At 33.0% G+C, this 72,089-nt stretch overlaps 2 protein-coding genes, 2 long non-coding RNA genes and 1 other non-coding gene across 8 annotated transcripts; 3 read left to right on the top strand and 2 right to left on the bottom strand.

Annotated features, from left to right (window-relative positions):
• Positions 1 to 12,838: 12,838 nt before the first annotated feature.
• On the top strand, positions 12,839 to 14,454 carry LOC120089265. Its single transcript, XR_005485122.1, has 3 exons — positions 12,839 to 12,959; positions 13,976 to 14,031; positions 14,141 to 14,454. It is a non-coding gene; the product is annotated as an uncharacterized LOC120089265 (long non-coding RNA).
• Positions 14,455 to 17,843: 3,389 nt separating this feature from the next.
• On the top strand, positions 17,844 to 28,505 carry LOC120087763. 3 transcript variants are annotated; one of them, XM_039044652.1, is made up of 12 exons: positions 17,845 to 19,435; positions 19,586 to 20,618; positions 20,775 to 21,014; positions 22,133 to 22,262; positions 22,983 to 23,135; positions 23,334 to 23,578; positions 23,762 to 23,831; positions 24,482 to 24,688; positions 25,594 to 25,826; positions 27,041 to 27,119; positions 27,198 to 27,335; positions 27,701 to 28,505. In XM_039044652.1, the coding sequence occupies exons 1-12, from the start codon at positions 18,310 to 18,312 to the stop codon at positions 27,896 to 27,898; spliced, it is 3,852 nt and encodes a 1,283-aa protein (XP_038900580.1). In that variant the 5' UTR covers positions 17,845 to 18,309; the 3' UTR covers positions 27,899 to 28,505. The 3 variants fall into 3 exon arrangements, with proteins under 3 accessions (XP_038900579.1, XP_038900580.1, XP_038900578.1); XM_039044651.1 differs by having other exon boundaries at positions 17,844 to 20,618; positions 22,983 to 23,123; XM_039044650.1 differs by having other exon boundaries at positions 18,310 to 20,618.
• Positions 28,506 to 39,595: 11,090 nt separating this feature from the next.
• On the bottom strand, positions 39,596 to 39,668 carry TRNAR-UCU. The gene has a single exon. It is a non-coding gene; the product is annotated as a tRNA-Arg (tRNA).
• A 2,459-nt stretch (positions 39,669 to 42,127) lies between these two features.
• On the top strand, positions 42,128 to 60,192 carry LOC120089506 (magnesium-chelatase subunit ChlD, chloroplastic). 2 transcript variants are annotated; one of them, XM_039046999.1, is made up of 15 exons: positions 42,128 to 42,450; positions 42,662 to 42,840; positions 43,383 to 43,467; positions 43,545 to 43,861; positions 43,943 to 44,066; positions 44,476 to 44,568; positions 50,255 to 50,350; positions 50,733 to 50,873; positions 51,000 to 51,200; positions 51,292 to 51,447; positions 57,794 to 57,901; positions 58,909 to 59,043; positions 59,406 to 59,570; positions 59,694 to 59,814; positions 59,898 to 60,192. In XM_039046999.1, the coding sequence occupies exons 1-15, from the start codon at positions 42,184 to 42,186 to the stop codon at positions 59,981 to 59,983; spliced, it is 2,274 nt and encodes a 757-aa protein (XP_038902927.1). In that variant the 5' UTR covers positions 42,128 to 42,183; the 3' UTR covers positions 59,984 to 60,192. The 2 variants fall into 2 exon arrangements, with proteins under 2 accessions (XP_038902927.1, XP_038902929.1); XM_039047001.1 differs by having other exon boundaries at positions 42,130 to 42,450; positions 51,003 to 51,200.
• Positions 60,193 to 65,785: 5,593 nt separating this feature from the next.
• On the bottom strand, positions 65,786 to 67,446 carry LOC120088574. The gene is made up of 3 exons (XR_005484964.1): positions 66,921 to 67,446; positions 66,770 to 66,841; positions 65,786 to 65,848 (listed from the first exon to the last, which is right to left on the bottom strand). It is a non-coding gene; the product is annotated as an uncharacterized LOC120088574 (long non-coding RNA).
• Positions 67,447 to 72,089: the final 4,643 nt, after the last annotated feature.

Here is a 72,089-nt window from a genome sequence, read left to right as displayed (position 1 = left end):
AAGGGATCCTTGAGCAAAAGTGAATCTACCCAAATCCCATTTTTATATAATTAAAAATTTTCACAGAGAAACAAAATCATGCATTTAATTTCATAAAAATACAACATGCTTGAACATAAATTGCAAACGAATTAAATTGGGTTTCAGAAAACCCTTACCTTTGAAGACACAAAAAAACTTCACGAATCCTTCTTCTTTGTGAAGAACACAAATACCAAAAGGACACTACCACTTGGAGACCACGGTATTCTCGGGTAGAGTTCCCAAGAGTTGTGGTCTCTGACTATTTTGAATTTTCATGAAGGAAAAAAGGTTGAGAGAAGAGAGGAGGAGGAGAAGAATTTCAATTTTTTGTTTTTTTTCACACATAACTCTTCTATGTTGTAGGAAGAAGAAAAACAGAACACCCACATCCCACTTCGTCTGTCAACCACCCACATAGTACGTGGGTGGAGAGAAAATTGGGGAGGGAAGTTAATTCCCTCCCATAATTCAAACATAGAATAATTAATTTAAAACATTAAATTAATTAATTAATATAACACACACACATATATATAATAACTAATTTATTATACTTATATACATAACTATATGTTATATCACATATAACATATAACCTATAGTTTTTATATTGTATCAAATACGATATAGTTTATAATTTCAATTTTCTCTCACCAGTGGCTTTTAATAAAAATCACGTTTACATTAAATTCAATTATATGAATCAAATTCATATAATTAATATTTGAATCATATTCAAATATTTATTTCCCTTCTTAAGTAATATTATAATGTATCAAATACATTATAGTAATTATATCGCACATAATTAAAATTTAATTAATTATATCATATAAAATTAATTATCTCAATTAATTTGAACAATTCAAATTAATCCAAAAGTTGATTCTCATTTATTTCCGTTGAGCTATCGAAGGGACCTCATTGACCTGTAGCTTGAAGCTCCAACAATACGTGAATAATTATTTAAACTCTTTAATTTAAATTATTCACCATCCGTTAACTGTCGGACACTCCACTAAAGACCGACAGTTGCACTCTCCGCACTACAAATATATTTATGTGTCCATTGGATATAACCAATCAATAGTATGATGACCCTTCACGAATTGCTCGTAAGTACAGCTGGTCCAAAATTATCGTTTTGTCCTTGTAGTTACATCTAACTCCTTAAGTACCACTGATCCCTCTAATTAACAATAAATCGTAGTCCAACTATGATCAAACCTCTCTTGGACCAGGAGAAGGTGTGGTGCCACATTGTTCAAATCCCAGAATCAGTCTTAAAGGGTGCAACTTATCTACTTTTTCCGACATTAGGGAAGAGTGAATTCCTTATTGTGTAGCCGTGTTCCTAACTCCCAAATCAGACAAATACCCAAAATGGTAGGCTTGTTGAGTCGACGATCTGGTCATACTCACTCATACAAATCAAAGGAACGCCCTCATAGGCGGGAGTTTACAACTCACTCAGGATTCAGGTCATATTACCTATGGTCATCTTGGTGGAATGTAAGTCTCTATTATGAACAATGTTATGTAATGAGACTAAACATTTCGTGGTCCGGTCTTATACAAACTCCTTTGTATAGAATATCCCCGCTCACGTGTCTCCACATGAATAATTAGGATTAAATCATTTGTAGCACTTTACAACAATTGTAACACCTACAAAGCAGGTCATACATGTAGAGTCAACAAAATAAGGTATCCAATCTTATCCATCTACTACAGATCATTTAGATTATCACTTAAACATGATCCACCCGTATGTCTCTACATACATGTTTAAGCTACAAGATAACCCTGGATGTTAGTTTATTGGTTTGTGTTTAATGCAACTAATTTTGAAATAAAACATCACATATTTTATTACATGAATAAAATATTTGTACATTACAAATACAAACTATAGGACCCTAAGAGATTTAGCATCAACCCCTACAATTTCCAATTATCTTTTCAAATTGATTTAATTTTGCCCCCAAAATCTTACTAAATTAAAGGAAAATAATCCCAAATTACTAAAAACCATCCCAATATCTCAAACCGTTTAACAAATTAACTCCAACAATTCCATGAAAAAATAATCTAAATTAATGATTTTCTCGAATTTAGCTTCAAAACCCAAAATTAAAAAGAAGATAACATCCTGTAAATTTAAGATAATTAATTTAAATTCATCGAAAATTTTAGGATGTTACAAATTTGCTATTAAAAATAATTATAAAATTAATTAACTAAAAGTTAATGACATGAATTAAAGGGTTCTTTAATTAAAAAAAAATTAATATATATTTATGGACCAAATGAAAATTAAATTCAAAACTGGGGTAAATATGTAACATTTTAAAACTTGGAGATTAAATAAAAATTAATCAATACTTAGGTAAAAATGTAACATTTTGAAATTTAGAGATGTGTGGAATATAGATACAAATAAAAGGGATGAAAAAGAAATATGTATTCCGATTTTTACTCCAATTCACCACATTATTATTATAGATTAAAACATGGACATTGTTGTGATCTCTGCATTTTGAACTTGAGAAGATGTGCAAATGGACCTCATGGTTTTTAGCACACTCAAATGCCAATTGAACGTTGAGCTACGTTCGGTTTGACGTGCAATCCTCACTTAAAACTTTAATGTTTGGTAAACATTTGATAAGATTTGATATTAGAGTTATATATATATATATATATAATTCGTGACTTATGATATGGTTGGTTCTACATAATTGTTGGTTAGGTTTTATTTTCATTCAAATTAATGAGTTAAATAGAGACTCAACCTCTCCTCTCCTATAATTGTTGTACTAAAAAGTTATGTTTAATATGTGAATGAGTAAAAATGAACAAAGAATACAAACGATAATACCTAAGTCTAAAATACAATTTAATAAATTAGAAAGATTATGGTGATAATTGATACGTATCGGTACTAAAAAAATATTGATAGCAGAAACTTGTTCAATTTTAATCTCTATTTTCAATAAATCTTAAACTTGATCCTTCGAAGATTTTTTTAAAGAAAATGATTAAAGGATAATTATAATTTTTATGTTTTCAAAATTTATATGGTAAAGGATAATAAAAAAAGAAAATTGAGCACCCCAACTAGATTTTATTTATTTATTTATTTTTATGAACGCAATTCCTTTATTTTTTTTTATCTACTGTTCTATTATTCTGACAACACATTTAAATTTGTAGCAATTTTTTTCTTTTTAAGAAACAACAACAATTATAGGAATTATCATTTAAAAATACAGTAAATTAAAATATATTCAACATAATTTTATTTTTAAAATTAAATTACAAATTTAGTGTTTAAATTTTAAAACTTATATGCATACACGTATGTATGAAAGTTTAGAGGTCTATTTGACCATTTTAAAGTTCAGTGATCAATAAAATACATAATTTAGAGTTCATCAACTAAATTTGTAATTAAAAATTTTTAAAACAAACTTTCATAAATAAAAATTTTGGATGCACCACTACTCTAAAATACAAGACTAAAACGATATATTTTAACCAATTATTAAATGTTGTCAACACAATAAAATATTTAAGAGAAAAACTTATGAAAAAAAAAAAAAGAAATTTGTCATTTTATTAATAACCATCAACTGTATAATGTCGATAACACTATACAATAAATAGTTATTGAATAATTTTTTTCCTTCGATTTTTTTAAAAATATTTAAATGAGAAATCATAATGTAGTGTAGCATTATTTGCTCGACATTATTTTAAAATTTTCGAAACCAAGGACAAACTAGGACTATGAGTTTGAATTTAGGTGGACAACTTTAGGACGGTGTTCCCAAAACTTTGGAAAGTCCTACGTTGTTGATGATTTGATGTAGCGCTATGGTTTCGTCGGATTCCCCGTAAGAGTAATTTTCGACATTTTCTGATTTCATCACTACATTTCATAAATAAATAAAACGACAATAAACTTTTTTTTTTCTTTTTTAATAACAAAATATAAAAACAGAAAAACAACAACGATGGGCTTGAAGCCTTGAAAACGGCTTGAAACAGACCCCGTTATTTTCCCTGTTACGTCCATTGTTTGTGGGGTTTCTATTGAAGATCCATATTTCATAAATGTTTTATAATTTAAATTTTAGATAATTATATATTTTTTTTCATTTATTTATATTCGATTTTTATATATTTTTTTCCTATTTTCGAAGCTACTCTAACGATGTGGAGAGAAAATACATTTATTATAGAGAGAAAAACGTATTTAATATAAATTTTTCATTTATCGATTGGAGAGAGAAAATACATTTATTGAAACTTTTTCCATTTTCTAATTTGAAAAAAAAAATGCATTTAATAAAATTTTATTTTCTATTTACGTTGGTTTTCACGTATCAACTTACTAACTTTTTTGACGGATTAATCATTATTTTAAATATACCTTATAACATTTTGACAGATTCATGGTTATTCTAAATATATCTTAGAACATTTTGTTAGACATTCGAAAATATTCTAACCAATATATGAAATATATATTACAGTTTATAAATTAGAGATTGACTCAATGTCAAACATAAATCACAGTATAAACTAATATATAAAATGTACCACAGTATATAGATCTTCATAAATTTCATTTACACCACAACATTTATATCACAATGCATAAAGTCTAAATTAAAAGAACACTCTCGTTTATATCAAATAAACGAATACACATACCACGTTATATATCAAATTTTCCACAAAAGCTAAAAAAAAAATACATATATATCACATTATATATAAAGAAAACTAAAGGTTGAATAGGGTCCGTCATTCGTCTGCTTCGAGTTCGTCGTCATTGCTCATTTACTCTGAATCCGTCATTGTCGTTTGTCCGCTCCAAGTTTGTCATCGTTGTTCTTGTCGTCCAATGCTCGCCTCATCGCCAGATCGCTCCACGTCATCCGTTTTCCACCTGTAACTCACACCACTGGAAGGAGAAAAAAGAAGGAGGAGGAATAAATGACCTCGAGAGAATATGCATGTGCATGGAGAGAGAGAACTTTATATATATAATATATGTGAGGGTTAAATTGTAAATAGTCATTGATATTAGTGAAAATAAGGAGACCAATGTCTTTTTTTTTTTTTTTTTTGTAAAAAATGAAATGTTCACGACATCAATGTGATATGAGCCTATTTTTAAGGCCTTTTATGTTGAAATCTTTTTTCTCTATATTACATGAGAGCATGTATTTTTATCTAGTTGTAATATCAAGTGGCATCATGTGTTCAAACCTTTTTCATAATAATAATAATAAATATCTTTTTTTTTACAAAAATAATAAAATATATATATGTCAAGTGAGAAAATTGAACTTCTAATTACGAAATTGATAGTACAAGTTTTATGTCAGTCAAATTTATTTTCCGTAAATGAGAGGTTTAATTTCTTATACTCTTTGAAAAAAAAACCACGATATTGGATATCCAAATATTGAGATAGAGGAAAATATTTATATTTGTGTCTAATAAATCAATTTAAAAATTATCTGATAGATCAAAACTTTCTCAAAAGGCCTTAATTTTAAAAATGTTCTTTTTGTTAAATAAATCTCTTACCCATTCAATATATTTTTAAATTAATGAATTTGTTAGACATACAAGTGAATTTTGTGTCTGGTAAAACGAATACTTAATAAACTTTCAATTTATGTGTCAATTGGTTTATAAAATGTACACAGACATTAAATAAATCAATGACTTATTAATAATAATCAATGATACAATTCTTTTTTTTTTTTTTTAAATAATAATCAATGGCACGTGATTGAAAAAAAATAATAATTAAATTGGCACGTAATATGAAAACTAACACGAACTTCCTTTGGAAAAAAAGAGGGAAAAAACAAACATGTCACATCAATGCTGATAGTATATAGTATTAACTATATATTTTTTTTAAAGTCTCTAGAGACTGAATTGAATAAAAAGATTTTAAAAAATTGAATTTTCTTTCGTAAATTGAGTTAACTCTGTCTTTTACAAGAACTGAAATTCATAAGACAAAAAATTAATTTTATTTTTGTAAATAGTTTCTATGATACCCTGTTTTTACAAACATTTTTCAAAAGAGTTTTAAAATAACACTTAATTCTATGTGACTTAAAGCTCTTGTAGTCAATTTATTTCTTTTCTAAGCTGAAAAGGATTTCCCTCTAATGTGAATCTTTTTATTTGAAAACCACAATATATAAATGAGGTTTAACCTTTCGTTGACTCTATTCATGATTTCTATCTTTCAAAATTTATTAAATAATTTTTTTAATCCGCTACAATAATCTCTATCGCTCATGACTTAATTTACCACACTTGAAATTTCTATTTTCGACGATTTGGACCGAAAACCACTCTCTATGGATGAATTCTACTTTGCTTGGTGGTCTGCTGGTTTCTTAAATTTGTTTTGTATGTTGTCTTCACTATTGTATTTATTTTAAAAAATTAGGTCGACTGGATTAATGACCAACATAGAATGATGTTTTTTAAAAACGTCCAAAACTATTTCAATTTGAAAAAATGACCAACGGATTAAATTTACTACTTTTTAAAATCTACAAATGGATGGATTTACCCCTGCAATCGAATCCCTATAATGGGTATATTTTAAAAAATTACTGAGTATCCAAAACCTAGGAAAATACATTTGAGACTAGTTTAACAAAATAATGAAACAATGTGGAAACAAAAAAGTAATGAAGATTCACTAACAACCTCCAAAGAAAATATGGGACATGGAGATTAATTTTCCACAGCCTTTCAAATCACATATGTACTCTATCTATCCTTTAAAGAAAATAAATATATCGTGTAACCTCATATTGAGTCATGCAAATACTTTAAACTGCTAAAATATTTGTTCGAGTCATGTACATACAATATATTAAAAAATAATCTACACAAATACCTTGAACTTAACTGCTAAAATATTTGTTGAGTCATGAAAATACACTATACTAAAAAAAAGAAGGGGCTGGGGGCAAATAAAACGGAGTCCAAGTAGAAAACAAAATATCATACAATCTACAATAGTCTACAATCTACAATCTATATACCTTGTTTAGTGGAGAAAACTTTTGGGTCGGGCTGATTAGTTTTTTTGGGGTCATCAAATTTTTGTTTTTTTTTTTTTTTTTAACACTCGTACTTCCAATATTGTGTATTTTCTTTTAAGCAAAAGTCATCCGAAAATGCCCAAACACTTGTTAGTTGTTATAGTATCTCCCCACTCTTCACTCCCAACGTTCAAATTTATCCAATATTATTTCACAAAAGACACAAACAGATACAATACATCCATTCAACCATTTCATCTTATTATGCAAAGTGTAACTCATGCATTGTCTTATCCTAACCCGAATCAAAAACAGAAATTTAAAGCCCCACTGTTGCAATCGCAACAAAACCAACAACCAAAGCTCCAAGCAGTCGAGTCTAGGTCGACAATGGCGACGATGCTACTCTATGTAATAACCCTTCTTTTATTTTCATTTTTCTTCACCTGATTGAATCGCCGTTCTTGAAGTAAAAAATACTTGGATTGAAAGTCCACAAGCAAGGGAATCAACGATCCTTCACCTTATTTCCTCCTCAGAAACCTGCTAAGAATCAAGAACATTGGAGTCCTAAAACCACAGTTGGGAACTTAAAGTTGTTAATAGACTATTGATGAAAGATTTTGTTGGAAAAATATAACCATCAATTTTAAATTTGTCATGTATTTTGCTAAAATCGTGGAAAATATACTACAATTGTACCTACGTCAGATACGAAGTATAATTCAAAAATTAAGTAGAGAGATGAGACCTAAACATCAGGGTTTGGCCATAGATAAGAGAAAGATTAAAAAATAATAATAATAAAAGAAAAGTCATTTTTTCAACTAGGTGTGCAATTCCTTAAAAAAGCAAATAAAAATAAAGTATGTAATTTAGAAGTTTAGACACGAAATTGGAACTAATATTGTAGACCAACCGGTGTTTGATAATCAAAATAATCAAAACTTTGAAATAATAAAACGATAGATGCTACAAAATAGAGATATCAAACATCTTTAGATATCTATTTTTATTTTGTCGGAATATGTGTAAGAATGTAATTGTGCTTGTTTTGCAATTTTTTTTCTATAGAAAATGTCTTAAAATGGTGCATTGTTATTCCAACATATCCTCCTACTTTTACATGCTTTATGTATTAATCAATATAATTTGAATTCATATAATACTTTTGTGACATTGATAAATTAATATTTTAACATGTGCGATGAAGGAAAAAAAAACCATATTTTAGGTGAGCATTTGAGATGTTCTCCTATGAGCATTCAAGATGCTTGAGCATCTAAATATATGGTACATTATTATTCTAACATATTACTACGAAACAAAGTAAGTAATTAAAGAGTTTATCTAACTTTGTAGTGTAGTTGCCATATACTAATTTTTCTGAAATTGAAGGTACAAATTCTCATATCTTACTTATCTATATTAAAAAAAAAATGGTAAAAACTAAAAATTTGTTTAGTAAATTGAAAGTACTTTTTCAAATAGTAATAGGTACTTTTAAGTGTTTGATCCCACTAGTTACTTTAGTTCAAAAGCTTTCTTAAAAAATAATAATAATAATTTTTTTTTATAATAAGGGAAAGGTATTTCTACATAAAAGACCTTAAAAATAGGTTCATATTTGAACATTTCATTTTTTTTTTTAAAAAAAAAAAAAAAAAAAATTATTGGTCTCCCTATTTTTACCAATATCAATAGCTATTTATAATTTAGCCCTCACGTATATCTATATCTATATCTNCATGCTTCAAAGTTATTTCTTCCTCCTCCCTCTCTTTTATCCTTCTGACGGTGTGAGTTATAGGTGGAAGACAGATAGTGTGGGGCGATCTAGTTACGGGGCGAGCACAGGATGACAAGAATGACAATGGCGGACTCGAAGCGAAAGAACGACAATGACGATTTGGAGCAAATGAACAGCAATGGTGGACTCAGAGCAAATGAACGGCGACAACGGACTCGAAGTAAGTGAATGATGATGACAGACTCGAAGGAGACGAACGACATACCTTATTTAACTTTTAGTTTTATCTTTTTCTATTTTTTATATAGATTGTGATATATATGTACTTTTTTTAGCTTCGATAAAAAATTTGATATATATTGTGGCATATATATTCGTTTATTTTATATAAATGGGAGTGTTATTATTATTATTTAGACTTCATGTATTATGATATATATACTGTGGTGCAAATGAAATTTATGAAGATTTATATACTGTGGTATATTTCATATATCAGTTCATACCGTGATTTATGTCAAACATATGAGTCAATCTCTAATTTATAAACAGTAGTATTTTTCATATATTTGTTAGACTTTTTTCAAATACTTAACAAAATATTCTAGAGTATATTTAGAATAACCATGAATCCGTAAAAAATGTCCTAATGTATATTTAAAATAACCATTAATCCATAAAAAAATCAATAAGTAGATATGTAAAAACCAACGTAAATAAAAAATAAAATTTCATATTCCATTAAATGTATTTTTTGCAAATTGAAAAAGGGAAAGATTTACAAGAATTATATTTTTTTTCTCTCCAATTGATAAATATATTTTAAATGCATTTTTCCTCTCTATAATAAATGTATTTTATCTCATCATCGTTAAAATAGTTTCGAAAATAGGAAAAACTATATAAAAATCGGATATATATATAAATGAAAAGGAAATAATTATCCAAAAGTAACCTAAAAGTCATATTTGAAAAAGTTCAAATTTTAAGACAATTATAAAATATCGGATTTTCTTTAAGCATTATCCGTAGAAACATTGTACCAACTCATTCAGATTTTTTGGTTTATAGTTTGAAACGAAACTTTCTACTTTTTTTACTACTGAATTTAAAAATTAAAGATGAAATTACTTTAATTTCTTTAAACTCAAAATACATTGTCGTCACATCATTACTTTACAATTTAACAATACTATCGTATACTTCTTCTTTCAAACATATCTATTTGGTTACGTCCATTTAAAGTGAAAATTTTTCAGTATATATATATATATATATAGTTAAAATGAAACTCTTCAAATGTGAGATACATTATTGATGATATTTTGTAGAGGTGTTCATGTATTGAATTAGGTTGAAAGACTTTTGTTCGGGTTGTAAATTTCTTCAACCCATACAATCCTTATTAAAAAATGAATTCAACCCAACCCAACCATGAAATTTTTAGGTTGGGTTGGTTCGGATTAAATGGGTCATTTGTTTAAAATTTTGTTCTTAAAAAGAACACAACATAAATATGTAAAAATCTTATTTAATTATTTTCATATATTGAATTAAGATTAACAACTCAATTTTTAATTTATACAGTGAAAATTTTCTTTCTAAAGTACAAATAAACTACTTTTAAGAGTTATTGAAAAATTTATTAACAAAATATTGGAATTAAATAAAATTAAAATCAATATATATAAGAATAATTGTGTTATATGTAATAAAATATATATTTTTTAAAATTAATAATAAATTCGGGTTGGTTTGGGTTATATTAGGTGAACCCATGAATCAATCCAACCCGTAAAATTTTCATTTATTTGAACCCAATCTAACCCAAATGAGTTGATAACCCAACTCAAACTACACGGGTTGGATTGGGTTGATCTTTTTTTCGGATCATCGGATTTTTTGAACACTCCTAATATTTTGTATAATTTATTTTATATCGGCTAAATAGTAATAATTGTTGAATTAAAAAAAAATAATAATAAAATTGGACGAGGTTCCCAATGTGACAAGAGGAATCTTTACTTAACTGCTTTTGGGAATTTTCTTGGGCCCATGGGCTTTCCTTCAGCAATTGTATTCCAAGAATATGTTCTCAACGTAAAACCATTTAAGGATTTGTTTCTCTTTTTATATATATATGTATATATATTCGAATAATCTGCTTAAATAAATATTTTTTTGAAAAAATTACTTTTTTCTTTTTTACTTTCTCAATTATGGGTTACATTTCCATTTCTTTCATATACATTCAAAAGCACTTTTAGTTGATAAGTTTTGAGTTTGATTTCAATTTAATTTTTAGATTCTAAAATATTACAATTTTATCTTCGAAGTTTGAATTTTGTTTCAATTTAGTATCTAGATTTCAAGATTTCCACTTTTTAACATCCATTTTTCAGTAAACACTCACTTTTAATATTAAAATTACTATAATTACAATTACTCAAGTGTCATTGTTTTTCCATCATTGTTAAAATTAATTTTAAAATGTTACTTCATAATTATTTTAAATTGAAGAAAAGACAAAATAAAAGGTAAGTAGTGAAAATTTGAGGTTAAAAGTATAAATAATACAAATTTTGTATATAAAAACACATTTAAGAAATAATTGTCATACACGTGAGTGTTTTTATTTTAAATAGTTTTTATTAAAAGTGTTTAAATGAAAATGACATTTTGAATGACATTTTTTCTCAAGTTAATTCAAACTAAAGTTTGTATATATCATGGCAAAAAGATAAGTATGAACTAGAGTTTGGGAGGCAGAAAGAAGTTGTTGAACAAATTTATCAGATAGAAGATATGGATGAATCTTTATGTAATTTTTTCTACGTAAGTGGACTTGGTCATTTGTTGTGCTATATCGTATTACTAGATCGGAGAATGTAGCATTTATTACATATTTTTCATGTTAACCATGTAACACGACCACTAATAAGGTCATCTTATTAAAATTACATTTTGAGAATATTTCACTTACAATATAAATTCAAATTTATTTTGTTCCAATTAATCCAATACAATTTGTCCAACTTAACTAGAAACGTCTCATGCACTAATTTATAAAATAGTTGCTTAGATTAAAAGAAATTGAAATGTATGATCCAAAAGTAAATCCTCAACCTCATTTCCTAAAACTCCCCAGCAATACATGTTTATCTAAAAAAAACAATAAAACAAAATGCAATCTATAGTCTATTAAAAAAAATATGTAGAATCATTGAATAATAAAAAAAGGTTGTCAAACAAAAAAATCACCTTAAAATATTTAGTTAAGTTAGAAAAATTGCACTAAATACCCTTGACATATGAAGCACACTAAACACAAACATATAAACTATGCAGACATGTAAACTCAACTAAATATCCCAAACAACTTTAAAATATCAGTTTGGTCCTTGTAATTTGAAATTTGTACAAATTAAGTCACTACACTGTCAAATGTCCAATTAAAGTATGTGTATAAATTTAATTTATAATTCTAATTAATTTATTGTTGATTATTTAAAAAAAAAAGTTTATCATCTATTATTTTACTATAAATCTTAGAAACATATTCCATGTTATATTTTATTATATGAAAATTATCATTATCATTGTTGGACCAATTTCAATAAAAATAAATTTCATGGATTAAATTTAAGATGTATCGAAAATGTAGGAACATTAAAATTAAACAAACTCAAAATAATATTAAAAAAAAAAAAAAAAAAAAAAAAAAAAGGTGAGCGGTAATAATAATGCATTATTTCCAGATGCCTTACATGCCTAAAAAACTAACGAAGTCACGAGAGTAAAAACATAGAGATGCGGGGGATGTGATTCAGTGCTACATTTCACACCGTAGAAGACAAACTGAGACAGTGATGATTGCCATCACGTACCTTCATTAGCCCAACACATTCATATGCCAAAATCATGGCCCTTCATTTTCTTTCCCCATCAAGAAATTCTCTCTCTCTCAGTGTGAGCCATTTTCACACGATAAAAACCCTTTCTTCTCTGCCCCTATTCACACTCAAGAAGCCCTAACAGAAAGACTCTCCTTGCTTGCTTAGGTGGGGGAAGGTCAAAAATAAAAGGTGAGTTTGGATTATAAGCTCAATTTAATTAATGTTGTTTTCCCAATAATTATGTTTTAATTCTACTTATTATTATCAATCATATCTTTATTGTTCAGACCTATCATACAAATAACGATCATATGTCTAAATGTGGTGTATGCAGAATTCAACTCTAAGTAGAAATGATTTCGAGATTATTAAGTCTTCAGTGGCGCGTAAGGTTCATGAAGCATGTGTTTAAGAAATATAGGTTTAAAGTGCAAATTTAAATAAATGGTCTAGGTTTAAAAATTAGTGTAAGATCAAGTGAGGTTAGAATATAGTTTAAATTAATGACTGAACGAACATACTTAATTGATATTCGACTGTATTAAAAATCACGAGATCTGTCATTTTAGCCTTGTGAAAGTTTGTAGTAAAAGAAAAGTTTATGACATTAATTTTCTCTGTCCAAGAGTTATGATTAGGGTAGGCTGAAACCTAACACGTGCGAGACATGCCGTGTGATCCGAAATCAGAATGGGCCGTTTTTGTTTAATCCCATCGAAAGCATTATGGGCCTAGCCCAATAATACTAATTTTTCACTTTAAAAAAATTATACAAAATTCAAACCTACCCTAAAAATAGAGAAAAAGAGAGTTAATTTCATATTTATTATTCTGATATACAGCTCATTTTTATATCATTAAAAAAAAATATATACTCCTATCTATTATTTTACTTCACGACACATTATTAAACGATTTATTAATTTATTATTAATTTCTTTTATGTACACCACATAGTTCTTAAATTCTACTTTTGTGATAAATAATAAATTGAGGTAGTATGGAAATTTTTATATTGTCAAAATACTAGAAATTTATCGTTTTATTTTATTGTTTTTTAATATTCATTTTTCCCATATGTATGTGCTTTAAAACCAATACTAGCTAATTTCTTTTAATAATTGTGGTATCCAAATAAATCTAAGAATAATTAGATGTTTGAATTTTAACTTAACAAGTTCACAAATTTTTTTTTCCCCACTCAGCAAGCTACTATTGAGAAACGCAATGGATCCAAGCTATTCAAAAATGGACCCATCAGGTTTATTTTATTTTTCTACAAAATTTATAAGATTTTAAATTTAGTAGTGATTTAATGTAACGTGAGTAGTATAGTCTCTTTCAATTATGGTTGAATTTTGTGTACATAGAGTTCGAGCCTACGGCTTCGGAGTTGAAAGATCTGCAAAGAGAGCTCGACGACAAGACGAAAAAGATGGAAAAGATGAAGAAAGAGATTGAAGCTACAAAAGTTTGTTTGGAGAAGAAGGAGAAGAAAATTTCAGAGAAAGAAATGGAAGAATTTAAGGGGTTGTGTGAAAAATACAATAGCTTGAGAAAGGAATACAATGAAACATTGGAGAAACAGACAAGGGAATCCTAGGAAAATTGTGTAATTAATGACCAAAGACTTGAATGTCTCTAGCATGTTGTTTAAATTATTAATAAAATCCAAATTAATTTATTTATGTCTCTTTAATTCCTAACAATAATTCTTCTTTCTATGTTTATTTTTAGGCCTACATTTTTTAAAAAAAAACAAATAAAATAAAATCCAACTCTGATGTAGCCAATTTTGGATATGATCTCCAGCTAAAACAGAGTTTATGTCCTTGGATTAATTTGGAATTTTCTAAATCAATATTTGTAGTGCTGTAATTTCCAATGTGTATATAAATATAATATATACTTTTTAAAACTCTTGTATTTGGGCAAGCAAATCTAAGTTAAATCCTATTGTAATGTTGAATAAATGGTAAAATTAACACGTTTAATTAGACAAAATTTGCTTTTTTATCGGTTACCGTAGTTAGGTTTTCAAATGATCCAACAATTCGAGTTATTCCATCCAAATTATGAAAATTAGATTGACTAGTTTTGTTTTTTTGATTTCATTGGATTGAAACTTTTCTATTTTTATTAGGTTCGGTTGGGTCTCGAATTGATTTTTTTTATATATTTACTTTTAATAAAATTTATTGGTTAATCCGGTCCAACTTGAATTACATAGGTATTAATAAAAAGAATATTTATTTTTAAAATTGATGAATTTGTAAATTCTTACTTTTTTTTTTCTTTTATGAATGTTTGTTTTGTTTAAAGTTTATAATAAATATCATGAATATTTGATATTTAACTTTTGAGTTTTATGAGATTTTAGTTATTAGACATGTGTTGTAGATAAATTTAAGTATTTTAAATTAACGGAATAATAATAATAATAGTAACCCGATAACTCAATCAATCCAATCCAACACGAATTTTGAAGGTTGGATTAGTTTGGTTTGTCGAGTCTTTTGGGTTGTCGATCTGACCAACCCGAATTTTTGTATTGGTCTAAAAACACTTCACAACCAACTCAACTTGACCCATGTATATCCTATATAGAGCACGTTTAAATTGTCTTGAGAAATAAGTGTTTTTCAAAAAATTCATTTTTATTTAAATATTTTTTTTTTATAAAAATTGATTAAAATATACTTGAAAATCTATTTTGAATGGTGGTCAAACACTCAAATTTCTTTCTAAATGATTTATTTTTAAATTAAAATATAATCCACACACCTATAATATGATTGTTTTCTTTGTGTGTTAGGACTATATGCAAATATATGATTATAGTCGATCTAAATATTTTGTTTTATTTATTTTTAATTATATATAAAGATTTTAAGGGTTTGTTAATTGAGACCATGCGAATTTTGTTGTGATCACGTTAATTCAAATATTACAATTGAGGGTTTTTCTTAATATAATTTTTTAAATCTTTAAATATGTTTTAGCTTGTTTTTTTGTGGGTTGATTATTTTTATTTTTAGATTTTATTGGTTTATAAACCATTGTTCAAATGCTTTAATTTTTAGAATGTATTTAACTACACAATGACGAGAAACTAATTATCATCTCTAAAGCTAATTATTCAGTCATTCATCCTATAAACAATGTTAGAAATTAAAGTTAGATTAAAAAATATTTTTAATCTCTAAATTTTTATTAAAATAACAATTTAGTTCTTGAACTTTAATCGATAAGGTTTAGTTCACGTACTTTCAATTTTATAACAATTTTTAGCAATCTATAACAATTTAACTCTACATACTTTAATAAGTAACAATTTAATTTATCTACTTTATAATAACCAGTTAAGTCTTTATCATGAAAAAAAAATTGTAGGATTCAATAATTTTTTAATTTATACATGTAGATCAATAAACTGACTAGAGATCATTAGACCATAAATAATAAGTTATTATGTAATAAGAATTAACAATTAGTTTTAATAAGAATTTTTATGATAAAAATTAAATTGTTACTTATTAAAGTTAATAGACTAAATAATTACAATTTTAGAGTTGTAAAGGTTAAATAGATCATTATTTATTATAATACAGTGCATATTGTTACTTTTGAAATGAATTATTGAATTGAAACTGATTTGATTTTCTCATTTTATATATTAAAACTATCTTCACTAACTTTGTTTCTCAGTCCATCTCTCTGATTGTTTTTTTCTCTTATGATTGAAATTAAAATTATACCAACCAACCACTCAACAACATATTTGTCTTGGAGTGAATGTTTTTTCTTCTTACCAAATCTTTTTTTTTTCTTTTTTTTTTCTTAGGGGATAAGAAAATTTTCCCAAGCTCTTAATATTATATCAAATGGAATCTGTTTTATAAATTGAACCTTTTTGCCCCCACACCACAATAAGAACAATATTGTGCTTTTCAATACTATTGATAATTCATATGGCATCCTTTTCATAACCATCTTGATAATATGGGTTTTCTTATTATACATGTTGTGTAAATGTATAGATGATGTAAACAAATTTCATACTATATATAAACTAGTCACCAACCATAGACTTTTCACCCCCTCAATCATTTGCAACATATATGGCCTTTAAAATTCAACCCAATATTATAATTATGAAAATTATAGGTTAGGAACAACAATCCTCTAAATATCTATTTCGTAAGTAACCTTCATAACTTCATATCATTGGAGATAATTGTTTTTATTTATATACCCACGATCATATTAATAAAAACTGCATTTATACCACTAAATACTTTTTATATTCCATGTTTTTTTCTTAATTACTGATAGTTAACAACCAAACATAATTATCACACAACAAAAATACATTGCAACACAATAAAAGATTGTACCAAAACAATGTTTTCCCCCCTTTTAATTAACTCCTTATCGAGTAAACACCTCGAGTGGAACATCTCTTTCTATTGAGATGTGAGTTAAATTGTGGATTTGGATTCAAGTGACTTATATGACCTCTCTTAAAAAAGGGTACAGTATGAAAATTATATACGATAGTACTCACACAATTTTCTTTTCTCTAAAATGAACTAAATATATGCAATGGAATACAAAATTAACTAATTCAATTGTCAAATAAGTATGACTTGACATAGTATTTATACTATAAACCTCGAAATTAAGATTTCGATTATACTAATCCGCATATTCTTAAAGGAAAGTTAGGTAATTTAATTATAAGCTATGGTTAATTTACCTGTTAAAAGTGACCATATTTAAGTGAATTACCTTTATTTTATACTCTATGGAAGATTTTATATATGAAAAAGAAATATATATAAACATACACTATATGGAAGATTAATATAATGAAATTATGAAATAGTATAAGAGAGAGTCAACTTGTCATGTTGTGACAAGTATTTTAAGAAACCCAAAAATGAAAATTTTGCCTTAAAATTTGATTTTTGAATTGATCATTGTGATAAGAGCAAGGAAGGGGATGGACCCAACTTCCCAACCCCAATAATATGAAAAGGAAAAAGGGATAGAAAATAAAGGAAAAAAATAAAAAGGAAAAACCCAAATGAAGGGGATTGAAGAAGCTACAAACACAACACATGATATTGAAAGCGGCCTTAGAAGATCAAAAACAGAGCCAAAGAAAGCAATCGGCTTCTTTTTCTTTTATCAAACTCACACCTGTGATTAAACTGTTGAAAATCCATACAAATCTCTCTTCCTCTCTATCTCTTTCTCTCTCTTCCCTTTGATTTTTGCCTTCCAACCCAAGGAAATAAACTCCCACCTCAAAAATACTCTTCCCACTTTCCATTTCAATCCCATTCATACTTCCCCAAATTCAGTATGATCGTTGTTTCTGCATTGGGTTTCAATCGGTCTGCCATTGATGGGCGGCCTCGAGCTTTCAAAGGAAACCTGTGTTCTTGACCCTCTAAATCAACAGACCCAGCTCCGACTTCCAGATTTATGATGATTCAATTTCTTTGAGTTGCCAAAACCTTGCCCATAGGACATGAATTCATCAAGCTTCCACGATAATGCTTCTGGGTCTTCGAATTCTTATGATGGGTATTCCAACTTTAGTTTCGTTACGCAATCGGTTCCTCGATCGAAGTCTGGTCTTACGAGGCCGAGGATGACGAAGGTGAGAAGGCAAGCGAATTCACAGGATTTCAGGTCTGCGGCGGCGTTCCCGGAAATGTTTCGGCCGTCCACCGGGAATTCATTGCCAGTATCGTTTTGGGGTGGTCAGGATTCTGTCTCCGGTAAATCGGGTGGGATTGAGAATCAGCCATTTGTATTTGGAGAAAATAGGAGCACCACCAGCTCGAATTTGGAGAGGTCAGAAAGAGAAGTTTTTGATGGAATGAAGAAATTGAATATCGCAAGTGTAGATGAGGCTCCGATTGCTAGAGATGGGAAATTCAGCTTCAATGGAGGTAATAGCAGTAAAACCGAGGTTTCTGATAAAGGAGGCGACAAAGCCATTGAATCAAAGCTTCCGGATGACATGGGGAAATTGAACATTGAAGAAGGGCAAGGTAATGCTGCACGAATTGACAAAACTAGAAATGAACGTTCGAGGTTGAGATCAAATGAACAGGCTAAATTTGGTCTGTGGAGCAGTAATGTTGGTGATCCTCTAGTTTCAGAACTCCCTAACAAGTTGGAGCATTTGAACATTAAAGATATTGGCAGTGCTGCATTTAAAGCTGATGGTGTGGATATATTCGGATTGGACAAGGGTAAGGGTGTTACAAGCTTTGATGTTGGAAGCTCAGCAGATTCTCTCCCCGAGAAGATAAAAGGTTTGAACATAAAGGGCACATCGAATTCAACAAATATCAACACCCACAAGGAAGAAAAATTTGTCCCTGAAAGCAACCAAAGGACCGGTGGTAATTTTGTTGAGCAAAAGGATACTTTGTTGTCGAGAAAGATGGAGGAGATGAAACTAGATAAAAGGACGCCTTCATCTGGAGGAATTGCAGAGACGACAGAAGTGCAAAGTTCTAGCGATTTAGATCGAAATCCTAATCAACCATTGGCCACAGACATTAAATCTCAGAAGGAGTACAAGGACATGGGAGGTAATCAGGTTCCTACATATGCACAAAAGGACGGGAATGATCAAAATGGTATGGCTATGCCTTCTTCAATATTTTATAGTGATATGCAATTTAATGCTGTTGGTAGTACATTTCAAGTAAAGGATACAAACAGAAACAAAGAAACATTTTGCTTTCGCTCTAGGACTAAACAAGAAAATCCTGGATCATCTTTTGTAGAATTTGAAACGCCAGATGTCAAAACAAACATTTTTTCTGCTGGAATGGGTCAAAATTTTCAGTTCAATGCACAGAGAGATCCAATTAAAGAATTTGGACCAAAGAGTAGCAGTGGAAGATATAATCCTACCACGGTACAGTTGCATGTTGATCACGAAACTCTGGACTTTGTTTCAAGGGAAAGGGATCCTCTGGAGAGAGACAAGGCATCTGAACCCTATTCACCAATGGATGTTTCACCATATCAGGAAACGTTAGCTAGTGATCCAATCTCTCGTGAAAATTCTGTGACATCCAATGAATCACTGAATCTTGACAACAACTCTGTTGAATTTGATGAGTTACAACCTGAGGTCTTAACTGATGTTATAGATGAAGATCTGCTTAACGCTGCAAAAAACTTAAATATAAGTGAACCTGCTTTGAGTGCGACTGAAGTAGAAGGAGATGGTGGCTCTCTTTACCATTCTTATACCAACCGTGGTGCTGAAGGTCCTCTGGAAGAATCTGTTTCAGGTGCAGATACTGAAAGCTACAAATCTGCAAATGAAGAGTTGGATTTAAGTGGTGATCTAGCAGCTATTTCAGAAGAAACAGAAGCCAGTTCAAGTTTGAAATTTGAGAGGCAGGATAGCGATGACAGGAAGCAATTTAGTTTTGCTTCAAATTCAGAGGATACTTCCAGGTCGAATTTTATATTTGCTGCCTCTTCTGCTGCTCAAGGTCAATTATCTACATCCAAACGCCAATATAAAAAGAAAAGTTGGGGAAAAGTTGGTCAAGATTCTCATATGTCCCCAACACTTGGTATTGAAGTTCCATTGTCGTCATCTTCTGCGCAATTCGTTACATTTTCTGGGAATTCATCACCGATATCGTCTCAGAAAAGTCAAAAAGGAGATCCATCTATGGCTCAACACAAATATGGAGTTGACTCTTGGGTGAACAAAGGCCCGGAGATGAAGCAAGAGTCTGTTTCTACTATAGCAGCAACTGTTGCTGCCCAGGAGGCTTGTGAAAAGTGGAGATTGAGGTTAGTGTTTTGGTGCTTATGATTTTTTATTGCCATAGATATTAATATCATACAAGGTGTGTCCTTGGAATTTTCATTTCAATTAGGTGATTATCTTCAACTTTGGCATTGCCAGCTTCAAGATTTTCTCTCTTTTATTTGCAAAATATGTTACAGAGGCAACCAGGCATATGCAAGTGGTGATTTATCCAAGGCTGAGGATCATTACACTCAAGGGGTGAATTGTATTTCAAGAGATGAATCGTCTAGAAGCTGTCTCAGGGCTTTGATGCTTTGTTATAGCAATCGTGCAGCAACTAGAATGTCTCTGGGAAGATTGAGAGACGCAATCAGTGACTGTACAATGGCTGCTGCTATAGATCCTGGCTTTTATAAAGTGTACCTTAGAGCTGCAAAGTATGGCCTCACTGTTTCTTTATTGTCTTTCTTGGCTTGTCTTATTCTGAGTTTGATACACACATATGCACATGTCCGTAGCTCTTTAAGGTTACTTTGATTGACTTGCTATATTGAGTTAAAAGTAATGTTTTCATTCTCAATAGTTAGTTGCTTAAGCATTTTTCTAACTGTATGTCCGATGCATGTTTGTATATTTAGCTGCAATTTTATATACATTTTGTGGGCCTACATGTTGCGTTGATATGATAATGATAACCATCACCTATTTTCTTGAGTGTGTTAATGTGACCTTTTTTTTAGGTTTCAATTTAGTAAATGATTTCACCCAAAGATTATAATGACTAACAATAGTACAGCAGTTGGTTTGAATATGGTAGGTTTGCCTGAAACATAAGTCATCTTATCCAAGGAACAAGTGAGTTGTTTGACCTTGGGGGGAGGAACAATAGAATCTTAAAGAAAGTGTATTAATATGTTTCTCTTTGGGGGTTGGTGACAGACGCTTTTTGTAATTATTTGTTAGGTTTTATTTTGCTTGATTCGTGCCCTTCCTTTAGGGGTGTTCCCTTTTGTGGGCTTAGAATTTTTTAATGCTTTTATATTCTTTCATTTTTTTTCAACGAAAGTTGGGTTTTCATCTCAAAAAGATAAAATCGAATTGTTAAGAGCTTATAATATTTAGCATCGGAGAGCTTTATTTAATATCCTTAATAGGTGGCCTTAAGATTTTAACACTTAACCTAAAATGCATTTGAGTTTACAGCTTGCCCTTTTGACCATTAGATAGACATAGGAAGCTACACGTGCTCACATATAGAAAATTTTGTACTAGACCAACAGAGAACATATAAGACAAAAAGAATAATTTTGTTCCTCCTATCATCATATGTTCTGGTCGTACCAGGAATGGTTTGTTAATGGTTCTTTTTGTAAAAATCAGAAACCTTTTACAATAGCAGATTCTGGTTGTGCTTGGTTGCAGTACACATTCTCTATAATGAATAATTTTTTTGTATAGAAATGTTTTAGACTTCTTATGGTTGGAACTATGAGTTGAAGTGGATCTTGACAACTCTGCTCATAACGTATCACTGAAGTACTATCTTATGAATTAGCTGTTACCTTGGCCTTGGGGAAGTTGAGAATGCGATACAATATTTCAAGAAATGCCTACAGCCTGGAAATGATATCTGTGTGGACCGCAAAATTGTAGTGGAAGCATCTGATGGCTTGCAAAATGCTCAGGTAAAAATTTCTTTCTAGGATATGATATTGTTTAGTATTTTGTTCTCTTTGACGTGTATATTAACATCTTTAGTGGAAGTTTAGTTTGTGCAATGATTATAAAAGCAGTGAATAATCTATCCATGAATAGTGGAACTCAATTTATCTCTTTGCTTCCACATGGTGTCCTCAGTCCCATATTTTTTGAAATTGTGACCAGTTGGGCTTCCTTTTTGTCACTATTTAGTCTTATTGGAATATTTCATCTCTTATTTCTTGCATGGTCTTTCTCTCAGCACAGTCTACACTCTACAGTTTCTTATACAAAAAAAACCAATGAATATTTTCATAATTCTTATTCTTAAACATACAAATAATATACTTTTATGCCAATACTATTTGGCTAACGAATATTGGTTTGGTGGGCTTGGTCGTTATTTTTTCCTTCAAGCATTTAGAAGTTGGAATATTTTGAGTACTAGTTTAGTTCTTGAAAAAAGTTGATACAATGTTACACCCCAATTTTTCTACTTTTTATCGTGAACCGTGTGTTAACTTGAACCTCCACAAAATTTTCAATCTTTTTGTTTCTTTTGATAGAGACAAGCTTGTTGAGGAAGGTACATGTGGGTTTTTTCAAAAAACTAGGTTAGGTTTTAGGTTTAGTTGATCATTCACTTTTAATAGGTGTGACAGGAGATTTCTGTATGTCCAAGTCTTATTGTTTGTACTGGCTTGCAGAAAGTGTCTGAATGCATGAAACGTTTAGCCGAACTTCAGCTAAGAAGCACATCCAGCGATATGCAGAGTGCGCTGGAATTAATTTCTGAGGCTTTGGTAATAAGCTCATGCTCAGAAAAATTACATGAAATGAAAGCAGAGGTTCTTTTTATGGTTTGTTGCACTCCCCTATTGTTATTGTTGTTTTCTCTCTCTCTTTCTCTCGTTTCTTCTTTTTCCTTTGTTTTCTTTTGGGATAATACTATGGGATTTTACTGCAAGTAAACCAACTTTCATTTTCATACGAGAGCTTCTAATCTTCATGCAGCATGACAATGTTTTTTTTTTTATTTATTAAAAAAAAAATTGCAGCTTCGAAGATATGAGGAGGTGATTCAGTTTTGTGAGCAGACTCTAGATTCTGCTGAAAAAAATTCTTGTTCAGAAGATTTAGTCAGTCAAACCTCTAATCTGGATGCTTCTGAAATCTTAAAGAAGTTTTACTTCAGGATTTGGCGATGCCGCTTGACACTCAAGTCCTACTTCCTTCTGGGAAAACTTGAGGAAGGTCTGGCTTCTTTAGAAATGCAAGAGGAGAGAGCGTCTACAATGGTTGGGTAATTTGTTATGCTTCCTGATATGACTAGTATAGAATTCATAATCTCTTCTTTTCAGCTGGGAAACGGATAAAAAAGTAAATTGAAAAGAAGACAAATTAGAGAGGAAAAGGATTGTTTTTATTTTTTCTTTCAGAAAGTGGAATTGTGGGACTTCCCCAGTTTGACAGTTTTAAGTTCCAGGAATGGGAGAAAGTTTCTGGAGACATCAATACCTCTAGCCATTACCATGAGGGAGCTCCTTCGTCACAAGGTATCCTAAGTGAATTGCTTTGTATATGTGCATTACTATTTCAAAAGTATGTCTCTGGATTTGAGGCTCCTCTATTCTATCAGCCATGACTTGATCATATTCATTTTTCGTTGTTTCATTTCAACGATCCTTCAAATATGCAGAGAAGCCACGTCCTATTCAAATTTAAACTCTTCATGATATGTAAATTACCAATTGTATGTTTACTACTGTGCGTCTAAGTGGAAGTGCATGTAAAAAGAGCAAATAATTTTGGTGAAATTGAAGTTCTACTAGGCAGCATCAAATGTCTTTGTTAGATGATATAATATTAAATTTACCTTCACCCATCAATTTAAGCTTTTGGGTCAACCAGTGATTTAACATGGTATCAGATTAGGTGGTCCAAGAGATCCTATGTTCAAACCCCTGTAGTGCTATTTTCTCTCCAATTAATATCGATTATCATTTTCCGGGTTTTCTACATATCTCAAGCTCACAAGTGAAGAGGAGTGTGAGATGATATAATATTAAATTTACTTTTACCTATCAACTTAAGCTTTTGGGTCAATAGGTGATTTTAACAATAAATCATTTTAAATATTTTTATTTCAATTTAGTTGAGTGGACACCTTATCTCCATAGTCTTTTTCCCGCCCAAATGATTGCAGGCTGCTGGGAATGAAGCATTTCAGGCAGGGAGGTATGCAGAAGCCGTTGAACATTATACAGCTGCTTTGTCATGCAATGTCGAGTCACGTCCCTTCACAGCTGTTTGTTTTTGCAATCGGGCTGCTGCATACAAAGCTCAGGGCCAAGTTATTGATGCTATTGCCGATTGTAGTCTTGCTATAGCCCTTGATGAAGAGTATTTCAAGGTAATTTTTTTTCTTTCATCATTACTATTTTCTGAGAATACTAGGAACTGCCTGTCAAAACTTATCTAGGTGGTGCATAGAAAGAACATTTGATTCAAATAAAATTCTGCTTGGTATTTAAAAATGGTTGAATTTAGTTTGGCAATAGTCCTTGGGATGAGTAGTGTTGGAATCTGGCTCTTTCGTACAAGCTTTCAAAATAAACACTCAATTTTATTTGCACTACAATGAATGGTATGACAAGGATTTATAGTATGCTTATATTGAATGTGATGGACAAAAACCGGGTCAGGTACATCGAAGGCTTTCTTCTAAAAAATGACTTCTAGGTCTTGCATCCACTTTCTTGTGAAGTAGGTATTGATGACTTTCTCATTTTCATTTAGAATAAGTTTATGAACAAATTTTGTTAAGTATCAATATCTCAAAAGCATGCCCTAAAATGGAGTGAACTTTATTCTTGATGTTTTAAGAAGCTAAAATTTTAAATTGGATCCTTTTAGTTGAACGAGAATTGAGATGCTTAAAGCTTTAACATAAATAAGCAGAAAAGAAATGCTCGTTAAAGTGCAACTTTTTTTACGTGCTCCCTGCTTCAATTTGTCCTTTCTTTTTCTTCAGTGTTGGACGGATTATCTGGCTATCATTTCATTTTTGTGTTTAGTGATCGAGTTACCTTTTTCTGTAAAGTATAAATAAAAAGTAAATAAAAACACACAACAAATACCAGACGGTTTTCAATTTTAACTATAAAGGCGATATCAAATAATTTTAAAAATATCTAAACATAATTTCGAGAAAAAAATATCCCCTAATTCTTCTTGGTTTTCTCGAAGAAAAATTAGAATGTAAATGAACACTAACATAAATCATAACATGTTCTAATTGAGCTTTTATATTCACAGGCAATTTCTAGACGGGCCATTTTGTATGAAATGATTAGAGATTACGGTCAAGCAGCTAATGATCTCCAAAAGCTTGTATCACTTTTCTCGAAGGAATTAGAGAAGACATTTCAGTATGCTACTTCTGATAGATCAAGTACCAGTACAAATGATTTGAGACAAGCTCGTCTCCGGCTTGCAGAAGTTGAAGAAGAATCAAGAAAGGAAATTCCATTGGACATGTACCTTATTCTGTAAGTATATCACCCATCATATAAAAGATCTGTTAAGTAATAGCTGGCTTTCTTTGAGATGTTGCATTTGGGAGTGAAAATAGCGATCTAGTTATTTATTAGATTTTTTTAAAGACTTAGTCTTAAAATAATTTGTTTTTTCAATCAATGCAATGGTCGTAATTTTATAACTCAATAGAAATATTCAAATACTAACGAAACCTTTTTCCCCTTCCATTTGAGTTTTTGGTTGATGTTATGATCGACATAATGCTTCATATAAGCACCTATTTATGTTATTCCCTGTCCCCCTCTTTCTGGATTAGAATTCATGTCATTCAAGTCATTTCAAGTGTCAACCAAAATGTATAATCTACTCTTCTGCCTTGATTTCTTGTATCCGTCTTGGTATAGTTTTTTGTCTGCTGGGCACAGTAATCCCTTGTGCATTACATAGGATGGCACGGTGCTTATTTAACGGGGCAAAGAGCCTAAGTAGATCCCACATTGTGAACTACCTTGGAAGATTTAAGCAACAGTGCAATAACATTTATTAGTTTAGTCGTATGCTTTATGTAGTTTGTAATTGACAACTACATTAGTTCAGGACAATGGTCCAGCTCAAGATGATAGAGGAACCTTATTGTTGTTTGTAGGTGGTTTAGGCTATTTCATTTCATCTTTTAAAAGAACAGTTAGGAACCAAGGTAGTATGGGATGTCTTTGTCCTACATTGGTTAGAATGGGATAACCAATGTGGTACTTGAGTAGCTTGGCTCTCCAACCTCAATAGCTGGCTTTTACTATTGTTAGGTACTTAAGCACCTTGGAGAACCACATCCCAAAAGCTAGCTATTGGGGTGGGAGCGCCAAGCCAATTAAGTACCACATTGGTCATCCCATTCTAACCAATATGGGACAAAGGCATCCCATACTACCTTGGTTCCTAACATTAACCTCCGCAAAAGTATTAGTTTTATTATCAAAGTGAGCTTAGCTCAATAGGCATAAAATGTGTTAACAACCAAGAGGTCTATGGTTTGAAACCCCCACACTTATTATACTCTCAAAAGTATTAGTTTTATTGATAACAAAGGTTTTGGCATGCAGTTTTTGGGCACTGAATGTACATAATGAATTGCACCTAAACCTTAGCAGTAGGATGAGAAATTTGAGAGAAGAGGTCCTTTAAATTTCAGCTATGAGAATCATTAGTAATTTAACTTTGATGGCAGGGGAGTTGATCCATCTGCATCTTCAGCTGAAATTAAGAAGGCGTACAGGAAAGCTGCTCTCAGATACCATCCAGACAAGGTTTAAGTTTTTTTCTACGTTGTTGATATGCTTATTTGTTTTGTGTGTATTCTTAATATTGGTTGTTCATTTGATTAGGCTGGCCAATCCTTGGCTAGAGCAGACAATGGAGATAATGTGCTATGGAAGGATATAGCTGGAGGAGTCCACAAAGATGCTGATAAACTTTTTAAAATGATTGGAGAGGCATATGCAGTACTCTCAGATCCTATTAAGGTAACTGAAAGATTCCTATCATCTTCTCTGCCCAATTGGAAGAGTTCTTTTGGAAGGGGGGGTTCTTCTCCAACTTTTGATAGAAATTTCATTCATTCATGAAATGTTTTATTGTTATTTATTTTTTAAATAATAAATAAACAAAGGCATCTTTGTTGCTGACATTTGTTTAATTCTTTTTTCTGCCTACCCCCCTCCCCCCTCCCTCTCTCGGAAGGCGCCCTGCAGGGAGAACTCCAGTTTTACAAGTCACTCTCACATATTATGTTGGGCATTCTTTTTTCTATACTTCTAGGTTAATAGAGCTCGATACATTTTATCAGATGATTATAGCCTTATAGGTAAAACTGATCTTTTTTTTTCAGCGCTCACGATACGATGCGGAAGAAGAGATGAGGACTGCCCAGAAGAAACGCAATGGAAGCAGCACCCCTAGATCACATACAGATGTTCATCAAAGTCATCAATTTGAAAGAAACAGCGTTAGGCCTCAGTGGCAAGATCTATGGAGAGCTTATGGCGCTCGAGGATCGGAATTTCCTCGATCAACCAGGTATTCGTAAGAACTCTACACCAACACGTCATGATAGAATTCAGGCTTTCAAATGAGGTTTTACACTAGGGCTCATCAAATAATTGATCGTTTGGTCAAGAAATCCAGCAGCAGTTTTGACCCCTCTTAGTGAAACCGGCCAAAAGTTGAAAATTGGTTCATAGGGAATCTTGATGGCTAAATCTCGCAAAAGAGGTGGAGGTTTGATCTGATCCTTAACACATCAATCTTGATGCCATGGAGGAAGTAAAATGAATGTGTTTCAGTTTTTCATTTCCAGCTAGTAGCTTGTTCATATGATTGAGAGTGATAGATTTGATTATAGAGTGAAAAAGAAAAGAAGAAAAAGAGGAAACGTAACATTATAAAACAAAACAAAACACGACCTTACTTGAACAGGATCCGTTCAATAGGTTGTACAATTGTGTCCTTGAGTTCTAAAAAACAAAACAAAAAGAAGGATGATGATTTGAAGCTTTTCAAGATTTTTCCTTTCCTTTGAACAATATTTTATCCCCATCTTTTCTGGGGGGTGACAGAGGAGAAGTGTGTAGTTGTTCTTAGTACCATGTACAGACAGAAGAGATGAATTATGAAGTGTGTTACAACTTACAACATCTATTAATGGCTGGCTGAGTTTCTAACAAGATGCTAACACAAGAAAGAAGGATAATTCTTACAGTTTAGAGCTTCAACAATGTGGTAATTGCCATTTCTTCATTTTGTTTTCGTGTGTTCGATGTGCCCTCTTCGTTTTTTACTCTTAATATCGAATTTTGATCTGTGGGTGACAAATTACACACTCCAGAAATGACTTCATGTGATCGTTATTTTATTCTTTTAGTTTTTTAAAGAGTTATGTATTATGAAAAAAGAAAGAACTGCAGACTGACTGTGAACACTTTGGCATGAGTTCTTCATTTTGTAAATGGATTTTTGGAATGAAGTTTTATGAATACCAATTTAGGAATTTTTGTGTTAGATTTAGTTTGGAAACATACACTATAAAGGTAGTTATGACTTCTGAAACATAATTTAGATATTGGCTCATTGTTTGAGGTTCCTAATCTTGCATTATTGATAAATGCAGATTTATTATCCTCATCTAGAAAGGGCTTTCATTAAATAGTTAGTTGCAGGTTGAGCAATTGAATAAAAAATTTAGTGTGGACTGGACTAGAAACAATAATTTCAAGTTTTCATTATATATTCAAGTCCTCAAAATTAAAAGAAAACAGCAATAGTGACATGTTTTTCAAAGTTTCAAACCTAAACATTAAAAGCTATAATGTAAGGAAAGAAACCTACTTTCCTAATGGTTGAGTCATTCCCAACAAATACTATTATCATTTATTTCATATTGTCTTGTCTTTATCTGTTGTTCTATTAACTATTAAGAAATGTTAAGCTCTCTCTCAATTTCGACTCATACTCTCTTTTTTTCTTTTTGGTTGCATTAATATATTTTTTTAGATGCCGTTGCACTAATGTAATATTAGTCAACATAGTCTCTACCCTAATAAATGATCTACGGAAAGAAGTTGTAACGACCAAAAGAAATCTAATGTATTCTCAAGAAAATCCATAAATCAAATTTATAAATATAACTAATATTTATTAAGTTATCAACTTCGTATTTGATTTAGACTTTAGTTTTCCTCATTGAAATTGATATTGAAGTTGATGTTCCATAACAACTACACTATAACATAACCAATAAACATTTATTTAAAAGCAAGGACCTTCTCTCCATATCTATCGAAATGATACTCAGATGCAGTGGTAGACGGTTTTCTCGTAGGCAAGGCACCCATTACTCCTCTGTTGAGATGCAACCTACCATTGGAGTAACAACATCTTCGTTCATTGATCCCATCAACCAAGAACATAGAAGACGATGATCCCATCAATCAAGAACATTGAAGACGATCTTGTCTCATTCAAATAAGATATTTTGGATTATCCACGAGTTCCGATATTTCACAATTTGCAATTTGTAGGTGAGATAATTGCAATAGGTCAGCTTGATGAGAGAAAGAGGATGTCCAAGGCTCACTAGTAGGCCATTAAGCTTTTGCTCTGATACCATCAAAACAAACTCAACAAAGAATTAGCGAGATCACAAAGCAATTCTGTTTTCATTAATGAAGTGATCAAAAGACTGCCCCATTATATGAGAGGGAAACAGCCCAAACCAGAATAACAATAATAATAACCAAACTGATTTCAGTAATATTGGGCCTTTTAATGGGCTACAATAATTTCCTTAGTGAGCTGCTTAATTGTTAGTTGAATATTTGCAGATCTTTTATCTATTTGAGAACTCCCACTAGAATTCCCGTGGTTAATTACTGTGTATTTAACAATATTAAAAAAAATTATAGTAAATACAAATAAAGAGTATTGGTTTAATTTACATTTAAAAAATGCTTGTAAACACAATGTGTTCAGATTTTTGTTGTTAATAGAATCGTAATTGCATGATTTGAATTTTAATTTTTTTTTAATTAGTCGCCATTTTACTAAGATTTAAAAAATATTAGGTTTTTAAATAGCTAATGGATTTTTTTTTGTTATGATTTAAATTTAAATTTGGTTTTTTTAATTCTGGTTAATGAGTTTTTGGTGTCCATGTATATTTTCACTTCTTGATAATTAGTAATTAACATAAAAATGATTTTTCTATTTTTCTAATTCTAAAATATTTTTTCTATTTTTCAAAATATGATTTAAAATTTTTTTCATTTACTTGTTAGAAAAAAGTGAGATATGTGTTAGTTAATCCCATGTTCAAAAACCCATTGTGTAGTCCACAATTTTCCATCTCTGTCGGCAAATAGGTCTTACTCTTATTCATATTTCGCACCAGGGATGATCAACGACCGGTCGGGGTCGGTTTTCCGACCAAACCGATGTCGAACTAAGTAGAATCGGTTTTAAACCTAACCAAATCGGTCCGACCATCGATTAAGCAAAAAACACGACCGACTGACCAGTCGGTCGGTCGGTTTGGTATATTTCCTTTTTTATATATATAATATTCTTAGAAAAAATGTTATATTTAATAATTGATTATTTACATTTTACCACTTAATAGTTAGTACTATTTGCTATTAGGTAAAAGTTATATTTAGTTATAAATCATTATCGTTAAATCAATTTTTCAATACAAATTTTCAATGATCTAGCATAACAGCAACATACAAAAATAGATTATTTTTTTTCATTGTTTTCCATTACTTCTCAAATTTGGTCTTCATGTTATTGGCCATTCCAACTAGCATTGCATTTGCACTACCAGCATTCAAACGTATACAATTCTGAACCACTGTAATCTGATGAAAAATCATATTCGAAGTGGTGTACAAAAAGCCTGAAATCTTCAACATCACATCATAAAAGACTTTTAAAAACCTAATCAACATTTTAGCATTTGTCCAATCTTTCTTATTTGGTGACAAACCGTGTCTATAAGAAACGTCTTCATCTTCTAATATATCAAAACCCTTTTCAAACTTCACGACTGTCTCAACCATCAAATATGTGGAGTTCCATCTAGTGGGAACATCAAGACACATAACTCTTACAATAATTTTTTTTAATTTCAATGCATTTTTTAATTTTCAAAAAACGTGGAGGAGAAGATCTTTAATTTGTACAGCATATTGAATCCCTATTAATGCAATCATTATGTTCCTTAAAAGCATCACATACCATGAGATTTAATATATGAGCACAACAACGAACATACAGAAATTCTCCACCAAACAATAATCCCTTATTGAATCTTTTCAGAAGATAAACAATGTCAGTGTCAATCGAACTTGCTTTATCAACCGTCAAAGTCATTACCCTTTCAATGCCCCAATCCTTCAAATTCTTTTCAATGGTTTTACCAGTAGTATCATCTTTATGATTCTCAATTGGACAAAAACTAAGTATCCTTTTATGTAATCTCCAATCAGAATCTATGAAATGGGCAGTTAGTACCATGTAATTTATATTTTGTCCCGATGTCCAACAATCCGTAGTGAGAGAAACTCTATACTTCTTGTTCGCAAACATTTATTTCAAACGTCTTTTTCTCATTAACACATAACTTAAGTACATCTCTAGCCACAACCAAGATGAAACAACAAATATAGGTTGACTTGCACATGTTAATCTATCGACAAATTTCTTAAATCCTTTACCTTCCATAAACTTGAATGGCAATTCTCAACAATTACCATTTCAACCAACACTTCCCGACAACTCTCTAAAGTATATGACTCAAGCTAATGTCATTTGGGTTGGATATCTCTTTTTCTGGTAAAGCTATTTTTTACAATTTTTCAAATAATTCTCCCAGTACCATTACGTTAGAATGACATGCATAGACAATTCTACAGTATTTACATTGAGCATGAGAGTCTTTAGGATCACCTTTTAGCCTCTCAAAATGATCCCAAACCATGGATTTTTTTTACAACCTTCCTTCTTTTTGATGGATTTGGAACATCTAATGTCTAATTTGTTGAATCAACAACATCTGTTTCTGCATCTCGTTCATTTTTTGAAGCATCAGTTGCAGTTCCATCAAACTCTATATCCGTTGAATCCATGTATGTCTATAGAAAAACTTATTTGAAAGTTACTGTTATCAACTGATAGGAAAGCAACTTCATTAACTAAAATGAAACTTATGTAGATTCTTTTTCATATATAGAGTATTGTTGAAACTAATAAGCCAAAATTTTAGACCCAACAAGATCTTTATAATTGGTTCACTTCAGATTTTTGGATATCTTCTTCTAAAAACATTTGAACGATGGAAGTATGTAATCTCTAAGATACCTATTTTTCTATATAAATCAATAAACCATAACATGAAATCTTACAGAACAAAAATCTTATTGCTTGATTTTAATCTTACAGGAAATTGATTGAGTAAACCCAACACAAGATTCATTTTACCTAGACTAAAAAAAGAAAGGGAGAAAAAAAAAATAGACAAACTCATAACAACTCGTTTACTATCACAGAGAAAGGAAAAAAAAAACTCAAAGTAATAAAATGAGGGAGGAAAAAATTACCAAGTTCTTCAAGTTCGATAGACAAATCAATGCGACTGGGCTGCAATGATGGACGTCAGACGGAATGATGGACTGCGGGTTGTGATTGAAGAGTGAACGATGGACAGTACTACGGATTGAAGACACTAGTCACTGTAGGACACCGGATCGATGCGGCTGAGATAAAGAGTGAATACTCTGAAGGTGGGCGACTGAAGATTGAAAAAGATGAATAAATCCTACGCGTGAAATCCTATTTATACGCATGCAGTTTTTTTTAAAAAAAATATTAAATCAGTCGGGTTGGTCGAGACTCGGCTGACCATATTCGCCAACCGACATAAAGGTCGGTTCAAAAAAATCCAGACCGACTCCAACCGAATTTTGTTGACTACCAAACGATCGATTTAAATTTCAGCCGGTTGAGGTCGGTTGGGTCAATCTTTTGATCTACCATGCTCACCCCTATTCGGCACAATAAAGCCCTGACCTAGCCCACGATTGAAAAGCCCTCAATCCTATCTCCCACGTAGCTAAATATAGGATTGGACTAATGGACAAAATATAATAGGTTTTTTAAAAAATGGCCAATAAAATTTTGGGATTTCTATATAAAAGGACTTTAAGAATAAACACATATCACGTTAATGTATTGTACATTACATTTTTTACCAAAAAAAAAAAAAAACTATTTACCTCTCTATTTTCACTAATATCAGTGACTATTTTCAATTTAACTCTACGTTATATATATATATATATATATATATAATTCGCACTAATTTCTTCTTCTTCCCTCTATTGTCTCCTTCTAGCGATGTGAGTTGTAGGTGGTGGACAACGACGTGGGGAGAATTGATGGCTCAGCACAAGATGACACGAAAGACTTAGGGATGAATCAATGGCGCAAACGGCGTGGGGCGAATCGACGATAATGGGTTAAGCATATTCGGTCGACGACATAGCGGGACAAGCAAATCCGATTGATGACAACGGGGAGAGAGATCCGTGGCTATTTTTTTATATATACTTAGATATATATGTAATTTGATATATATCGTGGTATATGTATTCGTTTATTTGATATAAACGAGTGTTTTTTTTTTATTTAGACTTTGTATTATGATACATATACTGTGGTGTAAATAAAATTTATGAAGATTTATATATTGTGGTATATTTCATATATTAGTTTATAAACTGTACTATATTTCATAACAAAGTGTTTTAAGGTATATTTAAAATAATCATGAATTCGTCAAAATGTTCTAAAGTATATTTAAAATAACCATTAATCTATATAAAAAAAAATAGTAAAATTATCCAATGAATAATACTAAAAGACCTTTTTGAAAAAAAAAAATTAAAGACATTTATGAAAATATATGTCCAAAGATATAATTCTTATGTAAAAATCCTTAAAATTTTAACTTAGAAAAATGGCCAAAACAATCAAATGATAAATTAAAGTATTAAAGCAAAGGACAAGTATCCCCTTAGATCCTCCCGTTTGGTAATCATTTGACTTTTTTTTCTTTTCTTTTTTTTTTTTTTTTAAATTTGCATATTTCTTAATTACAATTACAATTGTTGAATTCTTGGCCAATTTCCAAAAACAAAAACTACTTTTTTAGTTCTCAAAATTTAGCTTGATTTTTCAAACAATTAGTAAAAAGTAATAACAAAGAAGAAATTTGGAGATGGGAGTAGTGTTCATAGGATTAATTTTAAAAAAACAAAATGATTATCAAACGGAACCTATTTTTTTTTTTGTATTCGAAAACAAAATCTATTAAATTAAACAAAATCCTATTATCTAACCACTTAAAATTTGAAAACGAACTACTCAAAAATATTCCTAAAATCTAGGTTGATCACATCAAATGATAAAAAAAAAAAAAAAAACAATTTATCCTTTTGAAAAAAGAAATATTCAGATATTGATCTCATAAAATAAGATATTCATATTTTGTTTAAAGATTCTGCATTCAAATGCAAAAACATGGTAATTAGAGGAATAAGCACCACTCAAAAATTCTAATGCAACAATAAATTAAACTTGTATCCCACCATCAAAGAAAAACACCCCAATTCCCTAAGTTTGGAATAACTTTTTGAAACATTGAAGAAAACACTTTTGTAAAACGTTTATTAGATTAAACCCAACAAATATCTCATTAAAAAAAGTTAAGGTCATGTTTGATAATCATTTTATTTGTTTCCTTCTATTATCTACTTTGTATCCATGATTTAAAAAAATCATACCAAATTTTGAGAACTAGATAAATAACTTTCAAAATTTTGTTTTTGTTTTTGAAATTTGGCTAAGAATTCAAATCCTTAAAAAAGATAAATATCCAAATCATTATAAGAAATATAGATGGTAAAGAAAACAAGAAATCAAATACTTGCCGGGCCTAAATTTTTATGGGAATTTTTTTACACAGATATATGGTATTAAAACCAATTAATTAACTTTCCACATTTATGAATATGATATTCATATATATATTTTTAAATTTTTTATGCAAATACAAAGTATCGATATCCAAATGGAAATCCGTCATTCCTCTGTTTCTGAGTTTCTGCCATTTAGCTAAAATTATTATTAAAAAAAGCCACACAATGCGTCCCCTAATTTGGTAATTCACCTTCTAAAACCCATGGCAACCTCGACACAGATTTGGCTTCTAAAAACCCATGGCAGAAAAAAAAAAAAACTCATGACAATGACTCCAAATTTGGCTTCTAAAACGTATGACATTAACCTTCAATGATGACAATGACGATGATTCAGTAGTCAACCCTTTTATTTTCGAATAACTCTGAATTTTGCTTCACCGGAGATTCAAAGAACTTCTTCAGTAGCGTAAGATCAAAATAGTATTTTACAAAAGAAAAAAAAAAAGTTTTTGTCAATCCAAGCCACATAAACATATATGTCCAACAAAAATATATGATGTATTAATTTTCATCGACTAAGTCATATAAATAAAATGTAGTCGAAAACAATCGGAGATTGACAAAATAGAGTTCAAGGTTGATTTCAAGAGAAATGTGTAACGAAAGATTTTGGCAGATGCATGAAGTTTGCAACTTACTTGCAAGATTTGATTTTTATGTCTTCCGTTCATCATGGCTTTTCTATCTCCAACTATTCTCAACTCGATGTGGAATTACATACCTACACGATGTGGACTCTTTGGCTATCTCCACACTTTCTCATTTTTTTATAACAAAAAAAATGGTTGTTTTTAAATAGTTGTTTTTCAAAACCACCCAAAACAATGTTTCTTTCCAACTACCTCAATCCAAACAAATATAAAATAATGACAAACATAAACAAAATATTAATAAAATAAAAATGTACGAAGTTTAAGATTTCATTTAGTAACTTTTTTTTTTTTTTTTTTAAGTAAGCCTATAAATACTTCTTCCACCTCTAAATGATTTAAAAAACCAATCCAAAATTTGAAAACTAAGTAATATTTAAAAATTTATTTTTGTATTTGGAATTTGGCTAATAATTCAACTTTTGCACTTAATAAATATGCAAATCAGGGTAAGAAATTAGGAGAAAGTGGTTACTAAACGAGATCTAAAATTTCCATTTATTTTATTAATATTGATGAATATTGGTATTTCTAAATATATTCAATAACCTTATGGGATGTAGGTTGTGCCCGGAATTAAATGTGATGAAAAGTAACTACAACACAGCAATCCAATGGTATATAAAAGGACAACAATTGCTAACTTCCTCCACCTATCCTAAAATACACCTTATATTCGTAGTGATGTGAACATGTCATGTCTATACTGCTGTCAACTTGTATATGCAGTGTTGCTATGTCACTTAAGGATTATTTGGGGCGCTGAGATGATATAGGATGTGGGGAGTTTTGATGTCGAGAGTTTTGATGTTTGGAAAATTCTTATCAAGTATGGACGATAAAGTATAATTGAATATGTTCAAGCACTGAGATGATATGATACACGGAAAGAAAATGACGGTACGATACAAAACGCATTTCGAAAATGGGCCCATGAACAATTAAAATCAGTGAGATAAGATAAAAAAAATGATATAGAATGTGGGATATACCATCTCATGTTGGGCCCCAAACAACCCCTTAATAGATAGTTCTCATTCAAAATTGTTCATTATTTGTTATTTTATTTTTCATTAATGAATTTTTATTTTTAATCCATGTTCAGTATAATGGAAGTTAAGAAATTTGACCGATTATAGTCTGTCCGTGTCAGTTTGTAAGTGGAGATCTGAACTCATTTACTCGTGGGCAGGTTGAATCATATACCACTTACTAAAGTTAGCAACATGGATTGTTTTGTATCTAATATTTCATAACTTCTAATTTTGCGTTCAAAGAAATAATTTAGACACGATATTTTTATAAGCTAGTTGTATAAATGAAATTCAAGCCCAAGATAATAGAATATGTAGTACAAGGATAAAATAATTGCATATATAGAACAAAAAACGGTAAAAGATTAAAAAAAAAACCACGCCCAACCACTATTTTATGTGTCGCTTTCCGATTTTATCAAATTGAAAGTCATCTCTGATAGCCGCTATCAGTGCTTTCAATTCGAGAAGGGTGCTATCAGTGGCTATCGTCGATAGTTGCTATTAGTAGTAGCTATCAATAGCTATTGTTGATAGCTGCTATCAGTGGTTGTTTTTCGATTTGAAAAATGTGCTATTAGTGGCTATCGCCAATAGTTGCTATTAGTAGCTATCACTATTGGCTGCTATCAGTGGTAGTCTTTCGATTTGAAAAGTGTGCTAGCAGTGAATGTCACCGATGGCTGCTATCAGGGATAGTTTTCAATTTGAGAAGCGTGCTATTATTAGTTGTTATCACTGATAGGTGCAATCAGTGATACTACTACTAGCGATAACTTTCAGTTAGGAAATGTGCTATCAGTTGCTATTAAAGATGTCCATAAAACCCATGGAGTCGAGGCCCATGGGGACCCACCCCGAACGAGTCAGGGAATCCCTCAATACACGGNTTCCTTGTGAGCTAAACGGGGACGGGGATGGGAATGCATTCCCCGACCCTGCGTCGATTAGCTTTTACATATTTATTTAGTATAGTTATCTAATGTTATGTTATTATTATTATTATATAAATATTACATTTAAATTTCAAATTTGATTATTTATTGGGAAACCTAATAAATTAATGTTTAAATTTAGATTATATATGTGAATAATTTGATTTATATTTATTTCTTTCTACTAAAAAAAATTAATTAGCTTTTTTAAGCCAAAATTTGAATAATTTATCTTTAAATTCAAATTGTCATATAAAACTAACCATAATAAACAATTTAGTGATAAAGTTAATTATTTAACTAAAATTTGCTCACATTAGTGATTTAAATTATTTAGCTTTTTACCAAAAAAAAAAAAGTAACAGGGAAAAATTCCCCGCGGGGAACCCAATCCCCATGGGGAATGAAATGGGGAACGGAGACGGGGATGAGAATGGCATCCCCGGCCCTACCTCGCCCCGTGAACATCTCTAGTTGCTATGACTAATAATTGCTTTCAGTTATTATGACTAGTAATTTTTTTTAGTTGTTATTAGTGATGCTACTATCTGTGAATATCACTGATAACTGCTGTTAGCGATAGCAACTGATAGCTACTATTAGTGATATCTTTCAATTCAATAAATATGTTGTCAGTTACTATCATTGATAGCTATTATTAGTGATGTTGCTATTAGTCATGGACTTCAATTTGAGAAATGGGCTATCAGTTACTATTGCTGATATGTTTCTATCAATGACAGCCAAATAGTGGCTACTGTTGATATGTTTCTATCAATGGTAATGTTTTGATGTTTTTTGTTGTTTGAATTTGATATCATGTTATACTTGTTTGTAAATAATCATGGTCTTTTGATTAATTTATTGATACATGTAGTGTGTTTGTATGTCATGCGTATAGGTATAGAATTATATTCTTCTAGGTGGATAATCATAAAAGATATCATTGATAATTATTGTCAGTAATGTCTTTTCTATTGCTAACAATGTAAAGGGTATCACTGATAGTATTTGTATATTATATAATGTAGTATTTGAGATTAAATAACTCATTAAGACTTGATTTGACTATGTATAAAAGTTTTAATTGATAGAATGATATCACAATATCACTATTCATGATAACATGTTAGACTTCATACAAAAAAAAAAAAAAAAAAACTATTGGCATGTTTGATAATGTTCTCATTTCTCGTTTCTCGAGAGATAAACTTGTTTAATAACTATTATCGTTTCTTATTTCAAAATTTTAATAAATGTCTATAAAAATGGTGCAAACTTGAGGACTAAAAAAAGCAGTTTCTTTCCAATATGTTTTGGTTTGCTATTTATATTTAACGTTTTGTTATAATAATCAAATTTGATAATTGACTTGTTGGTGTTAAGTCACTTGTGAGTTAGACATTTTCAAGAATTGAGTTTGAAACTCAGTTTCATGATTGGAGAATGAAAGTAAAGTTAAAAAAATAAAAAAAAAATAAAGCATGCAACATGACGAGCAAAATTAAAATTATAAAAAAATTCAAAAGATGATTGGTCAATACAAATTAATTGTGGTTTTTATATTGGTGCACGCCCAGTGGGACTCGAACCCACAATCGCCTGATTAGAAGTCAGACGCCTTATCCATTAGGCCACGGGCGCAATTTGTTGCTAGTAAATTAGAATAAATTTAATTAAAGAATTTTACATAACTTTTTTGTTCGTTAATTATAAATTTGTGAATTAAATTTAATATAATATACAAGAATTTATATAATTCATCAACCCATACCATACCATCAAATAATATTTCTACTTTTTACAGCCAAATTTAAGTCAACAGGTGGTTACACTTATCTAAAAGGTCGTTACTATGATGAAACATAGATCAATTTTTTTTTCAAGAAATATTTGATCCAATTTTACATGCATATGCACAATTACCCATAACTATTTAATGGGAGATTTTAAAAAATAGAAAGAAAAAAAACTATTTACACAAAATATCATAATTTAATATTTTTTATAGAGACGGATAGAAGTTTGTCGGTATTTATCAATAATAGAAACTAATAGAAGTCTATCATTGATACTATGTGATATACGTTGATAGAAGTCTATTGATTTTTTTTTTTTTTTTTCTTGCTATTTAGGTAAATAGTTTGACATTTTTTATTTGTGAAATTTTTTCAATTTTTTTTTTAATTCTATATAATTTGAAAGTATATATTATGATATAACTTATCACCTTAAAATAATTGATTTTTTTAATGGTATGGAAATTTGAACCACTAACTTTANTATAGAGACGGATAGAAGTTTGTCGGTATTTATCAATAATAGAAACTAATAGAAGTCTATCATTGATACTATGTGATATACGTTGATAGAAGTCTCTATTGATTTTTTTTTTTTTTTTTTGCTATTTCTATAAATAGTTTGACATTTTTTTCTATAAAATTTCCTATTTAAAAATTGATATTTCTATATAATTTGAAAGTATATATTATGATATAACTTATCACCTTAAAATAATTGATTTTTTTAATGGTATGGAAATTTGAACCACTAACTTTAAAAGGAAAAAAAAAAAAAAGTCAATCACTAATCATCTATATTCATGTCAAAAAAGAAAGCTTATAACTTGACTCGAAGTTGTGCATATGAATTTTAAAGATCAAATTATAAAAAATACATCTCACCTATAAGGTTGGTTTTATTTTTACCCTCAAACTTCAAAATCGATAATTTTAACCATCGAAGTTTAAAGTATTTTAAAACAACCTTGAGAAGCCTCTGTCCACAAATTCATTGATGAAATATATTGTTTAAGTGAACAAATCTAATAAAACCAGATTAAGTGAACAAATCTAGATACATATCAGAGATAAATTTTGGGTCAGAGTTGGTGGAAAATCATAAATAAAACATAGAGTTAAGGGCCTAGGGTTGAAAGGAAGAAGATGACAACAAATATTGTTTAGAAATGTGGCATGCATCTTTGTTATCATCGATTTTATTCAGGTATTTATTTATTTGTTCACATAACCAAATATTAACTCCTCAGTCCTCCATCTACGAATTTAAAGACAAACGCTTATAAGGATTATTTTGAGGAAAAAAAAAAAAATCAAATTTTAAGAGTTAATATATATATATATATATATATATATATATATATGAAGAAACGATTCATTAACCACCAAAGGGAAGAGAGAAAGTACCCTGAAAAATAAAGTCACGTTTATGAAAGGTGTATCGTAATAAATAAAATGTAATATAGAAAGCGAGATTTTTTTTTTCTTTTTTCTCTCCGTTTGTTAGTGTTTACTGGCATCCGCATTCGTATTGACAGGTGGCCTCAATTAAAAATCCGAAACCAAGTAATGTAATATGAATGAGGAGCGCGAGGTGATCAATTAAACTGCGTCTGAAAATTAGTCATATCGTTACTGTTCCAGTTATGGTTATGGTTACCATTATTGTTATCATTTTAGAGAACAAAATTATGAATCTTACGGCTTACCTCTTAGAGATAAAGGTAATTACAACGGTAATAGTAAAATTGACCAAATTCTCAATTTTAGGTAAATGCGATAAAAAACGATCTAATTACATTTGCGATTGAGATCTATTACGATTGACCTGTTAGTAAAATTAAATTACGATTACATCAATCTTCATTCTGAATTGGTAAACGTGGCTTAAATGAGAAAAACCACTTTGACATATAAAAAAACTAACCCACCTTCTTTTTCAAAGAGGAATGAAGATGTACAACCAAAATCATACATAAGATCAATAAACTTAACCGTTACACGAACAAACGACGAACAAGACCCTTCGACCATCTAAGACACTAAGAAACAGACCCAATTTGGGCCGAGCCAAAGAAGAAAATGATACACCCAGCCATATCAGAGAACTTCCACAAGTCTACTCCCTCACGATTGACCCTTACAAGATCAATACAATCGGACAATTAAAATAGAACTCTTAGAAAGATCAACAAGGTATTTTTGATAATTTATCTAAAACTAAAATAATCTTATTTATAATTTATAAATGAATAGATTCGAAATAGAAAATAAACCGATAGCCAGTACCATAAATACAAGAAAACGAATGGATAAGAAAGAAAGAGGGCGCCAAGACTCTCTTCCTCTCTGCAATAACAATGTCACTCACAGCTCTCACTCCATCTTCTTCAACATCTCTCCCTCATCTCCAGTCTTCTCTTCTTCCTTCCTTCAGATTCCGCCCTCTTCTCATCTCTTCCTCTTCCCCTTTCTTCCCAAAACCCCATCGCAGAATCCGCCATTGCATTCGCGCTTCTGCAAATTCCGTCGTCGAGTCCGGCAATGGAGCTGTAGCTGCGTCAGAGCAGCCAGAAGCAATTTCCTATGGCAGACAATACTTCCCCCTCGCTGCAGTTGTTGGCCAAGTACTATAATCATCTCTCTCTCTCTCTCTCTCACTATTTAGCGTTAAGGTTCTTGTGCCTGGTTTGATAATTGGCTTATGATGTCCTTCGAGTAGTTTAATTTCGATTCTTGTAGATAATCGTTTGAATTTGTAGCATCGCTGTTTCGGTATCTGTATAGTAATTAACCGTGACCGGTTGATTGTTGTGGCTTTCATCGACTATTCTACAGGATGCAATTAAAACCGCTCTTTTGCTTGGAGCTATCGACCGTGAAATTGGCGGCATTGCCATTTCTGGGAAGCGAGGAACGGCTAAGACAGTTATGGCTCGTGGATTACATGCCGTCTTGCCACCTATTGAAGTAGTTGTTGGGTCAATTTCAAATGCTGATCCATCCTGTCCAGAAGAGTAAGCTTGCCAAGTATTTAGAAGCGATCATTTCACGTTACATTTTCGGTCGAGAAATTTTGTTCTGCACCTGATAGGAAATAGCGTAGATGTTAGTTAGGGGTAGGATGACAAGGGATATGAAATTTAAAAGATCCATGGATTTTTATGGTGATCCCATAATGACCTTTTTTCTATTTCGACCTTGGAATGTTCTATCTTGTGAACCCAAGATTCGACTTCTTTAAATAATACGTTGTATAAGTCGATCCTAGCTTCCTATTGAGATCAATAGAGCAGGCACTAAATGCAGTTTTATCGAGAGCATGAGACTGTACAATCATGGGTGTTCACTGTCTTCTGAACAGTGACATAATCTGCTAATTCATGAGTTTTCTTGCCCAAAAGTTAGGCGATGGTTTTAAAGAAATATAGCATCCTAACAAGCTTTTGGCCTTTATTTCTTGAATGAAAGAAGTCTGATCTCTAATTCAATTTTAATTTAATTTAATTTATTATAACAATTATTTTTTGTCCTCCTGAAAAAAAAAAAAAACCTAAAGATGGGAAGATGGCCTTGCTGATCGTGTTGAATATGACTCATCCGGTAATATCAAAACCCAGATTGTTAAGTCTCCTTTTGTTCAGGTACTTACCACGATGCTTGGTATCTCACATAGAGCTCATTTTTCATTGCTTATTGAAGCAAGTTGATGTGGCTGCAGATTCCACTTGGAGTTACAGAGGACAGGCTCATTGGTTCTGTTGATGTTGAAGAGTCTGTAAAGACTGGAACGACTGTTTTCCAGCCTGGTCTTCTTGCTGAAGCTCATAGAGGAGTTTTGTATGTTGATGAAATCAATCTTTTGGACGAGGGCATTAGTAACTTGCTTCTTAATGTATTAACTGAAGGAGTCAACGTAGTTGAAAGAGAAGGAATCAGTTTTAGGCATCCATGCAAACCACTTTTAATTGCTACTTATAACCCAGAAGAGGGTGCTGTTCGTGAACACTTGCTAGACAGGATTGCAATTAATTTAAGGTATAGTAGATGTTTTGCCACTTAAGTGAATCATATATTTATTTCTCTCTCTCATTCGACTATGACAAACTTCTTATGCAGTGCAGATTTACCTATGAGTTTTGAAGATCGTGTTGCAGCTGTAGGAATTGCTACACAATTTCAAGAACAGAGTAGGGAAGTTTTGAAAATGGTCGAGGAGGAAATAGAGTTTGCAAAAACTCAGGTAAGCTGGCATGTTATCGTATAGATGGTTAAACTAAAGGATCTGCGCCCTAATGAATAACTACTTGCAAGTTCCATGATATAACTCACTAACTTCCTGGATATTAAAGGTGAAATCTCTCGAGTTCTATATTTACTGCCTTCATCATTGTTTTGCATTCATATGGATAAAGAAGAAGGATGAACCCCATGAATGTATCACTACAAACCCTGTTTCATGGGGTTGCTTAGTTAATATTAGATATAAACTCAAGCTCATAAACTTAACAGTTCTTTTATCATAAAAAGCACAATTATTGTAATGTCTTTACATTTATTTATTATTACTTTTTATGAATCAAATACTCAGCAAAACGGTTTTTTTTATTCTGTAAAAATAATAGTTAAAGATTGAAACGCATTATATGCAGATCATTTTGTCAAGAGAATATTTGAAGGATGTTACAATCGGCCGGGAGCAATTAAAGTACCTTGTCTTGGAAGCTATTCGAGGTGGTTGCCAGGTTCTTACCAATTCTTGCCTCTTGATTTTAATTTTCAACAGACTTCATATTCATTATTGACCTGTATTTCATCATGTGTTGATTACTCCCATGCATTTGAAAATTCTAACAAGGATCTTCCTTGATGAAGACAACTATCTTTCACTATTCCCATTTAAGCTTTAGATTGAAAACAAGATGGGGTTGGAATGAGCTATTTGCTCCATTTTCTTATTCTGTGTCCAATATTCTTCTTCTTCTTATACTCTCTTTCTCTTTGGGTGTGTGCGTGTGTTTGTTATAAGATATATTTAAATTAATTTGTACAATCATTCTTTATTGTAATTTTGTATATCCTAGATTAGGGTTTCTCATTCTCCTATCTACCTTTTATCTAATTAAATGATAAGAAATTCATTCTCTAAAAGTACAGAGTACATGGTATCAGAGCCATTCTTTGTTTAGGGTTTAGAATATTCTTTGATGGCTTTGTGAGTTAGGGTTTGAATTTGGGTCATCACTTTGAGTGACCGTTTGACGACACTGCCCACCTCAGGAGGGGCGCCGTCTGCCGTCGCCGTTCATCGGAAACAGCCGTGCCTGAGTCACACGTGCCGCTATGAAACAGCCGTGCGTGAGTCACACGTGCCGCTAGTTCAGAATTGCTCCATCGCCACGCACTGACGCGTGAGAACGCATGAGGCTGTCTTCTTCACTTCCGTCGGTTGGGTTCGTCTTGGGTTAGCTTTTTCGGTCCATCTGTGACTTTAGTTCTACCAACATCTACTCGAGTGTGAGGCTGTTTGGAAAATGCCTTTTTGTTCCTAGGGTTTGTGACTGTTTTGTTCTAATTTGGGGCTGTTTCGCTCTTTGATTTACCCTGCTTTTGATTTTGATTTGTTTAATTATGCCTGTGGGATTGTGTGTTGGTTCTTAATGGATGAGATGAAGCATATGGTTGTATCCAATATAATTCCCTTAGCATCAAAGATAATAGAACATAAGTTAAATGGAGCTAATTACTACGATTGACGTTAGAATATTCAGTTTTATTTACTTAGTATTGATATGGATGATCATGTGACCGAGAATCCACCACAAGATGATAAGAAAAAGGCTTGACTCCGTGATGACGCTCGACTTTATCTTTAGATTAAGAATTCCATTGAGAGTGAGATTATTGGTTTCGTAGATCATTGTAATTCTATTAAGGATCTCTTAGAGTTTTTAGAATTTTTGTACTCGAGAAAAGAACATGTCCATCGAATGTTTGATGTTTGTATGCAATTCTTTCGAGCCGAACAAAAAGCAGAATCTGTTACAAGTTACTTTATGAGGCTTAAAAAGACAGCTGCCGAACTTGCCTTATTGTTACCTTTTAGCCCAGATGTCAAAGTTCAATAAGCCCAACGAGAAAAGATGACCGTTATGATATTTCTGAATGGACTTTCACCTGAATTTTAATGGCTAAAACACAGATTCTTTCTGATTCTGTGATTCCATCATTAGAGGAGGTCTTCAGTCGTGTTCTTCGTATTGAGAGTTCTCAATCTGGTTCGTCTGTTTCTCATCCTATTAGTGCTCTTATAAGCAAGAATAATAACTCTCGGGTTACTCTAGGGATGACCAACAATTTTCAGAAGCCTAGTTATGATAATCGAAAATCAGATTCTCAGGAGATTGTTTGTCACTATTGTTGTAAGTCAGGACATCTGAAACGTGATTGTCAAAATTTGTTGTATAAGGCTCAACGATCTCAACATGCACAGATAACTTCCACTAGTGATATGGCCAAAAGGTCTGTTACCATCTCTATCGACGATTTTACTAAATTTCAAGTATTTTAGGAATCCGTGTAGGCATCTTCTTCATCGAACCCTACTACCACCATTGCTAAGACAGGTAATTTGAAATGCCTTCTTACATCATCTACTAAGTGGGTCATAGACTTTAGGTGCCACTGTTTATATGACAGGTAATTCTAACTTATTTTCTACACCTTTGTCCCTTGCCCCATCCCCATCTGTCACTTTGGTAGATGGATCCACCTCTTCTGTTCTTGGATCCAACACCATTCCTCTCACCCCATCCCTTTCTTTGTCCTTTGTGTTACATTTGCCTTAGTTATCTTTTAATTTAATTTCTATTAGCCAGTTTACACGCGACCTTTATTTTCGTGTCTTGTTTTTTCCTGGTTATTGCTTGTTTCAAGATCATATGATGAAGAAGATTATTGGTAGAGGACATGAGTCGGGGGACCTTTACATTTTTGTCCACCAGATACCAAAAGTTGTAGCTCTCTGGCGTTACATCCCTGTTTGCGGTTCACTGTCATCTGGGTCATCCTTCTTTGTCCGTGTTGAAGAAAATTTATCCTGAATTTCGTTCTTTGTTGTCTTTAAATTGTGATTTGTGTTAGTTTGCTAAATTTCATCATCTTAGCTCTAGTCCTAGAGTCCATAAACGAGCCAACACTCCTTTTGAGTTAGTTCATTATGATATTTAGGGTTCTTGTCTAGTTGTGTCTCAAACAGGTTTTCGTTAGTTTGTTACTTTTGTTGACGATTATTCTTGTGTGACTTGGTTATATTTAATGAAAAATCGTTTCGAGTTATTGTCTCATTTTTGTGCTTTTCATGCTGAAATTCAAAATCAATTTAATGTCTCTCTCAAAACCTTGTGCACTGATAATGCTGGTCAATATTTCTCTCATGTACTTGGATCTTACTTATGTGATCATGACATCATTCATCAGTCCTCTTGTGCTGACACTCCATCTCAAAATGGAGTCACTGAAAGAAAGAACAAATACCTCCTTGAAACAGTCCGCGCCTTATCCTTTCAAATGCATGTTCCAAAGCAATTTTAGGCGATGCAATGTCCACTGTTTGCTTCCTGATTAATAGAATGTCTTCCTCTGTCCTCAATGGAGAGATTCCGTATCGTATTCTTTTTCTTGCGAAATCTTTGTTTCATATTTCCCCTAAGATCTTTGGTTGTGTTTGTTTTGTTCGGGATCTTCATCCACATCGTACCAAATTAGATTCAAAATCTTTGAAATGCATTTTCTTAGGCTATTCACGTGTTCAAAAGGTTATCGTTGTTATTGTCCTACTCTTAACAAGTATCTTATCTCTACCAATGTTACGTTTTTTTAAGATATACCTTTTAGTCCCTCACCGTTTAGTCATTGTAAAGGAGAGGAGGATAAAAATCTATGAGATTACCTCTTTCACATCATCTCCTACTTAACCTTCTTCGGTGTCTCTTCTCGCTCACCCACTGGTCACTCGAGTTTACTCTAGGCATCCTCCACAGGCACCTTCTGACACATGTCCTACACTGATGGCTTCTTCGACATCTGATCTGGAATCGAGTGATGATCTACCCATTGCCCTTCAAAAAGATAAACATACTTGTACTTACCCTATTTCTTCGTTTGTTTCATATAATTGGTTGTCTTCCCCCACTTATTCCTTTATTACATCTCTTGATTCCATCTCTATTCCTCACTCTGTTCATGAAGCTTTATCTCATTCTGGGTGGCGTAGTGCAATGATTGAGGAGATGCTTGCACTGGATGAGAATGATACTTGGGATTTAGTCTTGCGTCCGACAGGAAAGAAGGCTAGGATGTAAATGGGTGTTTGCTATAAAAGCCAATCCTAACGGAACAGTGGCTCGCTTGAAAGCTCGTCTTGTTACTAAAGATTATGCCCAAATCTATGGGACTGATTATTCTGATACATTTTCTCCTGTTGCTAAATTAACTTCTATTCGACTATTTCTGTCCATGGCTGCTACTCATAATTGGCCTTCGCATCAACTTAACACTCTCTCCTTGAGCAACAAACCCAGGTGGCTTGAAAGCTCGTCTTGTTACCAAAGATTATGCCCAAATCTATGGGACCGATTATTCTGATTCATTTTCTCCTGTTGCTAAATTAACTTCTATTCGACTATTTCTGTCTATGGCTGCTACTCATAATTGGCCTTCGCATCAACTTGACATTAAGAATGCTTTTCTGCATGGTGATCTTCAGGAGGAAGTTTACATGGAGTAACCACCTGGGTTTGTTGCTCAAGGAGAGAGTGTTAAGGTGTATCGTCTTCGAAAATTTTAGTATGGACTGAAACAGAGTCCTCGTGCATGGTTTGGTAAGTTTAGTCAAGCACTCGAATGTTTTGGTATTAAGAAAAGTGCTTCTGATCAGTCTGCATTCTATCGACGATCTGATAATGGTATTACTTTGTGTTGAAAATGTCGTATTTTCCTTAAGGGCGTTTTAGTCTTTTTACTTTTCTATACTATTTTAGGGTGTGTCGGGGTCTATTTATACGTTGTATCTATAGTTTTTTGGTGAGTAGAAAATAATAAAAATTCTTCTGTCGTGGTTTTTTCTCCCTGATCTAGGGTTTTCCACGTAAACTTGTTTTCTTTCTTCTACCCTTCTTTATTTCAATACTTTGCTTGTTGTGTATGTTGATGATATCGTTATCATCAGAAATGATATATCAGGTATATCTTCTCTCAAGATTTTTCTTCAGGGTCAATTTTATACGAAAGATTTGGGACAATCGAAGTATTTTATTGGGTATTGAAGTAATGAGAAGCAAGAAAGATATTTATCTGTCACATTGAAAATATGTACTTGATTTGTTGTATGAGACTGGAAAATTAGGAGTCAAACCATGTAGTACTCTGATGATATCAAATTTGCAACTTACTAGAGAAAGAGTATTATTTAAAGACCCTGAAAGATATAGAAGATTAATTTGAAAGTTGAACTATTTAATAGTGATACGACCGAATATTGCTTATTCTGTGAGTATTGTGAGTCAGTTTATGTCTTCTCTTATAGTGGATCATTAGGTTGTAGTAGAACAGATTCTATGTTATCTAAAGTTGCACTTGGACGTGGGATCTTATATAAAGATCATGGTCATACGAGGGTTGAATGTTTTTCAGATGCTGATTGGGTTGGATCTCAAGAGGATAGGAGATCAATCTTTGGATATTGTGTTTTTGTAGGACGAAATCTAGTGTCATGGAAAAGTAAGAAAGAAAATGTAGTTTCTCGTTCGAGTGCTGAGTCAGAATATAGAGCTATGGTACAATCCGTGTGTGAAATAGCATGGATACACTAACTTTTATCTGAGATGGGTTTTAGCATTACTGTGCCAGCTAAATCATGGTGTGATAATCAAGCTGTACGTCATATTGCATCCAATCCAGTGTTTCATGAACGAACTAAACATATTGCAGTGGATTGTCACTTTGTTCGTAAGAAAATACAAGAAGGGTTAACATTTACAGGATATATGAAGACTGGAGAACAGTTGGGAGATATATTTACCAAAGCTGTAAATAGAGTAAGAATAAGCTATTTATGCAACAAGCTGCGCATGATTGACATATTTGCTCCAGCTTGAGGGGGAGTGTTATAAGATATATTTAAATTAATTTGTACAGTCGTCTTTTATTGTAATTTTGTATATCCTAGATTAGGGTTTCTCATTCTCTTATATATATGTATCTTTTATCTAATTAAATGATAAGAAATTTATTCTCTAAAAGTAGAGATTGAGGAAGTGAAAATAATATGAAAAATATCTAGTGGAAGTTGAGTAACTAGACAGAAGGTCATGGCTTTACAGTTTTCTTGCTTCTTATCTTGATTGTCCAATATATGACTGGTGAAATCAGGGACACAGAGCTGAGCTATATGCAGCACGTGTTGCCAAATGCCTGGCTGCTCTCGAGGGGAGGGAAAAAGTCTATGCCGATGACCTGAAAAAAGCTGTAAGCTGATATATTGTCTTCTTTACTGGATTGCTACTTCTTTTTTACCACGTTGACTGCATAAGTGGAAATATATCTTTTCTCACCGTGGCCGTGGTTTTACATATGCTAGAGTGTTATTCATGATTGGAATTTTTTTTCCCTTTATTTTTGCCAAGAGTCGGTTTGTTTTTGCTGGCTTCTTTGATGGGGAATTTGTCAGGTATAAGCTTTAGTTAATTGTTCCAAAGCAACAATGATACTAAGCATCTCATATCATTATCCAGTACAATTTTATGTTTTCCTATGTATTGTTAAGTGTTCCAATAGGTGAAAAGGTCTGCCGTATTTCAGTTTGGCAGCATCATATATGCTTTCCATTCTGACATATTGCACACTATAGGTTGAACTAGTCATTCTACCTCGTTCAATGATCAATGAAAATCCATCAGATCAGCAAAATCAACAGCCTCCGCCACCTCCACCTCCGCAAAATCAAGAATCTGGAGAAGAGGAGAATGAAGAGGAAGAGGAAGAACAAGAGGTTTTTGTACATCCATAAAAATTCCAGTTTGATGTAGAATGATTGTCAATGATCCCCCCCATTTTTCAATCGAATATTTTCACAGTGTATTTGATTATTCACCAACTCAAAATTTCCTTTCGTAAGCAGGAAGACGATGATAAAGAGAATGAACAGCAGGAGCAATTACCTGAAGAATTCATTTTTGATGCTGAAGGAGGTTTGGTGGATGAGAAACTTCTTTTCTTTGCTCAACAAGCACAGAGACGCAGAGGCAAGGCTGGGCGGGCAAAAAATGTCATCTTTTCAGAGGACAGAGGAAGATATATTAAACCAATGCTTCCAAAGGTCAGTCAACTTCCTGACCCTTTCACTCGGGACATGTGAATTTAATTTTGATGTTGAAACACACTTTTCTATCGAGCGTCATATTCTGCAGGGGCCTGTTAAGAGGCTAGCAGTTGATGCAACGCTTAGAGCAGCTGCTCCATATCAAAAGTTGCGGAAGGCAAAAGATGTTCAAAATAATAGGAAAGTTTTTGTCGAGAAGAGTGATATGAGAGCAAAGAGAATGGCTAGGAAAGCAGGAGCATTGGTAATCAAACTTCAGTTCTTTTAATCACTGTGTTATATATATTTTTAAATAAGTATCATATAAGAAATTTGAGACACAAAATGAGTGGAAATGAAATGATAGTTGCAATATATTCTTCGCTCATCATTAATAATCCTTTTTAATTCTTCGAAAAGTTAAGGATTAGTAATCCTTTTTAGAAATCGAATGGATTCGGTCTTATACATACGCGAGGAAGGTAATCAAAATGTCTAGCATATCTTGATTTGGCTGTACTTGGAAGTTTTCTACTTTGATTTCATTGCTCTATAGAGGTACTGAATTTCAGAACCTTGAGAGTTGTAGACTTAGCACAAAATATTAGGTCAGGTTTGATAAACATTGGAGTTTTGAAATTTTAAGTTTATAAACACTACTGATGCGTTGTGAATGTGATAAAATAATGGTATGAAATTGCGGTGGTGAATTATGTGTTGCACATGCAAGTTTTCCTAGTAAAACTCAAGTATAAATCTTACTAAGTTTCCTGGTAAGTCCAAGGTCGAACACAGGGATTACTGAGATATTATGCGTTGGTAAATTTTGATTCCTTTGCGGTGACAAATACAAATAAGTGGTTGATGTATTGTTTTAAGTATAGATCCTATGCGGCAGAATTGAGTAAAGAGTTGATGACAGTGAAAGTTACGATGAGTATGCAGGGAAGGGGTTGAGAAGGGATTTAGCTAACACTTCATAAGATTGCGTTCAAGTTATGCGATCATGCTACATACACACAACAACATGTCATCTCTCAATGCAAATGCCATAGTTCCTAATTCTAGGACGCATGCGATGTATACGATAATGTCAATAGGACTTATGTCTAAACCTCTATTCTTGTCTATGCGATGATGAATGACACACACATACACAAGATGACCACATACTATCATATCCTATTTCTAGAGTGCATGCGATGCATAATAGCAAACAGAACTTATCTCTAAGTCGCTATCTCTTGCTTATGCGGTTCTAATCTGACTCTCTCAAGCCTAGATTCTAACCTGACTCTCTCAAGTCTAGGTTCTTTCTTTAGACTACTCTCTCAAGTATCTCTAAAGGGTGAAGGACGCATACATAAGACAAGATGATTGCATAAAATGAAGATCTTAGATTATGCTAGCTAAGTGCTTCTCAACCCATTCAGAAATTTAGCTACTCATGCGACATGTGAAGAGATTGAACAGATGTTGAGATGCAAATTCCATTTTATAAATAAAGTCAGAATACAAAACAACAATGGAAAGCAGGGATAAGAAGCCCGGTAGCAATGTCTTGCTTTCCGGGACTTTTACATTGTCTTTTACTCTACTCTACCCAGAAAAATGTTCTTGCTTTCGCAAGTGTCAACCCTCTCTCTGTTTGCAGCGCCTCCTAGCAGTCTTTCGAGCTACCTAGGAGTGATCTCTCGGTGCCTTCTTCTCTTCGCTCGCCTCCGCTTTCTAAGTATAAGAATTACAGACTAACGGCTATCTATGATCTATCTTTTATGTATATGGCGAACTGTGTAGAATTCGAACTTAGAACTCCAACACTGGAATTCCTTTAACGATGGTGGCCTTTGGTATTTATAGAGCTCAAGGTGAAGAATCTTTTCTCTCAAATGATTGCAATGATGGGCGGTCATAAATTCTTCTGTCTGATGCGCTGATTAATGGTCACCAAAAAGTTGAATGTACTTGCTACAGTGTGTCGTTAACGGCTTGTCAACTAAATTCGGATTCGACCGTCATCAGGTTTTCGTCCCATCATGATTTATTATGCTTTTACCTTGATACGCCGTCTTTATGCGGTCACCTTCTTGAGCAAAACTTTGCGGTCGCAATCTTCCACTGTGTTTGGACGCCGAATTCCTTGGATCGCAATTTGCTTTGCGCCAATGCATTTTTCTGTACAAAATAAGTAAATTAGCTGCTTTAATGCGATGAGCGCATGCGACCACAATATTCTCAACTTAATGCTTTTGGACACGATTTTGTATATTTTTATCGTCGCATACCCACATTGTTTTATATATTTGCATTGTGATAATGTGCATTTCTGCCCATTATCAACTACTACCACCTCTAAATCTCTTTGTTTTCCACTTTCTATCAATGTTTTTAAAACCCAAGCTAATTTTGAAAAATAAAAAAATAGTTTTACCTTTCTATAAAAAGGGTGAAAACCATAGGAAGGAAATTAGGAGGAAACAATAATGAATTTCAAGAACAAAAAAAACATTATGGAGCGCCCGTAACCCCCAAAATTGTGAACAGGCGTATATGGCCCTTCTATGGTAGGGTACCATAGAACCATAACCTTACCATCCTGATCCTTCAGGAAACCAAAACCCCCAAAATTGACCGTTTCTTCATACAATCATTAATGTCACCCGTTGGAGCTTTGAGAAATCTTCTGGGGCTTCCTCTTCCCGTAGCATGAGGCTGTTCAATACTTTTATCGAGGATTGCAACCTCATTGGCCTCCCCCTGCAGAACGGTCTTTATACATGGTCCAACTTCCGAGCCATCCCTACTCTAACTTTGATAGGCATGTTCTTATTACCGAGGCCATTGTCGAGAAATTCAAAGAGGCTTTTGTCAAAAGATTAAACTGGCCACATTAGACCATTACCCCATCCTCCTTCTACTGGGTGCTGCAAAATGGGGTCCTCTGCCCTTTCGTTTTGAAAATATGTGGATGGATCATCCCTCCTTTCTTCCACTCATCAAACATTGGTGGACTTCCAATAGATCATTTGGATGGCCTGGTTATGGTTTTATGCAGAAACTGAAACTTCTCAAACCTGCCATCAAAGGTTGGAACAAGAACACCTTTGGTTGCTTGAACACAACCCGTAACCAACACCTCTTTGATCTTGCTGTCTTAGACTCCATGGAGGAATAGGGAACTTTTACACAGGCTGATGGTGATAGAAGAAGGGCCATTAAAGAACAAATCTTCGTACTGAGTTCTAAAGAGTAGATCTTATGGAAATAAAAGTGCAAGAAAAGATGGCTAAAGAATGGTGATCTGAACTCTAATTTCTTCCACTCTCTCATGAATACAAAAAAAGGAAAAAACACCATCATTGAAATCTTGTCTATGCAGGGACATTGTCTGTTGATAGAGCAGGAGATTGAATCCGAGTTTATTACATTCTACAAGGCCTTTTATACTAAGGATGATGGTGATAGAAGAAGGGCCATTAAAGAACAAATCCTCGCACTGAGTTCTAAAGAGTAAATCTTATGGAAATAAAAGTGCAAGAAAAGATGGCTAAAGAATGGTGATCTGAACTCTAATTTCTTCCACTCTCTCATGAATACAAAAAAAGGAAAAAACACCATCATTGAAATCTTGTCTATGCAGGGACATTGTCTGTTGATAGAGCAGGAGATTGAATCCGAGTTTATTACATTCTACAAGGCCTTTTATACTAAGGATGATGGTGATAGAAGAAGGGCCATTAAAGAAGAACAAATCCTCGCACTGAGTTCTAAAGAGTAAATCTTATGGAAATAAAAGTGCAAGAAAAGATGGCTAAAGGATGGTGATCTGAACTCTAATTTCTTCCACTCTCTCATGAATACAAAAAAAGGAAAAACCACCGTCATTGAAATCTTGTCTATGCTGGGACATTGTCTGTTGATAGAGCAGGAGATTGAATCCGAGTTTATTACATTCTACAAGGCCTTTTATACTAAGGATGATGGAACACGTTTCCTTCCCCCCATTGAGCATTGGAGCCCTATCACATCTCAACAAGCGCTGATATTGAGCTTCCTTTCATTGAAGCCGAAATCCTTCTTGCCCTTAAGAATCTTGGTTCAAACAGACCCCTGCCCCTGAATTCTTTAAAAAATATTGGAACATCCTAAAAAAGACAATAAGAGTTTGTCCCAGGATTTTTTTAAGAAAGGGATCATCAATGCCTGTGTCAACGAAACATATATCTGCCTCATCCTTAAGAAATCTGATGCTCGATCGGTAAGGGACTATAGACCTATTAATCTCATCTCATGTATTTACAAGATTATTGCTAGGGTCCTATCTGAACGCCTTAAAAAGGTCCTTTCACCATCACACATTACCAATCTGCCTTTGTTGAAGGTAGACAAATTTTTGATGTATCATTGATAGCCAACGAGGTGATTGAAGATCGTGCCAACAGGAAAAAGCAGGGGGTTGTTAAATTAGACATTGAAAAAGCGTTTGATAAGGTTGACTGGGATTTCCTTAACCTTGTTCTTGAGCACAAAGGGTTTGGCACCACATGGAGGAAATGGATCAGAGGTTGTATCTCCACAGCAAACTTCTCCATCATCATTAATGGCCGGCCCAGGGGGAAAATACATGCCTCTAAAGGCCTCAGGCAAGGAGATCCCCTCTCCCTTTCCTCTTCATCCTTATTATGGATTGTTTTAGTTGAATGCTTATCGAGGCTGGCAACAATAACATCATCAGGGGAATCAACGTGGGGAAGGATACATCCCAGGTACACCACCTTCTTTTTGCAGATGACACTATCCTTTTCTCCTCCATGGATAACGATGCCATTGACAACCTCTTTGGATTGGTGACACTCTTTGAACGAGCTTCTGGTCTGAACATCAACCATCAGAAATCAGTATTATTGGGAATGAACACTACCGATACTGATATTTGGTTGATTGCCAACAAATATGGATGCAAAGTATCCCACTGGCCGTCCAGCTACCTCGACCTTCCCTTATTTGACAAGCCTCGATCTTGTTCCTTTTGGAATCCTGTTGTGGAAAAGATTGATAGAAAGCAATCATGGAACCACTCACATATATCTAAGGGAGGTAGGCTCACCCTTATTCAAGCTACTCTTTCCAAGCTCCCCACGTTTTCATGTCTCTTCTCAAGATTCCTGCCAAAGTCACAAAGGATATTGAAACACTATACCGGAACTTTTTATGGAAAGGTGGCTCCCATCTTGTTAGATGGGAACAGATTACCAAACCCCTTGATCATGGTGGTCTTAGTATACCAGAATTGGTTGACAAAAATCGTGCTCTTCTTGCTAAATTGCTATGGAGGTACTACCATGAAGAGACTGCCCTATGGAGACAGGTTATTGATGCCAAATATGGTCTTCTGCACTTGAAAGCTTGGCCGAATTGCTTCTTTCCCAAACATCTTAAAGGGCCGTGGAGGGCTATTTTGTCCCATATGGGTCTTATGCACGACAGAGTATCTTACAAAGTGGGCAATGGAGCCCGCATCTCTTTTTGGCATGACTGTTTGTTGGGCGATACTTCTCTCGCGGAACAATTCCCTCATCTTTTTGCTTTGGCAATCGATAAAGACGCATCCTTGAGAACTCGTGGAACAATCAACATGGTTGGTTACACTGTTATAGAAGAAATTTTAACGATAATGAGGTGGAAGACTGGATTTCCTTCATGAATGTCATTAGCGGGGTTCATTTAACTACGCACAAGGATCGTTAGGTTTGGAACCCGGACCCTAAAGGGGAGTTCTCAACGAAGGCTCTCACATATGACCTATCCACATCCCCAATTGATAGTGATTCACTCCTAAATAGTGCTATCTGGGCTGATTTCTACCCTAAAAAGATCAAATTCTTCCTTTGGGAGGTTAGCGAACGGGCTATTAACACTTGCGATAAAATCCAGCGATATTTCCCTTACATGGCCCTCTCCCCTCACTGCTGTACCTTCTGTAAGGCAGCCCATGGAACCCCATCCCATATATGTTTCAGCTGCCACGTTGCTAACAGATTCTGGAAGAATATTACACAGTCCTTCGGTTGGTCTACAACCTTCCCTAGCGATGCCATTGCCCACCTCTCGTACACTCTTGTGGGTCATCCTTTCACTCTTGGTAAAAGATCTATGTGGATGCACTTGATTGGGGCTTTTTTGTGGAGCATTTGGATGGAAAGAAACAACTACATCCTCAATGACAAGGAATGCGCTTATGATAGATTTATGGAGATCATGTTATCTTTTTGGCTATGACTTGGTGTAAATGTTCTTTCCATAGCTCTGATAGTCTTTCCTTTCTTTTGGCCAATTGGAGGAATCTTTTATAATCTTTTGGCTTTGGCATATTGCCCTTCCGTAAATTTCATTCATCGATGAAATTTGTTTCTTATCACACACACACAAAAAAAAAAAAAAAAAAAAATCAAGAACAAAAACACTAAAAATGGAATTTTCATCAAACAAAACTTGTTATTTTTTTTTTTCAGATAATGGCTTCCCAATTTTATTTATTTATTTATTTTAAGTTTCAGTTTGAATTTGAATTATGATGATGGCTGATTCTTAGATTTGGTTACTTATGGCAGGTAATATTTGTAGTTGATGCTAGTGGGAGCATGGCATTGAATCGTATGCAAAATGCAAAAGGGGCAGCCCTCAAGTTACTGGCAGAAAGCTATACAAGCAGGGATCAGGTAACATAAAGATCACAACATTATGCACCGTGAAGGTCTACGTGGCTCCAGGAAATTGATATTTGCATTGACATAACATCAAATTTCTTCCTCAAAGATTGTAGCAGCAATAGCATGGTTGTCTAAACTTCACCATAAAGTGTAACTAAGATTTAGTATGGAAAAGATAATTTAGTCTAACATTCATTATTCCTAGATCAAGAAATGTGTTTGTATTATAATTCAATTTCTATTATTCTATTGATTCCCTAGTGGTGGAGAGGTCGCATTGGGAAAATTAGTGCCTTCCTGGTTTAACAGTTGATCATGATTGGAAAGAATGATTTGAACTGTAATATTTGGGAAGAAAGTTAACTGATCATTGAGAAGTGGGAACCCCTTGTTTTTTTTTTTTTTTTTTTTTTTTTCCAAGTATAAAAAAAAAAAAAAAAAAAATTTCCCTAAAAGGGATACTTTATATTTAGATTTTGTAAGGACCTTCCGCTAAATCAATGTTCTTATGTGACATTTAAGAGCATCTGAGTGGCTGGAAAATTTTCTTATTCCATATGCTAGTGAATGCTCCCTTTTATGCGTCACGAATCTTAAGGTGATTTATCTTATATTACATCAAATATCTTCAAAATGCTTGAGTGATTCCTAAGGAGAAAAAAGTAGGGGAAATTGTTTAGCATATACTTGAGTAGAGGTGATTAGTTTCTTCCACTTTTCTTTCCCCTAATTACAATTGTTTGTACTACTTAACCACATGTTAATTTTATCTATTTCTCATAGGAGTACCTAATTTCACACTAAGATAATAAGGTGTGAAAGGAAACTCACCCTAAGATACTTAATAGAAACCTGAATTCAATTTTTCTGATTGTCTAAGCAACAATGGTCAAGACTTCTAAGTGGCGTGGTGGTTGTTGTTTTATTATTATTATTATTATTATTTAATTTTTAAATTTATTTGTTGTTTGACTTTGTAGTAATATGTGTTTTTATATCTAAAAATCACATTACAGGTTTCCATAATTCCTTTCCGTGGAGATTGTGCTGAAGTTCTTCTGCCTCCTTCCAGATCTATTGCAATGGCAAGAAAACGTCTCGAGAGACTTCCTTGTGGAGGAGGATCTCCCCTGGCTCATGGTCTTACCACAGTTAGTATTTTCTACCATCTCAAAGTTTTTCATCCTCAAAACGATGCTATTAAAGCATTTATCCAACTTCAACCATCTTAAAAGTCGAACTTTAGGCTGCCCCCCTTCTTCTGAAGATGATATTACTGATCTCTATTGTTTGATGGACTAAAAAACTGGCACACTGAAAAGGAAGCGATGGTAAAAGTAAAGTATTATAGTTACGTAGGTCTTTTCCTTTCCAACTTATTCAGGACTTGTACTAGTCCTTATTCACCTGCAAGGAGCAGGCCCATTAACTTTGCTAAATTCTCTGTTCTGATTGTAATGGTAACAAACTTAAATACGTCTGTCCTAAAGTCGTTTTTGATCCACTTTTTCAGGCTGTCAGGGTTGGATTAAATGCTGAGAAAAGCGGTGATGTAGGAAGAGTGATGATTGTTGCAATAACTGATGGCAGAGCCAACATATCACTAAAAAGATCCACTGATCCTGAAGCAGCTGCTGCTGCTGCTGATGCGCCTAGACCTTCAGCACAAGAATTGAAGGTAAACACAAGTGCTTTACCCTATTTTTCTTTGATGCACTTTGTGTGCTACAGTTTGTCGTGACCTTACTGCATCTATCTCTAAATCAATCCTCTGAATGTGAAAACGGTCATTCTTATGAAGGATGAGATTCTTGAAGTGGCTGGGAAAATATACAAATCAGGAATGTCTCTCCTCGTCATTGATACCGAAAACAAGTTTGTTTCAACTGGTTTTGCAAAGGAGATTGCTAGAGTAGCTCAAGGTTTGTTCCATTTTCAAATAATTCAAAATTAATAGAGAGCCACAGACGCCAGAACTTCTTACACAATATTCCATTCTTTGCAGGAAAATACTATTACTTACCGAATGCCTCTGATGCTGTTATCTCTGCTGCGACGAAGGATGCTCTTTCGGCATTGAAGAGCTCGTAAAAGGACTGAAATGGTTGGTTTTCTTGTTCACTAATTTTGTTGAAATGAAAACAGGTTTCTCCCTGCAGTGTAAAGAGTACTTATATTTTTGGCAATGTTGTAAAAGGGCAGATCATTTTGTTGCAGAATCTACCCCATTTAAATGTTGTATTGCAGTAGTTGTCTTAATCAATGAGTGAAAGAGGTGCCTGCTTCTTCTGATGATGAAATACAGCAAGTGAACATAGGCGGACTAGTCTCATTTTAATTAACAAATCCATATATAAGAAATATATTATTTTATGGACTAGTTGCAAAATGGGTCAAATAAGTTTTTAATATTAGGCTCGTGGCCCAAATTTTTTAATTTTGTCAAAAAAAAAAAAAAAAAAAAAATTGCAGCTCACGATTTAAAATATAAAATGTAAAAAAATGTATGGATACATTTGATACACACTTGATATGTCTGATATACATAATACTCTTAATACATTTGATACAATTGATACTTTTGATACACTTGATTTACCTTGATATATTATTGATGTATGTTCGATATATCTTGATGAATTTGAATTAAAATGATACACTTAGAATTTTAAAAAAAAATTGAAGAAGCTTCTTCTTTGAAAGCAGCAGGCCCCTCTCCCCTCCCCCAACATCTCTCTTCAAACTATAGGGATAAAAACCCTAGCACAGTGGAATTATCAAAACCTTTCTCGATAATTAATTGAGTAATTTGAAATACGAGTACATTGGAAAACAATAAAATATCACAGACTTTAAAATCTACTGTGAAATTTCTAAGTTGAGCATGCCTAAAAAAAAGGAATTCAATCCTACAGAAAAAAAGGAAAGAACCTTACACTCGTTGATGGCTCGAACGTCAATTCTCCTTTGGGATCGAAATCACGAATACGACCAAATTGAAAACCTCTCTATTCTTTGAGAATTGAGGTATTGGTTTGTGGGTACCAAATCAATAATGGGGAGAAGGAAAGGAGAATTTTTTAGAGAATTTTTTGGAGCACAAAACAGTTTTGTTGAAGATCCTGATCACCTGTAAAGCTTGCAGGTTTATCAACCAAATGAGGAATCCGTTTAAGATAACTCCCCTACGTGGGAGTTATTATTTGATTTAACAAAAAAAAAATAAAATAATAATTTAATTAAAATAATTAATTAAATCTTATTTAATTTAAATCATATTTAAATGAGACATCTCTCACATAATCTATAATTTTAATTCAATTAATTAAATTAATAATTAATTAACTCCTACGTTAATTAATTACCAAATTAAATAACAGCCTACATTTGAATCATATTCAAGTGTATTTCTCTCATAACCTATAGTTTTAATGTGCATCTAATATGCATTAATTCTAATCTATAGTTTCAATATGAATCCAATTCATATTCAATTAATATTTGTACTCCTTCAAATATTTTATTCTCTCATAAATTAATTTTGAATCATATCCACAATTAAATTTAAATTATAAAGTTTAATCAAAATATAAACTTCATATTATAATGTATCATTATACATTATACTATTTTCCTAAGTGAATTTTAACTTTCAAACTCTATTCAAGACATAATTACCTCAATTCTTTTTACGAGCTAGGAAGGGGACCCTATGAATCTATAGATCCGAAGCTCCAACAATATGAGATTAGTTGGCTAAACTCATTAACCACATTAATCAATATTTGTTAATTATGGGCACACTTCACTAAAGATCCACACATGCATTCTTCTCATTGCAGATATATTTATGTGTTCATGAATATAGACCAATAACAATAAGTTAGTCTTTCATGAGTGTTCGTAACACCAATTGGGTCAAAATTACCGTTTTACCCTTGAATTACTTTTTTATCCTTAAGTACCAATGCTCCTCTAATGAACAACCTGTTTATGGTTCAACTATTAAACATAAACCCCTTTCAGGCCAGTGAGAGGGTAGAGCCATTTGTTCAACCTGAAAACACCACTTGAGGGAACACTCATCTACTTACTCTATAGTTAGGAATGAGTGAAATCCATCTTGTATCATTATGTTTCCAGCTCTCCACTCGGTCTTGTCCTCAAAATGGTAGGCATATTGAGTCGGTGAACTGACCACTTCTACTTATACAAATCAAAGGATGATCTATTTTGAGCAAAAGTTCATAAACACTCAGGATTAAGACTAAGTTGCCTAGATCATCCTATTGAAATAGAAACCTAACTAGTCAATAGAGTTACATCTAGTGGTTACTATTTTGCGGTCCAGTCTTATACAAACTCATTGCATAGGATACCCCCACTTACATGTAACCTACACAAACACGGATCATTGTGTTTGTATCAAATACAAAACGGATCGTATTCATAGTGTTACTAGGATAAGGTACCCAAACTTATCCTTATACTACTCTTTGAGCTGCATCTTGAACATTAATCGCTGTATGTCTCCATATACACTTCAAGACTCATAAAAAAACCTAGAATGTTAATTTATAGGATTTAGGGTTATTAAGACAAAACGTATACAACACAATTAATAACACTTATTGAAATAACATTGACTGCTCTTTATTGATAACAATCAATTATTTACATTTACTATCTACAAGTTTCAGGGCATAAAACCCAACAAACTCCCATTTGAACTAAAACTCTAGTTAGTGGGATGTACATAATTTCAATAACCCAAAACAGTGGGAATGATAAATAAATACAATAAACTAGGGTATATGTATACCCATTACACATCTCCCACTTGCTCTAGATTATACAATGTACATGTCTCGCAGACCTAGACTCTCTAGATGACTCTCGAACACTTTAGCGAGAGAGCCTTCATAAATGGATCAGTGGTGTTATGCCCCGAAGCGATCTTTGTGACGATCACATCTCCTTATTGCACAATTTTCCGTATCAAGTGATACTTCCTCTCAATACGTTTTCCTTGTTTGTGGCTGTGGGGCTCTTTAGAATTGGCTACTGCCTCATTGTTGTCACAGTATAAGGTGATAGGCAAGTCCATGTTTAGAACAACTTCCAAATCACTTAAGAACTTCATGAGCCAAACCACTTCCTTTGTTGCTTCATAAGCAGCTATATATTCAGCCCCCATAGTAGAGTCTACAATGCATCCTTGCTCGATGCTATGCCATACTACAACTCTCTCATTCAGGTTGAACACTAATCTTGACGTGGATTTCCTAGAATCCTTGTCAGTTTGGAAATCAGAATTAGTGTATCCCATAAGGATCAAATTCTTAGTTCCATACTCCAACATGTAGCCCCTTGTTCTCCTAAAATACATGACGATGTTTTTAACTGCAGTTCAGTGAGCTCTGGATTAGACTGATACCTACCGACTATTCCCACTACATAACAAATATCTGGCCTAGTGCAGAGCATAACATACATTAAGTTGCCTACAACTGAGGCATAGGGGAATACATCTTATATCCTCAATTTCTTGAGGTGTCTTAGGACACTATTTCTTAGACAAGGTAATAAACCATCCTTAGAGTTTTGCATCGAATATCGAGTCATCATTTTGTCGATATAAAGACGGAGCCAACATTCTGTTCTTGTGATCCCTAATAATTTGGATCCCAAGAACATACTGCGCCTCTCCCTAATCTTTCATTTGGAATTGGACTTCTAGCCATTTTTTTAATATCAGTAAGATACCCTACATCATTCCCAATGAGTAGGATATCGTTCACATAAAGTACCAAAAAACTACTTTACCGTTGATTTTCTTGTAGACACAAGGTTCATCAACATTCTGATCAAAACCAAAAGATTTGATCGCAGTATCAAATCTAATGTTCCAAGATCTGGACATTTGGTTCAACCCATAAATGGATCGATTCAACTTGCAAACTTTTTACTCTTGACCTTAGGCTATGAACTCTTCGGGCTAAGGCAAGATGCTCTCTTCAATATTGCCATTTAGAAAGCAATCTTGACATCTATTTGCCATATCTAATGTCATAATATGTGGCTATGGATAAGATAATTCTTATAGACTTAAGCATAGCAATAGGGGAAAAATTTCCTCATAGTCAACCCCTTCCCTCTAGGTATAACCCTTTGTTACAAGTTTAGCTTTGAAGGTCTATACCTTTCTAACTACATCTTTCTTTCTTTATAGATCCATTTATACCCTATAAATTTAACCCCTTCAGGTAGATCTACAAGTTTCCATACTTAATTGAAGTACATAGACTCCATTTCAAGATCCATGGCTTTGACCCATTGGACCCTGTCTACGTCATTCATTGCCTGCTTATAGGACAATGGATCCTTAATGCCATCATATGGTATAACAACCTGAGTTTCATTTAAACCCAAGTAATGGTTAGGCCATGATATAACCCTCCCACTGCATTGAGACACTCTTAACGATTGAGAAGAACAAGACTGACCTGAAGTGCTGGCTTTTCATTAACTCTTGATGAAGGACGAACTTCATTAATAACTCTTGTTGACTCTTCAGTGGCTTCATTTAATACTAATTTTCTCTGTGGTTTATGATCTCTCATGTGATCTTTCTCCAAGAATGTAGCATTTGTTGATATAAACACCTGAGTCATAAAATAGACCATCTCTCGTTTCCTTAGGGTAACACAAAAATTGACACAACCTTGAACGCGGTTCCAATTTCTTAGGATTTTTCACTAGCACGTGTGTAGGACAACCTCAGATTCTGAAGTAATGCAAACTAGGTTTACGTCTCCTTCATAACTTTAAAGGTGTTTCAGAAACACTTTTCGAAGGAACATTATTCAAGATGTAATTGTAGTCTCTACTGTATACCCCCAAAACAACCTAGTCAATTGAGCATAGCTCATCATAGAACGATCCATGTCTAACAAGGTTCTATTTATCCTTTCTAATACATCGTTCTGCTGAGGTGTACCAGGTGCTGAAAGTTGGGACTGGATTCCATGTTTTATCATATAGTCTTGGAATGCTAAATTCATGTACTCTCCACCCCGATCAAATTGAAGTGTTTTAATAGTTTTACCCAACAGGTTTTCAACTTCAGCCTTATACTCCTTGAACTTTTCGAGGGCTTCAGAATTATGTTCCATTAGGTATAAGTAACCATACCTCGATCCTCGAGCTTTTACATTCATTGGACCACAAAGATCTGAATGTATAAGCTCTAAGGGCTCTTTGGCTCTATAACCTTTTCCATTAAAAGGTCTTTTAGTCATTTTTCCTTCAAAATAGGATTCACATGGAGGTAATAGTTCATCTTCTAACTCGCTTAGAAGTCCATTATTTACCCATCTCCCGATCCTATCGAGATTTATGTGACCTAATCTCAATTGCCAAAGGTATGTATTATTGTTACTTTGCCTTTTAGTTTGAATATTGGTAGTTTTGAATATCTCATGATTTAAAAGTGCTTTTGCTTCAGTTGGTCTTAACACATACAAGTTGTTTTCTAATTTAGCTGAACAAATAATCACACCATTCTTCATAATGAATGCTTCATTAAAAGAAAAAGAAATTAAGTGTAACGACTCGACCCCCTAGGACTTAGGTTAGGTAGTTACTAAAATAAATGCATGCATAGGATTTGAAATGACGCTCAGTTATGTTGAAATAAATGCTAAATAGACATAAGAAGTTCAAAAGCCATTTATTAAATGCATTTGTTAAAACAATAATAGGGTACCCATGATTCATAAGACTATTAAAAGTATATAAAAAAAACAATCTTTCATAATAAGTTTCAAACAGTAAAACTAAACATTAAGGGAAAAATAAGGACTCTAAATTTCATGATGCGGAAGCATAAAAACTAGTCCCAGTGGCACGATCACGAATTCCACTGCGCCATCACCGGTGCATCTCTACCCTTACCTGAAACATCAACATAAGAAAGAGTGAGCATGAAATACTCAGTAAGTAACCCCACCACTGGGGTCAGACTAGCCATCTATGTTCTCTAGATACTCACCTATGGCACATATACACATATGAAATAGGTAAGAGACTGAGTCCTATCCTACTGTAGTTAAGTATGCCCACTACCTCTGGTGAATCCCGTAAGAAACACAAACTGGTGAATCCCGAAGGAAACACAAACTGGTGAATCTCGAAGGAAACACAAAACTGGTGAATCCCGAAGGAAACACAAAACTGGTGACTCCCAAAAGAAACACAAACTGGTGAATCACGAAGGAAACACACTGGTGAATCTTGAAGGAAACACAAAACTGGTGAGCATCTAACTAATCAGTGGGGACATTCACACAGTCTCAACATTCAAAAATCAACACTGTACGAATCTATGACATACATGTAATCCTCGATACCATGGCTCTACCATATACACATAATCCTCAACAACATATTCTACAACATTCATGTATACCTTAACATCATAGATCCACATCGTATGCCTCAACATCAGCAGATCAGATACCAACATATGGAAACATATACCACCTCTTACTAACAATCAAGTGTATAGGTGTATATTTAAACAAATCAGAACTCGTGCCAGAACATACTTTGATTCAGGTCATACTATCAATCAACATGCTAACATTTACCATAACATATACCCATCATGCTAGCATACAACTAAAGCCTGGCCCGTGGGCAGTTCTAGTGGTAAGATTACTTACCTCAAACGAAACGATAACAAAAAAAATCAAACAGCCAAACTATGGCGACAACCCGAAATAGCGGTCCCAATTCTAAAAATAACTCAAATAATTTCAGTTCAACCATAACAGCGAAACTTCGGACCCAAGTCCAAAATATCCAAAAACTTACCCAAAGGATGAAGATCACTTCCAACCTCTCTTGACGACGCTCCCTCTAAGTCCATGCTTCGCTAAAACTCACCTTTACATAAAACCCAACAACTGCGAATCAAAAAATGACGAAACGCAACGTTAATGGCTAAGAGATCGAATCGAACTACCTCAACCTTACATAGAACAGATCCGACGGCGACAAGGGAAACGACCGACGATAGATCTGGGGTTGGCGAAGCGTGAAGAGGCGGCAGCTGATTGGGTCTGGGTCGGCGAAGTGCGAGGGAGCGGCGGCTGGATGGATCGAACGAACGGCGAGCTATGTTGAGGGCTTGAAACGATGGGTTTTCGACAGAGGGGCGTGATGAACGAAAACGATGCCCTCAGCTGGGCGACACGACCACGAATGGAGGAGAAATCAGTTAGGCGAGCGATTGCGACTTTTGATCTGAGCAACGAAGAAGGCGTGGCGGCAGTTTGATAAGGCAGTGAGGGGAGACGCGGTTAGAACTGGGCGACTGGTGGCGCGTCCGACCGGCAGGATTTAGGCGACTGGCGGCGCGTCTGATCGACGGCTGGAGTGGAACAACTAACGGGGCATCTGACCGGCGCTTGCGGTGAAGGAGAAGAAAAACGAAGAGGTGTGTTTCGCATGAGAGTGAGGCATGAGGGAGAGGGTTATTCTTTTTATTTCTTTTAAAAAATAATAATAATAAAAGGAAAATAGTACAATTATAATTAAATCATTTCTTTATTCCACCTTATACTATTTAAATTTCTTTCCTTTTCCAAGAAAATAAATTCTTGCCATAAATTTCCAAATTGAGTTTGACAATTGTAAAGAATTTGAATAATTTCCTCGCCAACACTTAAATCCTCGCACTTATACTTTAAATTAAAAAATTTCAAACGTGCCCTTCTACTAAGGATAATTACTGAAAAGGGAAAAAATACATTATTATTAAATAAAAAGGCGCGAGATGTTACACTAAGTACATTTGTTCAATTAAGCAAGAAATAGATAAGATTCTTTTTAATTTTAGGAACTATATACAGGTTTTCTAAAAAACAAGTATCTATTTCCAAAAAACAACTTGCAGCTCCCACCGCACAAGCTAAAATGGCATCTTCCATTCTAACCTTGAGCATTATTTCACCCTCCTCGAGCTACTAGAAGGAACTAATTCCCTTTAAAGAAGAACAAACATGATTAGTCGCTTTCAAATCAAGTATCCAGGCATTATGGTCATTTTCTACTAAACAAGTTTTTAGAACCAGTAAATCATATTTATCTTCTTTTTCTTTCTTTTTCTTCTCAGCGAGGTACTTGGGGCAATTTTTTTTCCAGTAACCATTCACATTGCAGTGAAAGCACTTTTCCTTGTTGGTCACTTTGGTCTTGGCCTTGCCTTTCCCAACAGTGGGAGTCTTCCCCTTCCCTCATTTCTTCTTATGGATCTTCTTAGAACCAGATAATGAGGGAACAAACTTAGTTCCAGAGGATGATCCCTTGTGGAACTTCTTGGAATGGGCAATATTTGCTTATCCTTTTATCGGTCCCTTACTTTTGATAAGAGACTGATAAGTCCGTAACTCATTCAGAAGGGTAGTCATAGTGTACTCTATTTTATTCATAAATGCATTGCTGCGGAATTGGTGGAAACTCTTCGAAAGAGATTCCAGAATAAAGGACACCTAACTTTACTCATCAATAACCGCACCGTTCATTTTGACAACATTGAAGTGGAACATCAGGTCAAGAACATGTTCTCTCACTGACTGGTCTTCCTTCATTCGCGCATTATAAACGTACTTAAGGGTCTGGTTCTGGATCTGAGAGGACAGTTGTCCAAACAAATAGAGTTAACCTGCAATTAGCAAAAGAAATCAGGATCATTAAGCACTTTAATTTATCAATTTTAGTATCAAAGTAAGCATGTTCATAAAATGAAAGAGGGTTTGGAGTGTTTACCTTTGAAGAACTTCTTCAATCCTCAAAATCCAGCTTGATTCTCTTCAGCAAATGGTTGTAGACCACCACTTGTTCTTCCTTACTATTCTCTTGGATTTTAGATTGAGTGGTGAAACCAAAAAAGAGTAGGAAATCTCAGGGAATTTTGAGAGGAAATGATTTTGAGTACATGTAAAATGAAGAACACTTCTTCAATGCCCAACCACTCAGAAAAACAATGTTCTCCCTCCCATTTCTCAGCTCAATTGAACTGGTTTTTTTTCAAATTTAGCATGCAATCACATTACACTTCAAGTTGACATCTCAAATGCATAAAAGCAAGTGGAATTTTGAGTGGAATTAAGTGTTTAATGTGGGATAAATCCACTAAATGGATTTTCTCACAATTTTAAATTAAATCCAAAATTCAATTTATAAATTTTGAAATCTTAATTTCTAAATTATATATATATATATATTAATTCAATAATTAATATAATATATAATTTTATTAATTTTAAATAAAATTCATTTAAATCCACTAAATGGATTTTCTCACAAATCAAAATTAAATTCAAAATCCAATATATAAATTTTGAAATCTTAATTTCAAAATTCTAATTCTAATTATATATATGTATTCATTCAATAATTAATTTANTTAAAAATTAATTAAACTATTTAATTAATCAAAATTAATTTAATATCAAATATTAAATAATTAAACATCAATTCCAAAAACATAAATCTTTATTTATGTATTTAATATTCAAATCAAATTTAAATATTATCCAATTCTCCAATTTCATTTAGTACGATAAGTAAACATGTAATTATATCCTATACAATTACTGATTTCCTTAATTCGAATTTGAACGCTTCAAATTTACTCATCATGCTATTCTAAAGTTTAATCCGTTTGTGATCTCGTTGGCGAACCTAATAGACCTACAGATCATAGGCTCCAACAATCCGAGATTAATTGGCTAAACTCTTTAATCCGAATTAATCAATATTCGTTAACTACTGGGTCACTCCATTAAAGCCCAGTAGTTGTACTCCCCTCACTGTACATATATTTATGTCCATTTGATTTAACCATAATTAGTAAGTTGATCCTTTATAGGTTGTTCATAACGACTGGGTCAAATGTTGTTTTACCCCCAAGATTACATCTTGCTCCTTAAGTTCTCCTGATCCTCTAATGAACAATTAGTTTGTGATCCAATCACCAAACCGAGTCCTTCTTAGGCCAATGAGAGGCTGGGGCCCTTTATTCAAGACCTGAAATCGGTACTTAAGAGAATAACCCCTCTACTAACCCAAAAAGCGGGTAGGAGTGAAATTCTTCTTGCACCCTATGTCCTCAGTTATCTACATGGTCTCATCCCTGAAATAGGAGGCTTAGTGAGCCGACGTTGTTGAGCCAATTCTCAACTATGCAAATCTAAGGATAATCCCGATTAAATAGGAGTTCACAACAAGCTTAGAATTAAGGTCGAGTTACCTAGGTCATCGTTTTGAAATAGTCAGTCTTAAACAGTAAACAACGTTATAAAGTAAGAGTGACTTGTTTCTTGGTTCAGTCTTATACAAACTCATTACATAGGACGCCTCCACTCGCATGTCTCCACATAAACGATTTAGGATCACACCATTCGTACTAAATACAAAGCGGACTGCATCCAATAGTATTACCAGAATAAGGTACTCAACCTTATTTGTATACTATAGATCGTTTTGGCTATTTACTTGAACTTGATCTATTCTTATGTCTCCACATAAAGTCCAAGTATTCATGTAATAGCCATGGATCTTAGTTTATTGGATTTAGGATTTTACGGTGCAATTTACATATCAATAACATATTTATTGAATAAACCTCAATAACATCTTTATTTCAAATAGAATATGTTTAAATTTACAAACAACAAGTTTTAGGACATACAACCCAACAAACTCCCACTTGGACTAAAACTCCAGTGTATTTACATATATACAAATATACAATGTAAATATAAAATGTTGAGTATGAGAGAATAAATACAATAAACTAGGGCATTAAATACTAAAAACAAACATCTCCTGAAGGGACTCCGTGATCTGACATGCAGTAATCATGGCCTCGTGTTTCTTGGTAAGAACGTCAGACATACTTGCCAAGATATAGACTCGAGCCTTATCATTGGTCTTTGTCCAACGGACATGAGCATCCCTCATTGCTTGGGATGCATTTGAGCAAAGATTGGAGTACACTCCTCCGTTAAGAAGAATCGCAAATCATCTATAACTAGAATTGTATTCAAGTTAGATTTCTATGTCGCATAGTTTTCACCGATTAGTTTTTCATTCTTTAGAAAGTAAATAATTATGGAAGACATACTGAAACGAATAACAAACAATTGGCCGTATAAGTTATATTTGCCTTAACCCTTCACACAAAATACAAGCATCCAATCAATTCAGCAAAAACAAGCAATCAAATAACCCTAATTAATCTATTTATCTAGTTTTTGCAACGATACTTCAGAGGTTTAGAGTAACAACCACTGTAGGGTGATCAACTACCCTTCCCCTAAATTAAGACAATCTCAGCAAATTACTAATACCAGAATAACTCTTATTTCTATAGTTCTTAGCTACCATTTTTGGCTAAGGATTCATTAACCAACTTAATTCATCTCGTAAGTGTGACCCTACCACTTTTGGATCTCAGAGGTACGCTTCAACAGGCTACCGTTAGGAAAGACAGCTGTTGAAGATTAACGTAAGAAATCCTATCTATTATTGGAGTTTGCATTGTTCCAAATCCTATTGATCAGGTTTAAGGGGTGGTTGCTCTAGGACAACATGCAGATGGATCATAGAAATCTCATGGTGCAACTTAATGGAGGAGACCGTAAGATACATTGACACGTGCCCTTCTCCCACTTACTATAAACACTTTCTTTATTTACCTTGGTATTAACCCATGCAAACACTTTCCGAAGGGAGGCCACGTCCAGGGCGACAAAAAGTTGAACATGGATCTTACAGTGTGAACTCTTAGGGACATGAGAGCTAAAAATTGATATATCTCATGTACCATTTTCTCCCTCTAAAGTATTCTACTATTTTAGGGTTTTATAACACTTAGTTAAATTCTGATTAATGAATCTATCTAAGTCTATGCCTATTAAAACTCTTATAATAAGGTCTTTAGTCTAATGTTCTAGGTGAATTAAACCATTTAATTAACCTAGTGACATTGCATGCTAACAGGACTAAATTTAATTCAACTCAAATTCTAAATCTGTTCCTAAATAGGAGGTGTTCCGTAAACCATCATCTTAAGTACCCCCAAACTAGACAGAACTGAGTTCCTTTATAACCTAAAATCCTGTTT

The sequence above is a fragment of the Benincasa hispida genome, chromosome 10 (assembly GCF_009727055.1).
Source record: "Benincasa hispida cultivar B227 chromosome 10, ASM972705v1, whole genome shotgun sequence".
NCBI lineage: Eukaryota > Viridiplantae > Streptophyta > Magnoliopsida > Cucurbitales > Cucurbitaceae > Benincasa > Benincasa hispida.
This window is presented reverse-complemented; position numbering and strand designations above follow the sequence as displayed.

Bases quoted from the DNA above. Each gene is read 5' to 3' on its own strand.
- LOC120087763 (XM_039044650.1), top strand. From the start codon at position 18,310: ATGAATTCATCAAGCTTCCACGATAATGCTTCTGGGTCTTCGAATTCT. The intron at 25,827-27,040 runs GTAAGTATATCA...CTTTGATGGCAG, and splicing joins TTGGACATGTACCTTATTCT to GGGAGTTGATCCATCTGCAT. The intron at 27,120-27,197 runs GTTTAAGTTTTT...TCATTTGATTAG, and splicing joins TCAGATACCATCCAGACAAG to GCTGGCCAATCCTTGGCTAG.
- LOC120089506 (XM_039046999.1), top strand. From the start codon at position 42,184: ATGTCACTCACAGCTCTCACTCCATCTTCTTCAACATCTCTCCCTCAT. The intron at 44,067-44,475 runs GTAAGCTGGCAT...CATTATATGCAG, and splicing joins TAGAGTTTGCAAAAACTCAG to ATCATTTTGTCAAGAGAATA. The intron at 57,902-58,908 runs GTAACATAAAGA...ATCACATTACAG, and splicing joins GCTATACAAGCAGGGATCAG to GTTTCCATAATTCCTTTCCG.